This window comes from Temnothorax americanus, unplaced genomic scaffold (assembly GCF_048541705.1).
Source record: "Temnothorax americanus isolate GAGA-0224 unplaced genomic scaffold, ASM4854170v1 Scaffold129, whole genome shotgun sequence".
Classification (NCBI taxonomy): domain Eukaryota; kingdom Metazoa; phylum Arthropoda; class Insecta; order Hymenoptera; family Formicidae; genus Temnothorax; species Temnothorax americanus.
Genome location: NW_027509263.1, coordinates 6,523 through 67,470, shown reverse-complemented (window position 1 = coordinate 67,470; position 60,948 = coordinate 6,523). Strand labels below are relative to the sequence as shown.

The 60,948-nt window shown below is 40.3% G+C and overlaps 2 protein-coding genes and 1 pseudogene across 3 annotated transcripts; all 3 read right to left on the bottom strand.

Annotated features, from left to right (window-relative positions):
- Positions 1–23,050: 23,050 nt before the first annotated feature.
- Positions 23,051–23,758, bottom strand: LOC143893791 (GTPase-activating protein and VPS9 domain-containing protein 1-like). Its single transcript, XM_077399509.1, has 2 exons — positions 23,370–23,758; positions 23,051–23,301 (listed from the first exon to the last, which is right to left on the bottom strand). The coding sequence occupies exons 1-2, from the start codon at positions 23,754–23,756 to the stop codon at positions 23,263–23,265; spliced, it is 426 nt and encodes a 141-aa protein (XP_077255635.1). The 5' UTR covers positions 23,757–23,758; the 3' UTR covers positions 23,051–23,262.
- Positions 23,759–23,934: 176 nt separating this feature from the next.
- LOC143893790 (brefeldin A-inhibited guanine nucleotide-exchange protein 2 pseudogene) lies at positions 23,935–25,680 on the bottom strand (annotated as a pseudogene). Its single transcript, XR_013255929.1, has 3 exons — positions 25,647–25,680; positions 24,186–25,509; positions 23,935–24,072 (listed from the first exon to the last, which is right to left on the bottom strand). The product of XR_013255929.1 is annotated as a brefeldin A-inhibited guanine nucleotide-exchange protein 2 pseudogene (transcript).
- Positions 25,681–53,794: 28,114 nt separating this feature from the next.
- Positions 53,795–55,725, bottom strand: LOC143893801 (chymotrypsin-2-like). The gene is made up of 4 exons (XM_077399514.1): positions 55,713–55,725; positions 54,913–55,254; positions 54,333–54,553; positions 53,795–54,151 (listed from the first exon to the last, which is right to left on the bottom strand). The coding sequence occupies exons 1-4, from the start codon at positions 55,723–55,725 to the stop codon at positions 53,990–53,992; spliced, it is 738 nt and encodes a 245-aa protein (XP_077255640.1). The 3' UTR covers positions 53,795–53,989.
- Between the last annotated feature and the right edge of the window lie 5,223 nt (positions 55,726–60,948).

Genomic DNA, 60,948 nt, shown 5'->3' with positions numbered 1-60,948 from the left:
GGTAGTTCAAATTACCCGAACTTTCTCTACATACACATAAACATATTCTAGTGCGATGCACACACAAAAACGGTACCTAATAAACTTAACTCCCATAAAAATGATCTTAGACTTCGGGGTCTTGGGATCATGTTGAAAACTCTGTCGCGATATCACGGCGTAGCGAGCGGCGTAGTCGGCGGCGCGAAATTTTCCCCATAATAATTTGCCACACGTCCATTACAAGCTATCATAAAATTAAGAGAAGGAGGATGGGGTTAACGTTCTCCATTACAACCATCTTCCTCTCTCCCATGTACGGAAATTTCGGCAGGACTTTTTATGACAAGTACTTGTGTTGATGGGTTATATTTACACTCGCTTGATAAAGTATATGATAAACGATGGAAAGTAAGAAACAAATTATTCATCATGTTCCGGATTGGGCGAGTTCGCGCGCACGGCGAGCCCTTCGCGACGGATGAGAAAGCGCTGCCGCGATCTCGTTCTTATCGGCCGCATGCGCGATTCCAGGAGCGCTTCGCGACCAATCAAATTGCGCGAGCGTTCGCACATCGACCCGCATATCTATCAAAATCAATTAGCGTGGTTCTTCATCCTCGCGTCACGGCGTCGCCGGAGGCGCGCGAGAGAGTGGAGAGTATGTCTGTAGCTGGCCGGTGAACCACACGTGTCTACATCCGCAAAACCGAAAACGTCGAACCGGGTGGTGGGCCACGCGACAAGATCTCCGCCAGCTCCGCGACAAGATCTCCGCTCGCGCCGACAGGATCTCAGCTCGTCCCGCGACAAGATTTCCGCTCGCGTCGACACGAGATCCGCGCTCGTACCGCGACAAGATGTCCGCCGTAAGCCTGCTATGTGCGTGTCGTAAAAGGACACCTGCTTGTCGCGCGATAGCGTGGTTCACCGCGTCGACTGAGCCTATCCGTCGTCCCGCACCGGACAGTACGTTTTGAGACGCATCTAAAGTACGTTTTGAGACGTCACCCCTCGCGAAAGAATCATATTCTATCTCGCAAGTTGCGAATGATCTGCGCCGCGCTCGGCCGTCATCCCTTGCGAGAGACAAGTGCAACTTCGCGGGTTGCGAGTAATATGCGCCGCGCTCGGCCGTCACCCTTCGCGAGAGTTTAAGTGCAATCTTGCGGGTTGCGAGTGATCTGCGCCGTATCGGCCGTCCTCCCTCGCGAGAGAAACTCAGCTACCACGTTGTGCGTGTAAGGTGCCGCGTTCGGCCGTCCTACCGCGTGCAAGACATTCCGCGATCATTTTTGTAAGCGCCTCGTGCGCCGTGCGCCGTTATCGGATTCGTGTAATCTGCCGCCTTTTTCGTGTACAAAAACTCCCGCGATCAATTCTGTAAGCGCCTCGTGCGCCGTGCGCCGTTATCGGCCATTTTGGTGTAAATCCGCCGTGTCACCGTTCGACACGGCCATTCGAATAACAAGTGCCAGCAGTGTGGTGTTCACGTGAAGACATGTTTATGACACCTTAGCAAATAAAAATCTTCTCTCACAGTACACGTCACAAAATTTAAACTGACTGAAATTGCCCGTTCCGCGATCCTACGATCCTACCGCGCACCGCATTGAAATAAGTCTGGCTTCTGACCCAGATGAGTTTCTGTTCCTTCAAGTTTGAAACACATCATAATATTGTTAGATTTTTTGACAAAGCTCTAATGTATAAATATGTACGTATATGTACATATGTGTATGTATGTTTGTATACCTATATAATATACAAATTTTGAATAGATATTTATTTAATATTATTGTGTTTCCCCCCCCCCTGTTTATTATTATAAAAAAGATAATGTAATTAAAAGTGAAAAATAAATATAATTTGAAAAAAATAATAAAGTAGGAGTTATATATTGTACTTATTCGTATTTTTAATAAAGAAAAGATATATTTTAACTATATTAATATCAACTGTATGTTTTTAACTATAATATATTAATATCGGTTGTATAATAAAAGAATATAAAATGCAATTATAAAATGCAACCATTCAATATAATTTTATCTGAGGAAAGTAAATTGGACAAAATACATAAATGTACACGGAAAAGTTACGCCAAAGCTACTATACATAGAATTGGGAGATCCATGCCCTGTCTGTGTCTCTCTGAATCGATTTTAGGCGCATGGACCACCATAGGCGTACATTTCCCGTTGAGAAGAGACACTGCCAGACGAAACAAATTAAGGCTTATCATTAAACAATATACGTTTACAAGAATCTTTTTCTTTCTCTTCATTCTTTTGAAATTTAGTTAAAAATTTGGACTGTTTAGTGATATATTAATCTAATTCTAATAAATAGATCAAAAAGGCAGCCCTATAAAAAATTATAGTTAAAAGTTCTAGAGAAAAAAATTTTATGTTGAAGATATTAGTTATCTCAAAAATATATTTAGAAATAAAAAATCTAAGGCAATACAAGAAATTAAAAATAACAGATAATGACCAAATAATGACAAGAACTATGTACAAAACATATTAAGCAATAGTTACGTATTTACTAAAGCTGCACTTCAAAAAATTTCTCATCAGTCAAAATTCTCATAATTAATTTTTATACTATACGAGGAACAAAAAGAAAATGCACTTGGAATGCATTGCGTGCGTATCGCAGTTACCGTCGTGCGTAGGTTACCTTCGTTAATAATGCTCTCATTGGTGTTTTGTATACATTTATGAATTATCTGCTCCTTTTTGCTTTTTATTTCCGACAACGTACGAAAAGAAACATATCTGGTGTCAATTTTTGCCGCGATCGCAGTGAATTACTCATAATCATCGATTAACAATTCGTTATTTCTTTCTTCCTAAAACAAACCGAATATTGTTACGCTTGTATTTAAATATAAAATTATAGATATAGAGATTATATATTAAATTCAGTGTTCAAGAGAGATTTATAAATTATCCAATAATCTGCGAAAATAAATGCTTATTTAGCTTACAGAATAGTAAATTAAGCAATATAGGATTTTTTTCCGTTATACATCTATTTAACATGATACCATCATCTGCTAGTTTATACAACAATAGATCAATAAGAAGATTCGCAAATTTAAAATATTTTACACAAAATAACGTAATTAAAAAATAAAATTTATATGTATATATGATAGATTATAAGTATACATTACATTATATTATAGGTACATATATTATTTTTTTTTTTATATGTAAAAGTTTTCAGAATAAATTATCTCAAGATAAGCTTTGCATCGGGATGATGCAAGCTTTCAGAAGGGTGCTTTAAACCGCTGTATATGTAATACCATTGCTTTTATTACCACACTTTATCGGTTTACCATATCTCTCTATTACACACCATCCCATTTTTACGCGCTTCGTTAACGGAACTGTTTTTGCACGCGAATTGAACGTTTTAATATTGCGCGAATTAATACAGATGCTTCTGCACAAATTAAGCCTCTGAAATAGTCAGAAAAGAAAAATTTACATGGAATAGCTTTGCTCATGTACATCCCAAGCAGCATTTTGACGTCCGCCCGACGTTAAGATAAACACACTTAACGTTGGTATCCAACGTTTTTGCTACGTCGTTTCAACCCTCTTTTGCACTAATTTGGGGAATCAAATTTAGGTTGTACCAACGTTGGAATCCGACTTATATAAGTTAAATTAAGGTTACATTTTTTCCACCAGTTTTAACGTTGGTATGTAAACTTTGATTTTGTACACTCTGCTAGACCTGAGGTTATTTTTTCACAACGTACATTTTAGGTGTAGTTTTCGTGCTTCCATTCAAACCATATGACGGCATTGGTGTAATAAATGTATCATAATACGTACTTATCAATTTGGCACAAATAAAATGGCTTTATAGGAAAAATATAGTTTGCGCAGTCTTTGATACTATTGTAATTTTGCCATAAATACACGAATCCAGCACTGAAATTGTATAACAAAACCCACTTTATTGATAAATGTGGAAATGATAGGTCAAAATTAGACAAATTCTTTCTAAAATATTCCAATTTACTAAATATTCTAATAAATAACTAAAATTTTCCAAAGTGTAGATTTTAATTTTTTTTCATCAAAATTACTTTTAAGATAAATATGTTGTCAAAACTTTAACAACAGATATTATATAAATGCTTTAAATTGTTAATAAAGTGCGTTAAAAAATTTAAATCTAAATATACTGGAAAATGGCGGATTATTTGCCTTCCTCTTTGAGGAATGAAAATGGCGAAGTCAGCGTTCCACACTATATCAAACTTTACGTAGTAAAAGGTGCGATAAATTCTACTAAAATTTGTCTTTTCGTATAAAATAATTAACTTTTTCCGACTTTTCCAAACTAAGTAGTATACCACTGTAGGCAAAATTGTACCTATATTGACTAAAAGTCTTAACAAGGTCGCCAAACTGACTTAACATGTCGATAAAGTATTAATTAGTTGAAAATTCTATACTAGATTTGCGAATGAGTCGTATATCTTAACCAAATCCGACCTATGCAATACCATCTATATGGTGATCTAGAGCATGGTTATGGCAGCCGTACAGCCGAGCGAACGCGCTCTCGAGCTGTAAACCGCGCGGCGCGCGCGCGTTGTTTCCCGACGACGCGACGATAACCGCGTGAGATGAGATGGACCGGTTCGGCCGTGGATCGTCAACATTCGTCGCATAGTCCTCGTAGCTCACGCACGACGCCGCGAATTGCCGTCGACGATGCCCGCTTGACGCAGCAGTAATCTGCTCTACATTTTTTTAGGCAGAATTTGTTACCATTTCTCGCGATTTCTTAACGTCAGTCAGAAATGACCACAGGCGACGTTTCACAACGTTAGCGTTTTACAACGTTTGATAACAAAACGTTGGTTTACGTTGGGAATTACGTATTGAAGTCGCTCGAAAAGTATAGTGCAGAGTATAACGTCAGGCGAACGTTAAATATCTTAACGTCGGGTAATAGGACTTAAACTGTTTCGAATTTGACGTTGGGAAAGTGATAAAAAAAGCACGTCGTAATTTTAACGTTTAGACAACGTCCAAAAAACGTTAGTAATTATAAGTTACATTTTATAACTTTCTTGAACCGCTTACAACGTTGTGATTAGTAGAAAAGTAGTCCTTAGTCGGAAAGTTAACCGAAAAATGCTGCTTGGGATAATATATGTAAAATATTTATTTTATTTACAAAAAATACAATATGTTTATACAAATTTATATTTAGTCTAAGTAAAGACGCTCCGCGGCGGAAAATACCAGGCGAAGCTGCGAACTCAGCGCGAATGCAACACTGCTCCCCCGTTCTTCAGATTGTCGTCCCGACAATCCGGAAGGGCAGTCTCCAGGAGGTTCTACTTTCTTCGTAGGCTCCAGGGCTCTGAAGCGTTCCTCGCCCTATCCCGAGCTGTTGCTTCAGGATGTCGGGCTTTGCCTCCACTGGGCCCAATCTGCCAACAAGGACTTTCCGTCCTCCTTCCGTTCCTCGCCGTTACAGAAGGCTCTCTTCCTCCTCGGCTTTACTGGAACTCCATTAAAATTCCTCCTTGATGTAGTTTTCTTCACCGCCGCATTCTCCTTTCGCCTCAAACGCCGTCTCACGGAAGTCTTCGGACAAGGGGGGGGGAAATAACTTTTTGAGAACCCATCGTCTCTGACCGAAATAACAATTCAAATTAGGACTCCCCTAGTCCCTGCGTCGGCATTCGCCCAAGTCCCTCGAAAAAACCTCAGTTGCAAAAACCGAGGGAGAGGCAGTCTTCTTTTAACCGTGGTCTCAAGATAATAATGAAGACTCCACTTCGTGTCCTTCAAGATCTTCTAATGAAGAAACGAAGATTCTCCCTTAAACACAAAAAAACAATACACGCAGTAACACATATCAACTTCAAAGAAAAACTTTTTAACGATAAATCGGGTTCCGATTTCTTTAACTATTTCCTACCGTTCTCTCATAAAAAGGGGCTAACCTATCCGCATGTACTACCCTCTTTCTATGTCTGGGGGATTTTCGAATGCAAAATACTACATTACTTAATTTTCTTACAATTAGAAAAGAGCCTTCCCAACTACTCTGTAATTTCGGGGCCTTCCCCTTTTCTCTTCGAGGATTATAAAACTACTCTTTCTGATTTTCTCGAAAAAGGTCCTTCCTGGCTCCACGATCATACCAGGTTTTTATTCTAGAAGATTCAATTTCTAACTTATCTCTGACTACCGAATGAATCCCCTCCAACTTTTCCCTCAGTCTTTTGATAAAATTGCCTTCTGACTTAAGGCTCTCCTCCCGAAGTCCCGGAGGACTGCCTTGTAATAAATCTAAGGGCAACTTAAGATTTCGGGCACAATACATCTCTGCAGGAGTTACGCCCGTGGTCTCATGTTTTGAAGATCTGTAAGCCAAAAGGAATAAGGGAATCCACTTATCCCAATCTCTTTGATTTTTGGAGATAAATTTGGCTAAGTAGTTTGTAATCGTCTGGTGTTGTCTCTCAACCTGCCCATCAGACTGCGGATGCAACGCGGTAGTCCTGGTCTTTTTAATTCCGAGAAGTCCCATCACTTCTGCGAAAAATCTCGATTCAAAATTCCTCCCCTGATCCGTATGAACTTCTGAGGGGACTCCATATCTAGAAATAAACTGATTAACAAAAGTCTTAGCTACTATTCTTGCTCTCATATTTCTCAAGGAAAAAGCCTCTACCCACTTAGTGAAACAGTCTACAATGACCAACAGATAATTATTTCCAGACTTGGTCAATGGAAGAGAACCGAGTATGTCCATCTGGACCCTTTCAAAAGGGATCCCGACATTATAGATTTGCAACGGGGACTTTCCTTTTCCCGACGGTCCTTTTTTTGAAACGCAGATCTCACAAGATCTACACCAATCTTCTATATCTTTTTTACAAGTGGCCCAATAAAATTGCTTACGAATTTTTTCAAGGGTCTTGTTAACTCCAAAATGTCCCCCCGATGAAGAATCGTGTGCCTCCTCTAAAATCTGTATAATTCGTTTTTGTGGAACAATGAGTTGATAAATCCTGGATTTAAGACTAGGAGCCTCCCATATCTTATAAAGAACTTCACTCTTCAAGACGATAGCGTCCCAATAGGAAAGGTAAATTTGAGCGGAAACGTCTCCTGTCGAAATCTCAGATTGTGACGGCCGTACCCCCGTTTCCTTGCCTCGGTAAATAGCCGCGATATTTTGATCTTCTAGCTGGTCTTTTTTCCATTCATCCAAAGTTTCTCCCAGCAAAATTATTCGCGCGACTGTCTTCTTCGATTCAACTGGGTTCCTCTTCTCTACTCTAGCACAAAACGCACAGCCGTCAATCTTGCACTGACGCCTGGATAATCCATCGGCGTTTCCATGCGAAAGGCCTTTACGATAAATTATCTCAAAATCATATTGTTGGAGTCTTTCCAACCAACGAGCTAATTGTCCCTCTAAGTCCTTGAAGGACATAAGCCATTTAAGGGAAGCGTGGTCCGAACAAATGACAAATTCACGCCCCAAAAGGTAATGTCGAAAAGATTTAACCGAGTCGACTATCGCTAACTACTCACGACGAGTAACACAGTAATTTTTTTCCGTTTTACTCAACACACGGCTAAAGTACGCGATAACCTTTTCTAATCCTTCTTGCCTCTGGGATAACACCGCACCAACCCCGATGTTAGAAGCGTCAGTGTCCAACACAAACTCACCCTCCCCCCTCAGAAAAGAAAGTACGGGAGAAGATGTTAACACCCGCTTTAAATTCTCAAAAGAGTTTTGACACTCCTCCTTCCAAACAAATTTCACTTGATTTCCGGTAAGCGCAAAGAGGGGCTTCGCTAAAGAAGAGAAACCTTTAATGAATTTCTGATAATAAGAGCAGAAACCGAGAAAACTACGTAATTGCCTTTTGGAATGAGGAATCGGCCATTCCTTTACAGCGGAAATCTTATCAGGGTCTGTAGCAATGCCCTCTGTAGAAATCACATGTCCCAAGTATTTAACTTTTCTTTCAAAAAGTACACATTTTTTAGGATTGATTTTTAAGTTAGCTAAACATAATCGAGAAAATGTTTTTTTTTAATTTCTTAACATTTCCTCGAAACTCTTTCCAAAAATGATAACATTGTCTAAATAGGATAAACAAATCTTTGATAAAAGTTTCCGAAGAACTTTTTTCATCAATCGTTCAAAAGTGGCAGGGGCGTTACAGAGACCAAATGGTATTACGACAAACTGCCATAACCTGTTTCCGATAGAAAAGGCCGTCTTCTCGCGATCTTCCGGGCGAATCTTAATTTGCCAGTATCCGCTTTTCAAATCCAAAGTAGAGAACCAACTTATTGCCCGATAATTGATCCAGGATGTCGTCAATCCTGGACAAGGGAAAAGAATACTTTTCAGTAACCTCGTTAACTTTCCGAAAGTCAATACAGAAACGGATTGAACTATCTTTCTTTTTGACAAGAACGACCGGAGAAACCCAAGAGCTATGCGACTCCTCAATAACGTCCTGTTTCTTCATTTCTTCAATAATTCTGTCAACTTCCTCTTGCATTTGAAAAGGAACACGTCGGCGAGTTTATTTAAATAGAGTAGGATTCTTCAAATTAATCTCGTGATTAATGACTTCACAATTCCCCGCAACGACGTCTTCAGAAAAGACATCCTGAAATTCATTCAAAAATTCAGCAAAAACCTTCCTCAGTCCTGCGTCCAAATTTTCAGAATTTTTTTCAAATAGCCCTTTCAAGAAAGGAGGAACTTCTTCAGAAGAATTTGCTACTCGAAAGCAACTTAAAACTCTTTCGATTTCTGACTCTTTTTTTCCAAAAAACAAATCAAAAATACCTTTTAAATTTATGACTTTTAAGAAATCTTTCCCCAGCAAACATTGGTCATCAATTTCCGCCACGTACATTAAAATCTTCTCAGAAAAATTTCCTATTCGAACTTCTACCTCCATTTTAAATTCTACAGGGACTCTCTCCCCCGTGGGATAACGAAGAGAACAATTCTCGACTCGAATTTTCCCTTTAACCTCTCCAAAAAACTTCCTACTCAAAATGGAAACATCAGAACCCGTATCGATTTTAAAAAAACAATCCCTCCCATTTAATTTCCCCTGGTAACAAAAATTATCGTAATTACTCTTATTACTAATCAAACAAATTAAAACTTCCGGGGTTTTATCTGCGTGGGTCACTCTCCCCCCGCTAAGAGTAACTATTCCGCGTTTCCCTTTTCCGTGTTCGCGGGACATTCGACTCGGAAATGCCCAGCCTTTCCACAAAGCCAGCATTCCTTTGCAGAAACGCAATTTCGAAAATTACGCGGAAAATCTTTGCGGACGCTACCTTCCCTCTTTTCCTCGGACTTTTCGCCGCCCTCATTTTGAGGCAAAGTTTTCTTTTTCCCTTTTTCGAAAGGTTTACCAAAAATTTCCATCTTTCTCCCAAATTTCCCGAAACTTTCCCCTTGTATGGCCTTAACGGCCTTCGCTCTCTCTACCGCTAATTTCAAAAAGGTACCTCCCTCCAACTGAAGGGTCCTTTTCACAAAACCGTCCGTTATGGCAGAGATAAATTGCGAGCACGCAATCTTGTCCCGAACAGCGTAAGGGCACTCGGGATAAGCCAACCGAGCAAGTTTTTCCAACTCGGAGCCGAGAGACGCAAAGTCCTCCCCGAATTTTTGTCTCCGATTGGTGAAGAGGGAGTAATAATTTTAGGAGAAGTCCCCCTCCCCAAAACGCAATTTAAGCTTCGATTTTAGCTCGGCGTATTCAAGATTTTCTACGTTTTCGACAGAGTCCAGAATCGAACGCGCTTTTCCCCTCAAACAGGAAGCCAATGCGATGGTCCTTGACGCGTCGCTCCACTGATTTGCGCGAGCGATAATTTCGAATTGAGAGAAAAATTCCCGCAACGGGACCGATCCGTCATAAACGTCGGGCTTGAGCTTAAATCAGAGCTCCGCGCGCCCGTCATTTACACCCGCAAACGCGCCCCGCCCTCCCGTATTCTCTCGCGCGTTGCACACTCCCGAATTCGCGTCATAAGCCGTGGGGTCCGCGCACACATCACTCGCCCCCGACAGCGCGAAACGCGTCTTCGTATCCCCGGACGCTCTATTATTGGAGGGATTTAGCTGTGTTTGTGCGGAGTTCATCCCTCGGAGAAGACGGAGCTCTTCCTCCTGCCGGCGGAACGTCCCGTCGTATTCTCTCTCTCTCTCTGCGCCTGTTCCTCGCGCATCTCGCGGATCTCGCAAATCACCGCCTGGAGGGTCGCCACCTTCGTCGTCATCTCCGCGGCGTCCGACTGTGGAGTCGCTACCCGGAGTCGTTTCCTTGCGGCCATGAGGAAATTTCTGTTCGTCTAAACGTAGCTCGTTGCTCGTCTAATCCTCGCTTGTCCGATCGATCCGTTCTATCCCGGACGAGCCCCCAAAATGTTGCACTCCGGCGGCTTTCGCACACACTCTAGGCACTCCCGCACTCGGTCGCGCGTTCACTCGCGATCCGCGGAATAAGAGAACACAGGTTTAAGGAACGAAAGGATGGTTTATTGCGTATGTTACAATCACAGAACGAGAACCAAAACGTCAGCTCGAGTTTCACTCCGGAGGAAATCTGACAGCCGGGCTGTATCAACAACGCATAGCAACGCCCGTTGCTAAAAACGCTCCGCGGCGGAAAATACCGGGCGAAGCTGCGAACTCAGCGCGAATGCAACAATATTTTAGATAATATAATAAAATTGTCTTTTTAATATCTTATTTATATAGTTAACAAAATACTTTATTACCCCAAGAGGTCCAAAAGGGCGTTTTGTAGGGACGTACCCAACCCTTTATAAAACCAGAATATATTAATCAGAAAATGATAAAAAAAACATAAACTCTCAGAAAAATCAAAATAAAATAAAATAAAAAATTAACAGAAAATCAGTCTATATCATGTTAGAGCATCGGATCAGGAATTTTCAAATAGTCAAACAACGGCGATCATATCTTTGTTTTTCTTCTTGCTGAGAATAGATATTTGGCCAATGTGTGTGTGTGTGTGTGCAAACCAGGGATCCTAACGCGTGACACATCTCGCAGACTGGTTCCTCTGAGCGTGACCCGTAATTGGACTCAAGTTTGAGCTGATGCTCAAGTCACCATTTCGTTCTGCGTGCCGCTCCACGGCGCCTCCGCGTTCCCCGTGAGCGCAATCGATGGCGTGCAGCTGCTGCGGCAGCGCACTCGATTCCTGCGCGTTTCGGTCACTCCTATTATCGCAGATTTGCCCCGGAATGCCTTCTACCTGACTTCTCAGCGGCACACAATACTTGCCCGGCGTGCCGTCGCAACTACGGTCTCTTCGGTCTAGAGATGCGACCCGGACACTGCCGCTTTCGCTTCCCGCAATAACCGGATGGCTCTTCGCTCCTCGAACCTTTGCCGCCCGATCGTGTCCTGCCGTATTCTCCCCTGGTCTCCTCTTCCTTCTTCTTACTTGGCTTTTGTTTTTCCTTTCTCCTCGTCTGTCTCCATTATAAGCTCTTCTCAAACTTGCTTGCTATCTCTTCCTCTTCTGATCCTTTTAGTCTCTTACCATCTTTTTCCCTCCTCTCCTTTTCCTTTTTCTTCTCTTCTTCCTCTCTAATTCTTCTTTCTATGGATTTATCTTCGTCCATCTTAACTTTTAGTCTGCTCCCTGCCCTCCTCCTCGCGTCTAATACCCTCCATTTCTCTCCTTCGCTTCCCAACCGCACCAGCATCGTCAGTCATTCTCCTCTCAGCCTTATCACGCTTACTTCCTTCATTTCTACCTTTATCTTCAGATCCTCAGAGAGCAGTTGCCTCACCTTCTCCCAATTAGTTCCCTTTCCCATCCATCTGTTCCTTTCAATTCTTATTATTATGTTTTCCTCCTTCTCTCGTCGTCGCCTCTCATCATCGTCGGACCACCACTTCCTTTCGTCTTGCCTGCCCCTGCTTTCCGCGCTTTTGTCTCTCTTCCTTTTCCCCGTGCCCTGTTCCAGTTTGCGTATTTTTTATCTCAAGCTTTCAATCTCCTCCCTCTGGTCCTTTATTTCTTCTTTCAGTTCTCTCAATGTTTCCTTTGTTTGATCCCTTATCAGTTTCTCCAGCATCTCTTTCTCTACTGTCACCTTCGCTCTGAACTCCATTCTTTCCCTTTGTCCTGTGCTCTCCTTCTCTCTGACCTAATCTGTAACTAAGTGATTTTCTTAGCCATCTACTTCGCAACCTCTTTTTTCTTTCTCCTCTCCCCACCCCTCCTCATCTCTTCTATCGCTTTCATCCATTCCTCCCCCTCTCCATTTTCACCTATTATCCTCCCCACCACGTCCTGCCAACTCTCTCCCTCCCAATCCTCCTATCTCGAACACTCTTCCCAGACGTGTTCCCACGTCTCCTTCCTTTCACATATCCTGCATTTTCTGTCTTCCTTTTTTCCCCAGTATAGTCCCTCCCTGATCTTGTTGCCCAGTCTAAACCTTGCAATTCTGCTCCATTTTGCCTCCTCCCAGCCCTTCTTTAGATAATCCGGAATCCCATCTTTCCTTATAAATTTATACCACCTGTTGTATCTCGATTTCATAATCTTACCCATTCCTTCTTGTCTTTGCTTCGATTTCTCCTTATGTTCTAATGACTCCTCTGTCAGTGCCTTCTCCCCTTCCATTTCTACACCGATACCTTCCAAGTAATCTTTTCTCTCCTGCTCCCACCTTCCTATTATCCTTTCCTTCTTTCATCTGTCTTTCATTTCTTCCAAACATTTTTTCGCTATTTTTTCTCCTTTACTTTCTTCCAGTTTTTTTTCGAATTTCCAGGCTCTCTTGCTTGCTCTGGCTCTCATTTTTTCCCTTTCTAGTTTATCTCTGACCATGTACCCTGGGGTTTTCCAGTTTAAACCGAGTGTCCATCTGAGGTACCTCTCGGGTATCCCTTCTATCTCCTTCCTTTCCTTCCATCACCATATTTCTTCCCCGTATCCCATCACCGTCCATATCAATGCATCATATAGCCAGATCCTTCTTTTGCAGTCCTTTTTCCACATCCTTTTCTCTATTCCCCACACTTCTCTCATTACTCTTGCTGCCTTCCTTCTTCTCTCTCTGATATGCGCCTCCTGCCCTCCATTCGCCATCAGAGTGTACCCCAGATATTCGAATTCTTTAACCTCTTCTAATTTCTTTCCCTTCCATCTCCAGTAATATTTTTTTTTCTTCCCTCTTCCTTTTCTAAATCTTATTATCTTCGTCTTCTCCGTACTCAGCGTTAGCAGGTAATCCTCTGCAATTAGTAGGTTAAACAGTATCGGGCTTAACGGCAGCCTTGTCTTAATCCCTTTGCCATCCAGAATGAGTCCCCTTTTTCTTCTCCTCTTTTCACACTGTTTTTTGTTTCTCTCAGAACTTTACCCTATCTATCAGTCTTTGCCTCACATCTCTCTTTCATTGCCTTGATTAGAACTTTCTTATCTACTGAGTCAAACGCAGCCTTGAGATCTACGAATAAAACTGTCATCTTCCCTTTCTCCTTTCCTAGCTGTCTGTTTATCAGATAGTTTAGCGCAAATATCTGGTTCATCGTTCCCATTTCTTTTCTGAATCCTGTTTGGTTATCGGGAATCAAGTTATTCATTTCTACTTTTACCTTATCCTTTCTGCTAATACCGCCGTGTATATCTTATACATTGAGGGCATGATCGTTATCCCTCTGTAGTCCTTTACCTCTTTTCCTACTCCTTTCTTTACTAATGGTATTATCTCACCTTCTTTCCAATGTTCCGGCTAGCCTTTTCCTCTCCACACCCGTTTACATATTTTCCATACCCACCTCCCCATTTCTTCTCCACCATATTTCCATGCCTCGTTCGGAATTCCGTCCTTACCTATTGCCTTTCCTGTTTTTAGTTTTTTTATTACGTTTCTTACCTCCTCCAACTCTATCTCTTCCTCATCTTGTCTGTCCCTCCCTCCTTCTCCTTTCACTACCCTGTTCTCCACGCCTCTCATTAGCTCCATGAAGTATGTTTTCTACTCTTCCAGCCTTATGTCTTCGTTTATCCTTTTCCTTCTTTTCCTTACTCTACCTATCAGTTCCCATACCTTTATTTCCGATCTCGCCTCTCCTATCTTTCTAATCATCTTTTCCTTCTCTTCCTTTTCCTTTCTTTCACATATTTCTCTGAATTTCCTCTTTTCTTCTCTATATCTTTCTACCTCTCCTTTTCCCTTTCTCCATTTTCTTAGTTCTCTCCTCGCTTCTTTCTTTTTCTTCTTGCATTCTTCATCCCACTATTATCTTCTGTTCTTATTAGCTCCCCGGCCCTCCCCCTTTTCATTCTTCTCTAATATTCCTCTTATCTTCGACACCTCTTCCTCGATCTCCTCCTGCAACTCTCTGTTACCTTCTATCTTTCCTAGCCTCTCAACAAATTGTTTTCTTCTTTCTTCGCTCCATGTACCTCTTTTTCTTATCTTTTCCATCTTTTTTCTTCTCTGCGTTCTTTTCGCTCCGCCTCTTATCCACACTATTAGCGGGCGATGGTCTGATTCTACTCTATCCCCTATTTCTAGTCTTTCTATTTTTCCTCTGCTATCTTCATCACCTATAATATAGTCTATAACTGTTTCACCTTTTCCTCCCGTGTATGTGTATTCTCCTTCTTCGTCTCCCTTTGTACCACCATTTAAGATCATCAATCCTCTTTCCTCTATAAATTCTAGTAGTGTCCTACCATCCTTGTTCACCTTTTTCTTGTCTTTAGATTTTTTCCCTCTTTCTTTCCCACTTCCTTCAACTTCCTCTTTCCACCCTCCCTCCTCTCCCGTTCTCGCATTAAAGTCGCCACCTATTATGGTCCTTACTCCTGTTTTTCCCTCCTCTATACAATTATTCAAGCTTTCTAACTTTTTATCAATGTCTTTGTTTACATATATTCCTATTATTTTCCATAATTCCTCTCTTAATTTTAGTTTGACTTTGACTCTGTTTTCCTTCTTTTCTCTTCCTCTTCCCTCCTTTATTTCTTCTAACCCTTTTCTTATTCCTACTAGCATTCCTCCGCAAGCTCTACCTTTCTTATTCCTCCTGTTTGCTGTCTGTATTCTCCAACTAAATTCCTTTGGTAATATTTTTTTCATCTTCTCCCATCCTTTATTATCCATCCATGTCTCCATCATAATAATCACATCCCACTTCTTTACCCCATTCCAAAAGTCTCTATCTTTATTTGTTATACCCGCTACGGTCCAGATACCACTTTCGTCTCCTCCCTCACCCTTTCTTCTCCCTCCTCTCCTTCTATATCTTTGTCCTCCTTCTCTCTATATTTTCTTCCTGCCGCTTTTTTTCCCTCCTCCCTTGCACTTTCCCCTTCCTCCCCGCGTTCTTTGTCCTTATTCTCTTCGTTGTGACCTATGAAAGTTTTCCTTCTCCTCTAATGTGCCTTTGCTCTCGTTCCATCTCCATTCTTTGTTGTCCTCCCATCTCTTTTGATAACCAATTGTAACTCTTTTTCCTTTCTCTCTCTTCTTCCTTGCTATCTTTATTATCTTTGTTTGTATCTGTCTTTTCTGTTTGGTGAGATCATCATCCAGAAAGTTTCCATATTTCCTTCCTAGTTCCTTCTTTTTCTTTATAATGTCTCTTTTAGCTTCCCAGTTTTTGCATTTCAACAGTTTTATTTTGTAGTCCTCGTATCCTATTTCTTGTATTTCTTCTATGATTCCTTTTGTAATATTTAGTTCTTCCATCAACTTTTCAAAAAATTTTTTTCTCTCCTTGTCGTTTCCTACTTTCTCCTCCTTTACGATTATGTTATTTTTTCTTTATCTTCTTTCCGTCATCTCCATACTTCTTTCTATTTTTTTCATTTTTCCTATTAACTCCCTGCCTTCATTCTCCTCTGCGCCCTTCATCTCTAATTTTTCTATCTTCTCCTCCATCATCTTTACCTTTTCTTCTAGCGCCTTTCTCTGCTTTTCCCATATTTCCTCCCTTCTCTTCAATTCCTCCATTACTCCCTTAATTTTGTTTTTTATTTTTTCCTTATCTTTTTTTCTTTTCTTTTTCTTGTTCTTCCATTTTCCTCATCATCATCTCTTTTAACAGATCTTCTGTCGCCATGTTTCCTTTACCCTCTTCTCTTTTTTTTATCTTCGCTGGTGGTGATCTGTTGGTCCTTCTCGTTTCGTTAAATTTATCGAGAATTTTCTGCTGCTCTAGCCGCTTCTTCTTCTAACTCTTTTCTTTTCCTTTTTAGAATGAGATCTTTGACCGATCCTAGGCTGTCTGCCCTTCCTCTTTGTTTAGCAAGCTCCTCCACCTTTGTAGGCCTGCCTCTTGCTTTCTTCTCCCCTTTGTCTTCCCTCTTCTTTCCTTTCTTTCCCTGCTGATCACTCTCTATTTCTATTTCCTTCTCTGCCTCCATCCGCCGCTTTTCCTTTTGCCTTTTCCTTCTACTCGTTATCTTTTTTATGGCTTAAAGCACTTATAGTATTTATCCCCTCTATATCCGCACTAGCCTATGCCCGCTTTCGCGCACCGCCTTCCTGTCAGTCGCCCCTCTATACTATCTGTATTTTATGCCGCCCGGTCACTTCTCACCCGTCACTTTCCTTACTTTTTTCTTTTTTACTGCCTCCTCTCCTTCTTAACTCTTTCGCCTCCGCCTTCTCGCATCTCCTTGCCTCCCTGTTCCGCCGCTCTTGACCTCTCTAGCTCTCTCCAACACTTATTTCTACCTCGATCTTTCTCTCTGCCACATGCACACCTGTTGCTATCTACGCACCGGAACCGGAAGCCAAAAACAATATCTTATTTATATAATAATTCTAATATTTTCTATAATAATATAATATTATTATTAAAATTATAATTTAAGTTAATGAACATAGAGGAGATCGCGACAGGGTTGGTTCCCTGGTAGCAGAATGACGTCAAATGACGTAAATATTAATTCCGCCTTAATGGCATCTCTAACGTCATTAAGACGTCTTTAGACGTCATCTTGCTACCTGGGTTGTCTTCCCCTTCCCAGAATAGAGGGTTATCATCAGCTTCTAATTTCAGCTGCTAGAAATGCTATTGTATTGTAGCTTAATTCGTAAGTATAGATACTACGCAGTGCTTCTCACGTTCTTATTTTCTCAGTCGTATGTCGTATGTCGTATACGTAACTTGGGGTTTGTGATGTAACGTTTTCCTGTAGAGGAAGTTCGGGTAAGGTAAAATACTCTTATAAATAGAATCACCGCAATATCTAGAATATTAAAATATATCTAAAATATATTTAAAATAAACTAAAAAATCCATTTTATGATGGAAAAACTGGTAAAAATTGTAATAAATTACAATAAAATGAATAGAGGAACTGGTAAGTTTGTAATAAATTATTGATGGAAAAGAACTCGATAGGCTTATTTGTTTGCGACTTTAACCAAAAACTAAGAGACAGGGATCTGCCCGCACGCTCGTATGCTCAGGTCTACCAATCAGAAGAAAAATAAAAGTGCATAAAAACGTACTTTAATCTGAGTCCAACCAATAACTAAGCGTCTTGAACATGTCAATTTCAACACCTCCTCTTGTTCATGACGTCATCCTTAAAGTCTTTAAGTGACCTAAGATCTTCGCCCATGGTAATCCTTTTGTTAACAGGTCAGCTGCCTGCTCATCCGTAGGTATGTAGGTGACTATTACGTTTCCAGCCTCTTGCTCTTGTTTGACACGGTAAAAACGTACTCCTATATGTTTACTCCTCTTGTGAAACTCTGGGTTCTTTGATAAGGCTATTGCTGCTTGATTGTCTACCTTCAGCTCTGTCTCCTTCTCTTGCTCCTGGCCAAAGGATTTCAAAAGTGACCGCAAGCCTAAGGATTTCTTTTAACGCTTCTGCCATAGACATGTATTCAGCCTCTGATGATGAGAGCGCCGTGACCCTCTGTAAGCTTGATGACCATGCTATCGGTCCACCATACTGCATAAAAATGTATCCAGAAGTCGACTTCCTCGCCACTGGATCTCCAGCATAATCGGAATCGCAATATCCTATTAACTTATCTTGCGTTTTTCCGTTATAACATAATGAGAGGTTAATTGTTTCTTTTAAATACCTCATAACTTGCTTAGTTGCTCTTCAATGTGTATCTGATGGGTTGTTCGCAAATCGAGCAAGTTTGCCTATTATATAAGCAATATCCGGTCTTGATATTTGAGCAATATAGTTTAGACATCCAATTGCTTCTCGATAGGGGTATCTCTTCTCAGTGACGGCTTCTTCTTCTTTCAGCTCTGACAGATTGATTGAACTATTCACTGGTGATGACACCGTTTTGCAATCTTCCATGCCAAAACAACGTAACATTCGAGATATGTACCCTTGTTGATTAATGCTGATAGTTTTCATTTTTCTATCCCGCTTAATCTCCATGCCAACGTAACAAGATGGCTCACCACAAGTAATTTCAAATTTCTTTTTTAACGCGGAAATGAAAAACTCCAGTGATTTTTTCTTTTTACAGGCTATCAGTCTATCATCAACAAACAGACATAGAATCATCCATTCATCTGTATCTTCATTTTTCATAAAAATGCATAGATCTGAATTCGACCGTATTAAACCATATTCTGCCGCAAAATCATTGAAAGTGTCATTTCAGTTTCTAGATGCCTGTTTAAGTCCATACAGGCTTATCTTCAGACGACAAACTCGATTCGTTCCATCTTCATACCCCTCTAATTGATGCATGTAGATGCTTTCTTCAAGTGGACCGTTGAGGAATGCCGTTTTAATATCGAATTGTACGATATCCATATCAAATTTAGCTGCTATTGCTAAAACGGTTCTTACGGACTCGTAATGCACTACAGGAGAGAATGTTTCAAAATAGTCAACTCCTTTCGTTTGGTTAAAACCTCGAGCAACTAACCTTGCTTTGTAGCGCTCAACAACTCCATTAGGTTTCAATTTGGATTTGAAAACCCATTTACATGAGACCGCAGACCAATCCTTCGGCAATTCTTCCAATTCCCATGCTTGATTCTTGCTTAATGACGACATCTCTTCATCCATGGCCTTCTTCCAAAGATGTGCATCTTCTCTACTTATTGCATTTTTATACAAGACTGGATCCATTGATACTTTCATTGCAGCTATGTATGCTGATTTATTTGATTTACTTCTTAGTTCTCTATCCGTCGCAGGTACTGGTTTCTGGAAATTTTTCGAACCTACTGGTCGTCCTTTCTTTTTCTCTCTTGATCCTGTTTCTTCATCGGCGTTGTCTATTTTCTGCTCCGAATCATCATCCAAGTTTGCTTCATCTTCATTCTTTTCTGCAATTGACGTTCTTCATATACCTCCTCTAGTTCATCAGCTGATATGAGAAATAAAACTTGATCCCTGTCCATTTCGTCCTGAACCACGACATCAGAGACTCTTTCTACAATCTTTTTGACAGGATCAAAAACTCGATATATTTTATTGGTTAAACGATCGTATCCGACAAAGATTGCTTTTCTTGACTTCGGATCCATTTTCCGTCTCATCGTATTTGGAATATATACAAAAGCCTTTGCACCAAAGACTCTTAAATGAGAAACATCAGGCTTTCTACCATACCATTCGCTATATGGCGTTGTGTTCAATATTCCTCGATTCGGAACTCGAAGATATGCTGCCGTGCCAATAGCTTCCGTCCAGAATAGATGACAATCCGTTCTTGATAAATTGGTATTAAACAGCATGGATCGAGCAGTATCACATAAAGTTCTATTTTTCCGTTCTGCCATTCCATTACATTGTTTGACATTTGGTGGTGACAGTTCATGAATAATGCCCATTGATTTAAGAACTTCTCTTACGTTTTCATTGACGTACTCTGTTCCATTGTCCGTCCTCAGAGAAATTGCCTTTTTTCCTATTTTTTTCTCCGCGTCGATGAAGAACTGCTTTAATATACTTGACACCTCATCCTTCGTCTTTATGAAGAAAACTCGGCGATATCCAGATGCTTCGTCGGTGAGGAAATATCTCCATTTATTCCATGACACCACTCCGATATGGCACACGTCAGAATGAAATCGTTGGCCAGGCAAACAATCTCGCTTTTCTCGATTGGGATATCGACTTATTGTTTGCTTACCATAATGACACGATTCACAATCGTTCTTATCTGAAAAAGTTACTTCAAGACCTTCTGTTGAATCATTTTTATACATTGCTCGTATTACTGTATCACTTACGTGTCCCAATCGTTGATGCCATAATCCAACTGACCGAGCTACATTTGCAGAAATCAATGGTGGCTTGACTCAAATATAAGGAATGTATTGATTTCCAATCCTTTCTCCACCTATCATGGTTTGTCGCCCCTTACTTAATCGCATGATTCCATTTCCGTGATATAAACTATATCTTTTATTTATTTCCATGAACGTTATCAAAAATAAGGATGCAGCGCCCATCTCTTTCGCATAATACACATTTTCCCATGTACGTTTCTCCCATCTCTTGCCATCATTTGATTTTTCAACAACGATGTTGCCTATATGGGTTGCCTGTAAAGATTTACCATTTGCGACATTTAATATCAGCGGTGTATTGAGCTTACGTAACGACGAAAACCATTCCATGTTTCCTGTCAAATGAACGCTTGCTCCCGAATCTGCAAGAATTTTATTTTCTTCGTTTATCTTGAAGGCTGACGATGTTGACAGACCAGTTTCTTCTTTTTGATCCTTTGATTTCTCATTTGTCTTCTTTTCTTCAGATGACGCCGATTTCTCCAACTTCGACCAACAATCTTTTTGCAAGTGTCCTTTTTTGCCACACTTGTGACATTTTCCTTCAAATCTCTTGTTTATCGTCCTCTTTGCTTGATTACTTCCTGGTTTTGATTGAGCCTTAAAAACTTCATGCGATGTGTCAATTGAACGCTCAGTAATGCTTCTTTCCACATTCGTGAGCTTTTTCAGAAAAGATTCCAGTGATATATATATATTCTGATAAAAGTGACCAGCTTGTGACAAAATTATCAAATTCTTTTAGTAGACAGCCAAGGATTTTTGCCATCATAAGGTTTTCATTGAAATTTCTTCCAAAGTTGTCAGATTCTAACGCTTCGATTCGACGAGCGATAACTTTAAGCCCTGCTACGAACGTACCGACCGTACTATCCGGTTTCCATGAGTAACTAAAAAATTCACGCAGTAATTCCAAAAGAACATTTAATGTTTTCGGTTCATTAATAGCTTTAATTCTTTTTAAAATGTCCGTTGACGATTCACAATCATATACTTGATCAAATGTCGTATCATCTAGCGTTGACTAAATGATCAAACGAGCTTTGCTATCTTTCGCTTTTCATTCTTCTATTTCTTTCCTATTCGTTGTGGTGTCACTCGCATCTCTTATCTCTCGTGGTTTGTCTGCAATTCCATTGGCGATTTCCCATATTCGGTGACTTTCTAACGCATCCCGAATCTCAATCTTTCAACGGTTGTATGATGCCTTTGAAAACTTCGTCACTCGAATTTCTCGACTGAAACTTTCTTCTGCCATGGTTTCTTCAGATAACCACGGAAACAAGTACGCTTGTTTTTTACGAACACTCACTGTTTCGTCTCTCTCTCTTAACCTCAACACAGTTCGCACCGACGAGACGAACGACACATAAGTCTCATAATCTGATAAAAAAGAACTCGATAAGCTTTTGCTTGCGACTTTAACCAAAAATTAAGAGACAGGGATATTCGTATGTATTTGACCGGAAATGAATGTCCGGGAAAGAATCTACCATATGAAATTGTTTGTATTTCGTATGAAGACTTTTGAAGTGCAATTGAAAAGGTTTGTGAGTCATTCGTTTAATTGTAATTAATTAATTATTTTTACACCATGCATTTAGCCGAAATAGATAAATTAATAAAAGTTTTTATACGGAATCGTTTGTATTTTGTATGAAGAGTTATGAAGTGTGATTAAAAAGGTTTGTAAGAGTCACCCAGATAATTTTAATTAAATATTTATAAACTCGGTAATTAGCCGAAATATAGATTTTTAGTTATTTATGTTAAAAAAAGAAGGCGCTACTGTTCCCGAAGGTCCGTCTGCAATCAGAATTAATATGAACGTTTTAAAAATTATTTTATACTGAAATAAATAAATATACAGGCTAATAAGTCTGTAGCTATAAGCGATAGTTGCTAATTAAGTTTGTAAAGATGTACCAGGGTAAAAAGCAGGTTATCTCAAACGCCCACCCAATTAAAAGAGACTTAAATGTCATTACTGCTGAGAAGTACTTCTTGCCATTTAAGTTAGCATGTCAGAGCAACCGAATTGTCCATTGCGTTCCACCTTGAATTTTTTTTACAGTCGTTTATTAGGATTGCCCTACTTTTAAATTGAGCGTTTTTTAATGTATTATTATTATTAAACTACCGATATCGATATATTATTAGTAATTTAATATTAAAACTTGACAGAGAGTGACGTAAACTAATTCGCTCATAGTATTATAACAAAGTATTATGCGTTCAAATTCTCGAAAGCTAGCTTCTTTACTATGCTCTCTCTTTATGTCGATCGATTCAGATAAAAATCTCCGAAGTCTTTCTTTTTCTATATTCCTAGAGTAAAACTGTACAAAAACTCTACGAAAGTGGCGATATTTTTCACGGATCTGGTTTGAGTCTCGGCTCTTGGGGAAGGTACGCATGTAGAAAGAGTACGCCAACACAGTTTATCCTGCTAAAATGGTTATCTGCAATCTCTATAAGTTCTTTATTGTTTACACATAAATTATAGAATATCTAAACGTTTCTTTTTTTTCGATGTCCTGTGAAATTGTACAATAAAGTTACAAATAAAGATAAAGCCACACTTTACGTATAATCTGATTCAGTCTTTGCTAATGTTACATAATAACGTGCGAAAGAACTAACAGTTAGACTATTTAAGAGGCTATTTAAGAATTTTAATTAAGATACTGAAAGCATAAAACTGTTCAGCTAGCTTTACACAAAGATATTGGTCTTCTTTTTTATGAAATCGTCAAATTATGATTATGATACATTTCTACATTATCACCAGCATCGAATCTAATCTTATTTATCGTGATACTCTTGAGAAACTGTTAATCCATTGTCTTAACTCGATCGCGGCGCAGAACTGCGTCCACCAATGTTGTTCCTCTCCCTCCAATCGATTCCCGTAAAAGCTGTCTACATATTGAACAGTCGATACAACGATGGCGGATTAGTCTGAAATTAAGCACACGTTAACAATCACTCTTCTTGCTAAAATCACAATTCTCTTTTCAATCGCATACCTTGATTATGACATAGACCAGCACAGGAGTCAGATCGTCGGCAGCAGGTATGCCTCTTTTCGACGCCATGGAGAGGAGATTCATGATGGTAGTCGCGCAACGAAATACACACTGCAACTTATCCCTAGGAGTCTTATACGCCGATATCACAGCCAATTCAGCCTGCGCCCATGACCAGTGGCATTCGTAATGATGAACTTTTAAAATGTGTAGGTCTCTGTGATTTGGATGAGTTACGACCTTTGCCAACTTTTTGATGTGACCGTGAAAAAGCTGGTCCCTATATACATCTCCATCTTCATTTAGATAGAGCGCATTGTGGTGCAGCCACCTGGCCACGTCCTCCGGCGAAGTACCGAGCAGTCCTTGCTCCTGCAAGTACTGCATACCCTTGCCGGGCTTCCAACTAAAGATCTCGATACCGGCCTCCCATACCTCCTTTTGTTTCTGTACTTCATACTGCTCCGGCGAGTCCGGCACCTCCTTGTTGCCAGTCAGACTGGAGACTGGAATTGGCCGACGAGAGGCTGCCAGCGCTGCCGTAACGCGGTAGCGGGGTCTCCGGCATCGTATCCGATGGATGTGACAATGGTTGCTGATCCGCTGGCACGCTGGGATTTACGTAAAGATCCCGACTCCACTCCACCATGCATTTCAGAATAGACACGAGGCACTCGAGACCACGAATGCGCATGGATTTCTCCTGAAAGAGCAAGACACTAATATTACAAACAAAACTTTATATTGCTTGTTTCGAAGAACATTCTCTGTTCCAAATAATATACCTATCCTGTCATCCTCTTTCTTATAACGCACCTGATTTGGCGATGCACCTAGCTCCAGAACTTGACAACCTTGAGCAATCTTAGAGAGATCATTAACGAGCTTCTCGAAGAGATTCGCTGCTGAGATCGCAATCGTAGTTAACGTAGATGTCGACGACGCTCTGGGCATCCGCACAGATCCTCGTAAGCGCATGTATGACCATCCACTTGTGCTCAAAAGAGCTGCTACAGGTCTCGAGGATGTTCATAAAGATCTCCTTAAAGAACACCTCAATCTGCATCTTAAGGTGCATCTTGAAACGGGCGAGCAGCGCCAGGAACAGCGCTAACGACAGCTCGAACACTTCTGGCACCAAAGACACGCCATTCTTCGACAGCACGACACACAAGTACTGTTTAATGGCGATAACAAACATCTCGTTAGAGCGCAATATTGGACCGGCATTCTGCAAGATTCCCAGAAGTAACTGAAGCGACAAGATCTTGGAACAGAGCTCGTGCGATATTGGATCGGGAGTGCCGTCCGGCAGCGGTTTCATAGAGAGCTTGCAGAGAGCGCGAAACACCAGGACTGCATCATTTTGCAGCACATGGGTGAATTTTGCAGTTACCATGTTGTCATTCTCAGCGGCTGCCTCGTCACCGTTGTTCTCCGGACTACCGTTCTCCAAACTGACTTCCTCTTCCAATGGCACCACGGATTTTACTACATCATCAAGAATACTCTTGACAATTGTTTGAGAATCAATGTTATCATTACTAGGAGCATTCTCTGGACTAACCTTGGCTTCAGTTTCGCCGTTCCCCATCAAGCCTCACGATCTCTTCCTCCGCCTGAGTCTTCATTCGCGCGAAGATCACGTTAATCATCTGCGTGAGAGTCGCACGGGCTGTTGTTTGATTCACCAGGTTGCGCGACGCCAAGTAAACGTTGTAAACAGTACGAATTGTTTAACAGTACCGTACTCTCGTGTACTTCCACACCTCCGCTGGCTTGTCATTACAGTCAGCAGAGCTTTAATAATCTGCAGCTGCACACCCTCATCGGTCTGTGGACCGGTGAAGCAACCGCAGATTGTCTCGACAATGCGCACAGTCAGCAGCTTGTTAGGCTCCGTTGAATCAGGCACATTGCCAGTGAGATGGCTATATGCGATTAACTTATTCTGCAGGCAGTCCAGTGCAGTGTCACCACAATCCGTAGTGACTAGCTCTGATATGCTGATTCAAATGGCAAGAAGTACTTCTCAGCGGTAATGACATTTGAGTCGCTCAATTGGGCTGTAGCAGGGCGTTTGAGATAACCTCTTTACCCTGCACAGCTGGTACATCTTTGATCTCGTTACGGAGGTCCTCTGCAAGACAGAATATTAGTCACAAACTTAATTAGCAACTATCGCTTATAATTACAGGCTTATTAGTCTGTATATTTATTTATTTCACTATAAAATAATTTTTAAAACGTTTATATTAATTCTGATTGCAGACGGACCTTCGGGAACACTAGCGCCTTCTTCTTTTAACATAAATAACTAAAAATCTATATTTCGGCTAATTATCGAGTTTATAAATATTTAATTAAAATTATCTGGGTGATTTTCACAAACCTTTTTAATCACACTTCATAACTCTTCATACAAAATACAAACGATCCCGTATAAAAACTTTTATTAATTTATCTATTTTGGCTAAATGCATGGTGTAAAAATAATTAATTAATTACAATTAAACAAATGACTCACAAACATTTTCAATTGCACTTCAAAAGTCTTTGTACGAAATACAAACGATTTCATATGGTAGATTCTTTCCCGGATATTCATTTCCGGTCAAATACATACGAATACAAACTCGAGCGTAGTCGCAAGATATCTGCGCCATGCTCGTCTACACAGGAACACGAGGGTAGTTGGATGTCCACTCAGTGGGATAATCTAACTACCCAAGAAATTGAATGAATAAGCAGGAAAAGGCTCTATCCACATTGTGACTCCGAAAAAAATTGTAATATCTTGCAAAATTATAAATTATTAAATTTTGAATCATTAGTCTGTGAATTATTACTTAAGAATAATTTGGTTGATACTTTACGAGTTTATATTTCCACAAAATCTTTTTTGATTACATTTATATTCCAATTTTAATTATAACAAATCTTTGAAATGTATCTAAAATAAAAAAAGTTAATGTAAACATAAGTTTCTGAATTATTGCATTTTAAACTGTCGTGGACACAATCTTTTACAAAAATTTCAGAAAATAATCCGCTATAAATTAATCCGTTCAACTTAATTATCGTTAAAAATACATTCAATCAATGTGTAGAAAGAAAGATTTGATCCGCAAGAAATAGAAGGTCATTGTAAAAGATCCAAGTAGACTGGTAGGTAGGCGTGTCAGCCCCTGCTCCTGATCTTGGCAGTAACATTGTGACCTTTTTTTTTCCTTTCCAAACTTTTCACGGAGACGATAAAAAAGTTTTTCTGCTTGCAAACCTAAAAACAGAATAAAGTCAAACCATATAATTGTTTATATATAATTAATTTACATTAAAATAATTATTTTAAATATTATTTTAATAAAAAATTTAATTAATTTTATATTTTAAAAATTAAAAATTTTTACTAGTACTTTAAAAATATAAAAATAAAATAATGTTTAAAAATATATTATTTTTCATATTTATTTTAATTTTGTACTCAAATTTACTTACTAGTGAGTGCTGGGGCACGGTCGTATACACAGGTCTGGCAACTCGGGCCGAATTTTAGTGGTGGGGGTAGCACACTTATTGAAGCAGGTTTTTTAATTTATGATATCGCCACCACGTGTCGCTACTATCTAGTATACAGCCGCCATCACGGTCGTACCTCGACCGTGGCCGCCGTTATATCATATGTTCAGTGGTTCAATGTACGGTCGTGTTACGTGTATAGCCGCTGAGCTAATAATTTTGAAAAATCTAATCTGAGTGCCTACGTCGTTTATCCAACAGTTTCTCAACTACTTGCTCACCACCTTTGCCAGCATTATCTCCTTCCTACGCTGAATTGGGCCCGGAACGCCGTCCTTCACAGTAATAACCGTCATAATGACGACGTAACCTATAACGACGCTATTGCTGCTGTGGCTAGCCATCTCCCTCGGCATTTGCATCATCACCGACCTTTCCTTCGCCTTGCTCTAAAATGTTCTCTAATCACAAAAAAGAAGAGGTGTCATAATTGCAGTTATCTAAGAAAACTGCAGTTACAAAAGGAAGTGAGGTTTAATAAGCGCAAAACGCTGCTTCGCATTCGGAGCACTTCAAACCCAGTCGAGAAACATAAAGTAATGGCAATGCGGAAAAAATATAACAATGAAAGGCGTAAGATATTTGTGCAAGTAGGTTCTAAAAATTTATAACTCGTGTGACACCTGTATAAAAGCTGTGAAAATTAATTCCTGCAGTCGAGCTTCAGTACCGAACGCGTCAACGAAACTGATTGATATAAAAACTTGTGGTGGCTTGATTCACGCCAATCCTAGATTTTTTAATCTTATCCGTCACGTAGAAGCATGCTTCGCAAAATATGCATATCATGTGGATGTTTTTAAGTTAACATTTGATGACGTTATTACAACGTATGATTTTACGTTTCCGTGCAAAGATCACGCTTCTGACATACTATCTTTCGCATTGGTTTATTACATTCGGTTAAGGATGAGGCAACACACGCTCATCAACAAAACTTAAAATTAAGCAAAAAATTTGTTGTAAAAAAAGCTGTCAAAATTGACGAATGAATAAACTGCTCTATATATAATAATGTTATATTGTACTTTTTTTTACTATGTAAACCTGAAATGTGTGTTTTTTTTAATCTGATACAATTTAAACATTATTCATGAGTGAATAATGTTAAAATTGTATCAATGATTTATTGGTGAATGATTCATCCAGAATCGAACATCAATATCATCAAAATATCTCATGCCATAGCTAAAGACACTCGACTAAACGTTACTTAAAATCACGGTATAATAAGACTCGGTCATATTTATCGTGCTCGCCTGCATGTACAACGAATTTATTACCCGCTAGTCAGCATCGCATTCTTTATTTGTCTCGTTATAACCGTACTTAAATTTGGCGCGTTTTGTAATTCATTGTCTGGCCGCCGCTGTTGTTGCGATATAGTAGCCCGACTAGATTCAATAAGTGAGTCACCCCCCACCACCGGAGTTGCCAGACCTGTGTATACGACCGTGTGCTGGACCCCTATTCTGTAACTCTAACGACAGTGTCGGTATCGTTATATCGTCGTTGCGCAGCTTTATTTCCATATAGTATACCTGCGCAACGACAACGTAACGATATCGACACTGTCGTTACGAGTTACAGAATAGGGGTCCTGGGGTCATCGCTGCCCCTATACTTGCCCAAGTGTTGGATTTTTCTTGGCACTTGCTAGCCCTTGCTTTTTTTCACGTACAGTTGTGTATTGGGGCGCACAAAGTGAATGAACGTACGGATATATATCGCACGTTCTTCTGACACATTATTCCCTATTCCTTCGTTACCTTTGTCCTCATTATAATAATAACTTTCTTCATCCATGTTCAACGTTCACACGGTTCACACTATATAGAGGTAAGCCGGCGATGATGACGTGAGCGACCCAAGCCGTTAATTTAACCTAGAAAACAGTCGGCGTAACGTGGACGCAGACGTTGGAAATAAAAATAATTTATTTCTCCTGCGCCACTGCGCCGCGCCGCTACGATCGGAAACAATTCTTTTGCGCCTGCGCTTTTACGACGTCTTACGCCTTGTCGTGTAGACGAACCTTAACACCTGTTGCGCGATCGGCATGGACTGAAGAGATGTAGCAGCACCGCCATAGCAAACGGCCGGCGAGAATCGCGATGTAGTACCAGAGGCGTCATCTCACGTCAATTTCATGATACTAAACAATGCGTGCTTTATTAGCCAACAAAAGGAATAGAGAAATCTGGTTCGTGCAGCTATAATAGATCTATAAATTCTACCGTTAATAAATTAAGAAAAATAATAAATACATTTTCTTTTAATTTTATTTTTTATTTTCTTGAGTTTATTTTTAAAATTGGTTAGTGTAACATATGTAGAAATAATGTACTTTTGTAGGTAATTTTTCAAGCAATGTAAAATTATTTTACAAACAATGATAAAGTTTATCAATTTTACAGCGAGATTTGAAAAAGTATTCTGAAAACCATTTCTTTATGATTATCCAGACATAACAAGCATGTCTAGAAAATATTTTAGACATCTTTAAGATTTTATAGAAAGCGATTTTCAAAAATTTTTAACTTCTATAAGACTTTTTTTGGGAGCATATGCTCTAAAAAACATGTGTGCAACTATTTGCATTATCAACTGCAACATTTATCAATTGAAATACGTGGCTATAATCTGCATATGAAAAACATACACGTACATTGTTCTGAGATGACATCCCACACAGAACATAATATCTATAATAGATATCAACTATTAGATATCTTCAATAAGAATAAGGGAACAGGACATTTAAGGGCAAATAATAAACAGTAAAATAGCAGAGACAAGGTATAATACAAGCTACAAAGAGATAGAGGCAAGAAACAAAACACCCAGTTATTTATTAAAAGCAAACTTGGATGAAGTAAAAACAGGAGATGAGATTAGAGCGATGATAAAATTAAGGTGCGGCAATTTAGAGGACACAAATAAATATTGGCTGGACGAAGAAGATACGAAGTGTAGATTCTGCAAGACATGTAAAGGACAACTTAGAGCATTATATAAGCGAGTGCAATATCACAAGTAATAAGTGGTTTGAGAATCTAGGTAGGAATAACAATGAGATATTAGTGAACATATGCGATGACAAATTTAGAATGGAAAAAGGAAAGGTGTTAAATATTTAGATTATGGAAAAGGAGAGATGAATACTATAAAAAAGATGGGATAAAAGAAAAGAAAAAAAAGGAAGAGATAAATTAGGAAGAAGCGTGAGTAGGGATAATAATGGAAACAACTTTAGAGCGGCTGTAAAAAAAAAACAATGTATAGCGGCGGGTATGTAAAGAAGAAAGATGGATGATGTGTGGATGGATGTGTGCTTTAAGTAAGAATAATTGTAAACCAAGTCCTTTCTTGGCGTATAGCTGAAATAAAGACGTATATATTAGATATCTTCAATGTATATCCATGATATCTACGAGATATTTATTAGATCTCATAGATATCCAAATGTCCGAGACATGGACATCAATACAAAATCAGAAATATCCATTTGATATTCATACCATATCCAGTGGATATTTATGTAGATAACTATTGCATGTTCAGTGGATATTCATTAGATACCTGTGTCTCCGTAAATATCCATTCCATGTTCTACATATCCATTATATACAAATAGAACCCCATACAACACATAAAAGTTAAAACCAGATCTCAAAAATATTGCATTGCAATATTATTTCTTTAGATCTAAAAGAAGAGCCGGAGTGACCGAAGACCCGTAAATGTGACGATTTTGCTTTGCCGGGGACCTGCTTATTTGCCCTCAACCGAAAACTTACGAGTTGGTCTTACTATTATGTGTCGTTATTTAAGAGATATAGATATTTTGTACATCTATTAGATAATAAATAGTGTATTGAGACTCGTGAAAATGTCAACATTAAAAACGGCGATGCGAGTCAGCGCGGGACGTGGAGCGCAATAAAGTTTAGGCGTGTATTTACATATGACGAACGTTTCGGCTCCTCATTCGAGCCATCTTCAGCGTTTATTAATAAAATGAAACTATTCCTGCGGAGATCGAAGCAGCAAACTCCCTTCCTGGAGAGATGTCATGGCAAGCGAGCAAATAAATCCGGTTGCGTTGGACATTCCACTAAAATCGAAAAAACTATAAGTTTATCGTTACAGAAAGGGAAAAGGAGAAAGCTCCACCTTAAGCTCAGCAGTAGTCGAGACTAGTACAAAATAAGAAAGTCGTAGCAATACAATATAAAACCGGAGAGTAGCACCTCTCGGAGATAAAATAAGAACATTGCAGTCAACGTAAAGTTAGAATCAAAATGAAAAGAAGGTCGCAACGTATGTAGATCGGAGCCGTTATCGTAAACAATGTAATCGGCCAAGGAAGGAAACCGAAGGCTAAATATTGCTTACGATAGGCAAATAAGCGTGGTGCAGAAAATCGGTATCCGATTGGAGGTTTAAACCGAGGCGTTGTTGGCTAATGTATAGAACCTCCGAAACGAGTCGCTTATGATAAAATCTTTCGTCATCCAAGATCTCAACGTTATCCCAATTAAAAACGTGATTATTTTGAGTTCTATGATCAGTAATCACAGAGTGGGAGGAACTATTTCTATTGATGTGGAGACGATGTTCGGATATTCTGGTTCTTAATTGTCTACCAGTTTGTCCCACGTATGATGCGTCACAATCCCGGCAACAAATCCTGTAGACCACATTATTCGTTGAGAAACGCGGAAGGGAATCCTTCTGAACTTTGATAAATTTGTTTAATTTATTAATACTGTAGTATGATAAATGAGTGTCTGATTGCCTGACAATATTTTTAAATTTGATAGAAAGTGATGGAAAATACGGAACGGTAAACCATTTTTTAAAAACGGCGTCGTCTACCAGTATCATTCGAAATTTGCTTTTTTGTTTGTTTGAAAAAGAGACTTTTTAGACGTTCATGCATTGTGTTGAAAATGAGATCAAGAGGTTAATCATTGTTCAAAAAGATGCCAACAATAAATCTCAGATTTTTTTTCGTGAAACCTTGGATGAGAAAGCAAAAAGGCTTGGTCGATAAGGCCCATAATGGTACCACGCTTTTGAGACGAGGGGTGACAAGAATTAAAGTTCAAATAACGCCCCCGAAAAGGTGGGCTTATGATACCAATCAAATTCGATAAGACCATATTGTTGTTGATAATGGTGGTATCTAAAAAATTGAGTTTGCTGTTACCGACCTCTATGGTAAACTGCAAACGTGGATGGAAAGAGTTGAAAGTTTGTAAAGTAAGATCAGCCATATCGGAAGGAATGGCCATCGCGATGTCATCCACGTATCTATAAAAGAACGGTAGGGAGAAGCTAAGAATTCTAATAGCCCTCGTCTCAATATCCTGTAAAACTATGTCGGCAAGATCGGGATGAGACAAAGGAGAGAGCCCATAAGAGAACCAAAATTCTGTTTATAAATATTATTGTGAAATCTGAAGAACGTAGAATCCAGATCGAATAAGTCGTACCGCGAGAACAAATTCATCCTTAGGAATATCGCAATTTTTTGAAATATGTTCCCATCTGTTGCAAATACTGTCTATTGCTAGATCAGTAGGGACGTTGGTAAATAGTGAAATCACGTCAAGGGAAACAAAAAAATAATTGTCATCCAAAAATGAACCGTTCAAACAATTAACAAGTTGAAAACTGTTTTTTATGTGGCTACTGGTTTTAGGAATACTAGAAGAAATTATATGTTGTGTAAAAATCTGGCTAAGTTATGTAAAGATCCATCAATTGACGAAACTATTATTCTTAACAGATGGTTTTGTTTGTGAATCTTAGGAAGTCCATAAGCTCTCGAAAGTACTCCATCGGTAACATAGAGAAACTTATAAGTAGCGGGGGTGATGTATTTCAAATTCTTCCATCTAGTAAGCAATGTTCTCGTATTTCTCGTAAGGGAGAGGATGGGATCTTTTTTTATTCTAGTGTAAGTATCCGTATCTGAAAGTAATAGTTTCATCTTATTTATGTAATCGGAAGAGTTCATGGCAACAGTTATGTTTCCTTTGTCGGCTCTAGTAAGAAGAATGTCAGGATTATTATGGAGAAAGACTTTGGTTCGTGAGAGTTTATTGCAAATGACTTTGTCTAGGTAGGAAGAAGAAAACCTAGAGACTGAGTTTATCTCATTGATGATGGGGATAGAGCGATTTCTAATATATGTTTGTGTGGGAGCAGGGAGGCATTTGATATTATTTTCTTATTACCTCGGTCGAAAGTACGTACTTTCGGCCCCGGTTCCACGGCAGAAAGTCTCATTTTTATGCCTTGGTTAAACTACATGCGCGCCATCTAGAATAGCGGGAGTAAAAACTTAGTTGCGTGCACTGGCACTCAATATATGACAAGATCCCTACCACAATATTACCACAAACCCAATTCACATCGCCCCAACCTCTACTTTTACTTTTACTCGTATAACCTAAAAATTTGTTTACAGTTAGTCAATGATAATGTTTATTAGTAAATTCTATTCAGAAAGTGATTGTGATTAGTGTAATAAAAATAAAAATAAGAAAATGCATGAACCATCATCTGGCGAGTCAACAGATGAGGAAGAAGTCACCAAAAACTTGTGACGATACGCGTATTCGTCACTAGCACTACGGCCCTGACGGCCACTAAGCACATGTTCAGCGTGCGCTCCTGGGCCCAAGCGGTGGGGCAACCGAGCGGTGGGGCAGCCCCAGTGGAGGGACAGCCCCCACCGACCGCACTCGGGGTATAAATAGGGGACTCGAGCCGACTCGAGTCACCAGTCCTGTCCGACTCCTGTTCCCGACACGACCTCTCTCCGAGACCGCTTCACCACGTTGGGTGCTCCCAACGACTTCCTCCGTACAGAGAACGGGTGCTCCCGTTCTCACCTGGGCGCTCCCAGGGTACGGGCCTCCCCAGCTGGGTGCTCCCGGTTGGCATTACCTGCCCTTTCCTGCCTCTGGGTCGGGCGCTCCCGACCCCCTCCGCCGTACGGAAGACGGGCGCTCCCGTCTTCAAGCCGGGCGCTCCCGGTGTACGGGCCGCTCAGTTGGGCGCCCCCGACTGAGCTCCTGACCGACCTGCCTACCCGCGAATCCGCAAGGCAGCCGTGCCTCCGTACTTGCCCGCGAATCCGCAAGGCAACCGTGCCTCCGCGCCTGTCCGCGAGTCCGTCTCTGTCCGACCGCGCATCAACCCGGTACACGTACACTGCGGCTCAGCGGAGCGACACACACACACACACTGACACTCACGCCCTCCATCAAACTGTACTGTAAATAGTGTGAATAAATAGCTTTATGTGAAACTGACCAGTGTCTCCACGTTTTCTCACCCTGGCCTGGCGAGCGAATTCCGAGCGAGGAAACGCGAACGTTACATGGCGCCCGAACAGGGACCTGATCCGTGAGACACTGGTTCGTTCTCTCCGCCTAGCCCATGACGAGTTGGATCAATCGGCTATCAAAGGCCGAGGTAACGGCCGAGTTAGAGAAACTAGGGATCGACCCTAGCGGCACACTCGACACCCTCCGAGCCAGACTCCGTGATTTTGTGATCGCTAACCCGGAGTACGAATACCCCGCAAGGGAAGACGACCGAAAAACTACGATGGACGACGAGTGCCGGAGCATAGACTCCACTACGCCCGACCCGGCCAAGGTCATGGATCAAATCCGGAAGTGGGGATGTCACTTCGACGGAAAAGACCCACTCGCGTTCCTAGAACGAGTGGAGGAATTACGCCAGGGATACGGATACTCCGAAGACCAGCTCCTGTTAGGGTTGCCGGAGCTACTGCGAGGAGACACACTCCTCTGGTACCGGAATAGCCGAGCGGTGTGGGACTCCTGGGACGATTTTCAAAGAGACTTCCGCAATCAGTTCTTGCCCCGGCGGTACCGCGCACAGTTATCGCGAGAGATCCAGGGACGGTTTCAAAAACCGGAAGAGCCTTTTCACAAGTACGCAACAGCGCTCCTTACGAGCATGCGACGAGCCGGAGGATATCCAGCGGACGACCAGCTCGAACGGCTGTATGATAATATGAGCCCCGGATATAAATACTACATCCGCCTGGATGACATTACCAGCCTGGGAGATCTGCACGCACGCGCCGCGGAATATGAAGCTATTGAAGAGCAAAACCGCGAGCGAAAATCAGAGCGCAGGACTCCGGCCACTACGCCGTCCGTTGCCAGTACGACGTATAACCGGGAGGAGTGCTGCTGGCGCTGTAAACAGCGCGGACACACCCGGTTGGACTGCAAACGGCCGGCCAAGAAGTTCTGTTCCCGATGCGGCAAGGACGGCGTCCTCACCCGCGATTGTCACCCGACGCCGGGAAACGCCGCACGGGCCGGGGGCGAAGCCGCCGCCACCCGGACCCCGCCACCGTCCGAGTAACGTACCAGCCGCGGCCACACATCTCCGTCCGCATACGACACCGCGCTATGCGGGCGTTGATCGATACTGGCTCGGAGGTATCCTTTATTAATACGGACACCGCCCGCTACGCGGAGAACCTCGGATTCCCGACCCGACAGGGGACAAGTTCCGTTCATCTGGCGGACGGAGGGTCCATCCCAATACCCGGGACCATGACACTCCCGGTAAAGATTGGCCGGAAGGTGCTGGAGCACGACTTCCTGATTATGCCGTCTTTACAAAGCGCCGTGTTAATCGGCGTCGACCTATGGGCCCGAACCGGGATCGTGCTACGGGCAACCGCACAGCGCAAAGACGCACCGACCTCCGCATGCGGAGCCGTAGCCCAGGGACTGGCCGCCCGAACCCCCGACGAGGAACGCCGCCTCCGGGAGTTCCTGCTCACGGAACTCGCCCTATTCGAGGACATCCACGGCCCGACCGACCGGATCTCGCACCAGATCCGGGTTAAAACCGACCGACCCATTAAACAGCGGTACCGACCCAGGAATCCGGCCATGCAAGCAGTTATCGACCGGGAAGTGGAAAAGATGGAACGCGAAGGCGTGATCGAGCCTTCCCACGGAGCTTGGAGCTCGCCTATCGTGTTGGTCCGGAAGAAAGACGGGTCGTATCGGTTCTGTATCGACTTCCGGCAAGTAAACGAAGTCACGGAAAAGGACGCATACCCCCTGCCACAAGTGCAGGCCACTTTGGATAAACTGCGGGGAGCCCGATACCTATCAACGCTAGACCTGAAGAATGGGTACTGGCAGATACCGTTGGCGCCCGATAGCCGGCCAGTCACCGCCTTTACGGTCCCAGGAAAAGGCCTCATGCAATTCCGGGTAATGCCCTTCGGCCTACACTCCGCACCAGCTACCTTCCAACGACTACTAGACGAAATACTGGGGCCGGACCTAGCGCCACATGTCCTTGTTTATCTGGACGACATTATCGTGGTCAGCCGCACCTTTGAGGAACACCTCCGGCTTCTAAGCGAAGTGTTCCGCCGCCTCCGAGAAGCAAGACTCCGCCTGAACCCGGAAAAGTGCCATTTCTGCCGGGACCAACTCCGCTACTTAGGCCACATCGTGGACCGCTATGGCCTCCGCACCGACCCGGATAAGGTGAGCGCCGTGGCCCGATGGCCGGCTCCAACCACCGTACGCAAGGTACGACAGTTCTTGGGCATGGCCTCCTGGTACCGGCGATTCGTCGCAAATTTCTCGACGGTAGCCGCCCCGCTCACCCGCCTGACAAAGAAGGGAGTAAAGTGGACTTGGGGGCCAGACGAAGAGAGCGCCTTCGAGCGACTGAAGGAGGCACTGACCTCCGCCCCCGTGCTGGCCTGCCCGGACTTCGATCGCCGGTTCGTGCTCCAGACGGACGCCAGCGCATACGGACTGGGAGCCGTGCTAACCCAGCACCAGGAGGACGGAGAGCGAGTGGTGGCGTATGCCAGCCGAACGCTCAACGGCGCGGAGAAGAACTATAGCGCCACCGAGCTAGAATGCCTCGCGATCGTATGGGGCATCCAGAAGATGCGGGGATACCTAGAGGGGTACTCCTTCACCGTGGTGACCGACCATCAGTCCCTCCGGTGGCTGCAACGCCTGGAGGAACCCACCGGCCGGTTGGGCCGGTGGCTATTTGAACTGCAGCAGTACGATTTCGACGTACGCTACCGAAAGGGCAGCCTCAACAAGGTCGCCGACGCGCTCTCACGGCAACCGGAGGTATGCGAAGCTCAGGCCACCCCGAAGTGCCGATGGTACCAGCGAATCCTGACCGGAGCAAGGCAACGCCCCACCGAATTCCCAGATTACCGCATCCAGGACGGACGGCTGTTTCGCCACATCTTGCACGAGGTAGATTTTCGGGAGGTTGACCCAGCGGACCAATGGAAGCGCTGCATCCCGAAGGAGGAACGGGCAACGATCATGCGGAGACACCATGAGGATCCCACGGCGGGACACTTCGGGGTCGCCAAGACCATCGCCCGCATGGCCCGTCTGTTCTATTGGCCAGGGATGTTCCAGGACATCACCCGCTACGTCCGACAGTGCCCGACTTGCCTGGCGCACAAGGCACCGACGACCAAACCAGCCGGGAACCTCCACACGGCACCTGTCACCCGGCCCTGGCAACAGGTGACCCTGGACTTGATCGGCCCGTTGCCGCGATCCACCCAGGGCCACGCCTGGCTGCTAGTCATGCAGGACCGGTTTACAAAGTGGGTCGAGCTTAAGCCCCTTCGTAGAGCTACCGCACCTGCCGTTACCAAGGCAATCCTCGACCGGATCATCTACCAGCACGGGTGCCCCGACCAGATCATCTCCGATAACGGGACCCAGCTGAAGTCGGAACAACTTGAGGGAGTCCTGCGGGCCTTCCGGATCGAGCATCGAACCACCCCCGTAAGGGCACCTCACTGCAACCCGGTCGAGCGTACCAATCGGACGCTGAAGACCATGGTCTCCCAATATGTCGGCAAAAACCACCGGCGTTGGGACGAGCATCTAGCCCCGCTGCAATTCGCCTACAACACCGCCCGACACGAAGCCACCGGGTACACGCCGGGGTACCTCAATCACGGTCGGGAGCTCGCCCTCCCACACCCGGAGGACCGTCGCCATGCGGCAAACCCGGCCCCGCACCAGACTCGGCGCCGGCTAGAGGAAGCCTACGAGGTAGTACGGGTCAACATGGCCCGAGCGTTTCAACGCCAGGAGGCCCACTACAACCTGCGGCGGCGGGATTGGAGACCCCGCGTCGGGGACCTCGTTTGGAAGAGGGAGTATCCACTCTCAAAGAAAGCTACGGGATTTAACGCCAAGTTGGCCCCCCGCTACACTGGACCCCTCGAGGTCAGAAAAATCATCTCGCCCGTTATAGTCGACTTACGCGACCCCCGGGGACGATGGCACCGACATGTGCACGTCCAAGATTTAAAGAACGCGCCGAAACCGCTCGCCTCGGGCACGGAGAGCTCTGGTCAGAATCGGGGTTACGATAGCGAAGGCGAAAGCGCCGCGTGTTTACAAATATAAAGTCACGAGAACCGCGCCCGGACCGTTTCGGGGAAAATGACGTCCGCATTCATAAGCCGGAAAAACTCACAAAAGGAACGAAAAGAATACGCCCACTACCGGTATATAAGCCCGCGGCGCGAAAGACTTTCAGTTGCTCTAGCATAGCCAGTCCGTAAACATGGAGACACGCGCGAAACTAGAGGAGCTGTTTGGCGATATTAGCGATCTCGATGATCTGGGGGAGACGCCAATCGACGCCGGGCCGACCACCAGCCCAGCGGACGTCCCTCGCCGTCAGGCGCCTAGTGTAGGGACCCGCATTCAGCGGGGCGACGCCGAGAACCGCCGCCGGGCCGCCATCTTAATCGAGCCGGTACCGGTACGACCGACCAGACGCCTGCCAACCACCCGCGTACGGGCGAACCTGCGGCCCACGGAACGGCCACCAAGCACCAGCCGACCACCCGCCCGGTCGCCCTCCGACCGCCGAGACGCACCGCGCCCGGGGAGGCACCACCAGGGCTCAGACCGGCCCTCCGACCAGCCGCCAGACCGCCCGACCGGCCGCCAGACCGCCCGACCGGCCGCAACAACCACAACGGCCGCACGAGGTGCGGCGAGGAAGCCACCAGAGGCTACGCACACCAGGGCCCGAAGACCACCCGCCCAGCCCCCCGCCGCCCCCGCCACCCCACCAGCGTGCGCCGCCACGACGCCCACCCTTGCCTCCCTCACCACGGCCCGACCCCCTGGCCAACCAAGCCCCTACCCCCCCCTGACCACCGAAGTTGCACAAGCCTCCGCCACCTCCCCCCTCAAGGACTTGCTGTGGATCTCGTTACCCACCGGGGAGAGGATACAAGTGCCCCGATCCGCCGTTACCCGCAACCGGAAGTTCCGGGCCCGCGCCAGTGGAGCTCTGTGGGTCCTGAGGTTTGACCCACAAGGCAATCTCCGATCGTGCCAGCGCCGGTAAATTGTACAGGCAGCAATAAAAGAATGTTGTAAGCGTAAATAAACTTGTGTATTTCCTCTCCAAACGGGGGGGGGTGATGTGACGATACGCGTATTCGTCACTAGCACTACGGCCCTGACGGCCACTAAGCACATGTTCAGCGTGCGCTCCTGGGCCCAAGCGGTGGGGCAACCGAGCGGTGGGGCAGCCCCAGTGGAGGGACAGCCCCCACCGACCGCACTCGGGGTATAAATAGGGGACTCGAGCCGACTCGAGTCACCAGTCCTGTCCGACTCCTGTTCCCGACACGACCTCTCTCCGAGACCGCTTCACCACGTTGGGTGCTCCCAACGACTTCCTCCGTACAGAGAACGGGTGCTCCCGTTCTCACCTGGGCGCTCCCAGGGTACGGGCCTCCCCAGCTGGGTGCTCCCGGTTGGCATTACCTGCCCTTTCCTGCCTCTGGGTCGGGCGCTCCCGACCCCCTCCGCCGTACGGAAGACGGGCGCTCCCGTCTTCAAGCCGGGCGCTCCCGGTGTACGGGCCGCTCAGTTGGGCGCCCCCGACTGAGCTCCTGACCGACCTGCCTACCCGCGAATCCGCAAGGCAGCCGTGCCTCCGTACTTGCCCGCGAATCCGCAAGGCAACCGTGCCTCCGCGCCTGTCCGCGAGTCCGTCTCTGTCCGACCGCGCATCAACCCGGTACACGTACACTGCGGCTCAGCGGAGCGACACACACACACACACTGACACTCACGCCCTCCATCAAACTGTACTGTAAATAGTGTGAATAAATAGCTTTATGTGAAACTGACCAGTGTCTCCACGTTTTCTCACCCTGGCCTGGCGAGCGAATTCCGAGCGAGGAAACGCGAACGTTACAAACTTTGATGCGGAAGCACAATTGATAGTGCAAACTGACACCTTGCCTGCCCCCGACCAGCAGCACTCGCTTCGCTCGTGCCGCAAATGTCGGGGCAGGCATCAATATCTTCAACACACACATGTCATTCTTCCGTACTTTCGACCAGGCAGCAAGAAAAATAGTATACACGGGCAGTTCGCCTCGAGCACGATGGCGCGCAGTGCAAAAATCTCAAACTTTCTGCCCTTGTAGTGTAATATACTATTTCTATGCTTTTAATGAACTCAAATAAAATTTTTTGTTTATTATGATAAGGAAGTGAAAAATTGTCACCCAACTGTAAGAGATGTATAATGTCAGGAGGGAAATAGGTAGAAGAAAGATTAACAAACCAATTATTTTTTATGGAATTAAGGGAGGACTGGGTTGTAGAGTTAGGAAAGGAATAATGAGGAGAGATAAAGATCTCATGAGGTTGTGCATTGCAAGGTAAAAGTACAGAAAAAAAGTGAATATATTATTGGTAGTTTGATTATTAATTGTGTGGTTAATTTGAGAGAAATTGCGAATTGAAGTGGAGTCTGCGTAAAAATAGTGAACCGGTTTAATCTGCTTGATTTTTTCTTTCATCTGCTTGTCGAGTAACCATGACATTTTCCTGATAATAGAGTTATGATTGAAGGACTCGAAACGAAGTAAAGATCTGTTTTGTCTAAGGAAAAAATGAGTTATAAGTATGGAAAGGTAAACATTGAGAAACACTGCGCACTGTCCGGAAAATTTGTGTGCGGAGATATTCGATTTATCGACAAGTATCATTTAACTCTAAGCGTAGTATTTTCCGAACAAAGAAACGGATATTAAGATTAAATTTGGCGGCAATTCTAGAATTGTGAAAAAATAAATTACCATTCTTAATATGTTTAAGATGTGCGGGAATGATATTATGCGTTATACAAAATCTTAAAAATTCCTTTCTGCGTACTCTTTATAACACACTTATTGAATTTAATCCAATTCTTAAGAAAAAAGTGGCATAAGGCCCGAATACTTCAGTAATATACGAAAAATAATTAGTAAGAAAACGCATTTTTCAGCCTGCGTAAAATCAATAGTGTATTGAGACTCGTGAAAATGTCAACATTAAAAACGGCAATGCGAGTCAGCGCGGGACGTTCCGAAGATTCGCGATGAGACGAAATAACTTCTATCAAAGTTAATCTATCTACGATTTTTTATCTCGTACGAACTGCTGTGGTTCAAGAAGAAGCAAGATCCGTACACGGACAGCCGTTGTTTCGTTTATAATGGCGAATATTGGGATCATAAGAGCAGAGGTGACTGGTTGCGATGTCCAAACATATTTTAGTTTATTGTTATATATATAGATAGATTCCATTGTGTGATGTGACTTTGTCACATACACATGCAGTGTGCAGAGAAATTTTGTTCAAAAGTGACGGTAGCCGAGATTAGAAGTCGCGACCGTTCGCGGTCGAGACTTTAAATGCTTATGAAATAACGTTGACGTGATAATAGGGTTATTGGATATGGTTTAGCAATTAATTCTTCCAATGAAGTGGACGAAACTTGTTGGCAACTCTGACATGTGCAATGTGTAATTTGTACTTGCATGTCATCGCCGTCGCCTATTTTTTAACTCTTCTACCTCTCTCCCTTTCCTCCCCCCTTTTTCTTCCCCGTCTTTCTTTTCGTCTCTTCTTTTCTCTAGTACTGAAGTAATATTTAGTCCAACGTGATGTTTGATTAACATGCGCTTGCGTGCTTTTTTTTTAAGATTTTGCGCTGAATTAATGAATAGTCAACCTTGAATTTTTCAGTTCGATTTGTAAGTGCGTTTTATTATACATATTAGGTATATGTATGAGTTCGTAAAAAATCGAAACTCTCAGGCAAGTCAAATGAATTCCGGATATTATTTTTGCCTAAAACTGAGAGATAGCAATAAGACCGTATAGAAAAGAAAAAAAACCTATTATTGTCATTAGAGAAGAATAAGGATTTCAAAGTTACATGTTCTACTTTATAATATATTCAGTATTCTCAACTTATTTTTTTAAACAAATATGAATCTAGTTTTCTAGAAATTAATCCGAGTTTAAGTTATACGTACCGCACTCAATCGGTACTGCTATATATACAAAAATTGTGTGTATTTTATTATTTTTAATCCATTATTGAAAGTATTTGTGTAAACGCAGATAGATGTGCAATGAGGAATAGAATCGAGCCGACATTTGACATGAATTAATATAAAAGATGCGCTTTCTTTTATATATGATATTTTACATCATTCTTATAGAAATAAAAGAACACCTCCATATCTTAAAAAGCCAATTGAACTTCGACACGCATCGGTATTTGTAATTTTTCCCTCGTTGCACACTTTCTGCTTGACCTAGTGTCACAACAAAGAAAGTCTAAAAAATATTTGAAGTCGAAAAATAAATCCTTACGGTATTGTACGTGAATTCGAAGATCCGTGCAACTGCACACGTTCAAAGGTTTATTCAATGATTTATGAATACGCGCGCGCGAGAAGATAGACATTTGTTCAACATTTTACACACGTAATATAACGCCGACGACGATGATGCTTCCAAGTTTGGCCAGCGTTGTTCTATGGAAAAAAGGAGGAAAAAAAAGAAATTATGCCATTTCACGTTTGCACAGATTTCAAGCACGCTAGAAGCTACGCTCCGAGTTTTCAATCAATTTTAGAAGTGTTTGGAAACATCTAGTTATTTTTTATCAAAATGTTTTTATTTGAAAATGGAACGCACAATAAAATAGGGTTTAATTTCTTGCCTTTGATAGCAAGAATTTAATATGGCCGTGATGACTACCCATGAGTCTTAAAAATGAGGAACTTTCTTTTTTTATGCTTCTTTTACCTATATGGTTCTATATGCAGAACATAGTCAATAGTTCTTGTAATAAATGTTTGCATAACTATATATACATTTTAGCTGTACTATATATAAGCATTTATAAGCTGTGTTTTTTTATAATAAAATAAATATTAATCTGATTTTACTTTCTCGACCATTTCGCGAATTTAATAATCTCTTTAAATGCTATTTTCAGAAATATCCATCAAAAACGTCTACACTACATCCATTTTACATCCTGGGGGCCTATTACGTATCTTTTCACGAGGTAAAAATGCGAAAAGTGAAAGAATTCACTAGAGTATACTATAATTTTATTGGTTGAAATCTAAATCTGCTCACTTTTCGCATTTTTACTTTGTGAAAAGATACGTAATCTAGGCCCCCTGGAAGGATATAACAATATTTACTGGACGTCTTTGGGTGATACGATGTACCGCCCAAAGACGTCCAATAGACATCGTTAGTACGTACAATGACATCTATTGGACGCCTTTGGTACGTTACCATATGTACGTACCGTTGTACGTACTAACGATGTCTATTGGACGTCTTTGGGCGCCACATTTTTCGTACAAAAGACGTCTACTGGACGTCTTCGGTACATCTTCAGTACGTCATATGACGTACGGACGGGACGTCGTTTAGACGTCTAAAAGACGTCGGCGTGTTGCGTGGGGTAGAGCGCAATAAAGTTTAGGCGTGTATTTACATATGACGAACGTATCGGCTCCTCATTCGAGCCATCTTCAGCGATTATTAATAAAATAAAACTATTCCTGCGGAGATCGAAGCAGCAAACACCCTTCCTGGAGAGATGTCATGGCAAGCGAGCAAATAAACCCGGTTGCGTTGTACATTCCACTAAAATCGAAAAAACTATAAGCCAAATTTTTACACAACATAATTTCTTCTAGTATTCCTAAAGCCAGTAGCCACATAAAAAACAGTTTTCAACTTGTTAATTGTTTGAACGGTTCATCTTTGGATGACAATTATATTCTTGTTTCCCTTGACGTGATTTCACTTTTTACCAACGTCCCTACTGATCTAGCGATAGACAGTATTTGCAACAGATAGGAACATATTTCAAAAAATTGCGATATTCCTAAGGATGAATTTGTTCTCGCGGTACGACTTATTCAATCTGGATTTTACGTTTTTCAGATTTCACAATAATATTTATAAACAAAATTTTGGTTCTCCCATGGGCTCTCCTTTGTCTCATCCCGATCTGGCCGACTTAGTTTTACAGAATATTGAGACGAGGGCTATTAGAATTCTTAGCTTCTCCCTACCGTTCTTTTATAGATACGTGGATGACATCGCGATGGACATTTCTTCCGATATGGCTGATCTTACTTTACAAACTTTCAACTCTTTCCATCCACGTTTGCAGTTTACCATAGAGGTCGGTAACGGCAAACTCAATTTTTTAGATACCACCATTATCAACAACAATGGTCTTATCGAATTTGATTGGTATCATAAGCCCACCTTTTCGGGGCGTTATTTGAACTTTAATTCTTGTCACCCCTCGTCTCAAAAGCGTGGTACCATTATGGGCCTTATCGACCGAGCCTTTTTGCTTTCTCATCCAAGGTTTCACGAAAAAAATATGAGATTTATTGTTGGCATCCTTTTGAACAATGATTACCCTCTTGATCTCATTTTCAACACAATGCATGAACGTCTAAAAAGTCTCTTTTTCAAACAAACAAAAAAGCAAATTTTGAATGATACTGGTAGACAACGCCGCTTTTAAAAAATGGTTTACCGTTCCGTATTTTCCGTCACTTTCTATCAAATTTAAAAATATTGTCAGGCAATCAGACACTCATTTATCATACTACAGTATTAATAAATTAAACAAATTTATCAAAGTTCAGAAGGATTCCCTTCCGCGTTTCTCAACGAATAATATGTGGTCTACAGGATTTGTTGCCGGGATTGTGACGCATCACGTGGGACAAACTGGTAGACAATTAAGAACCAGAATATCCGAACATCGTCTCCACATCAATAGAAATAGTTCCTCCCACTCTGTGATTATACTGATCATAGAACTCAAAATAATCACGTTTTTAATTGGGATAACGTTGAGATCTTGGATGACGAAAGATTTTATCATAAGCGACTCGTTTCGGAGGTTCTATACATTAGCCAACAACGCCTCGGCTTAAACCTCCAATTGGATACCGATTTTCTGCACCACGCTTATTTGCCTATCGTAAGCAATGTTTAGCCTTCGGTTTCTTTCCTTGGCCGATTACATTGTTTACGATAACGGCTCCGATCTACATACGTTGCGACCTTCTTTTCATTTCGATTCTAACTTTACGTTAACTGCAATGTTCTTACTTTATCTCCGAAAGGTGCTACTCTCCGGTTTTATAGTGTATTGCTACGACTTTCTTATTTTGTACTAGTCTCGACTACTGCTGAGCTTAAGGTAGAGCTTTCTCCTTTTCCCTTTCTGTAACGATAAACTTATAGTTTTTTCGACTTTAGTGGAATATCCAACGCAACCGGATTTATTTGCTCGCTTGCCATGACATCTCTCCAGGAAGGGAGTTTGCTGCTTCGATCTCCGCAGGAATAGTTTCATTTTATTAATAAACGCTGAAGATGGCTCGAATGAGGAGCCGAAACGTTCGTCATATGTAAATACACGCCTAAACTTTATTGCACTCCACGTCCCGCGCTGACTCGCATCGCCGTTTTTAATGTTGATATTAGATAATATATTAGATATCCATAGTAGATATGGACATCATATGGATATGTAGATATCCAATGGATATCTATTAGATATTTTGTTCCGTGTAGAATTATTTCTATATAAAGTAAATATATTTATTTGAATTGAAAACATGGATTTACTTGAACCAAGAATAACTTTCTTTCTTCCAAACTATATTTCATTTTCTTCAATAAAATGTTATAATATTCTTGAAAGAAGAATAAATCTTCCTGCGCACAAAATGATGAACTTTTCTAAGACTCGTGTCACAAGTATATCTTAAAACTATTATTACTTAACCTGTAACCTGCATTTAACATCTGATTTAATTACATCATTACTAATTACATCATAATTATACTAATTTACATAAGTATAATATTAACAATGACTAAGACATTTCTTCGCCAGTATAAAAAGAATAATAAAATATATTTGAGCGACCCAACTGGCCAAAATTTCTCCTTTATAATATCTCACAACGTTTCGGCCAACATCTGGCCCTTTTCAAGTGAGGAATATGACAATAATTATTGCCAGCACTCTACCCTATGTCGCTTAATATAGTTCCCAAAATACATCATGCTTTATAAAGCTGAAAAGGTGATTACAGAGATGTATAAAGACATATATGAAACATAGCGAAAAGGATGCCAAAAATGACTTATAAGTTTTATGCGTCGACAAAAGCAGAAGTAAAAGATACAATTAGTCAAGAGATAGTTGAAACCGAACATCTTGTTAAATACGTCCGAACGTTACAACAGTCAAAGTCACAATAATAAAACTCAGAAAACACGCCGATAAAGCAAAATAGCGGGTTCTTAAAATAACTAAACAGCACAGGTTAATAAGCATAGATTAGGCAGCATTAATAACTGTAATTAATAACTGTAATAATTTGGGGAGCCCGTTATATAACATGGCGAGCTTATTACATGACATTATGGATCAATCTGTACCTAAACCTTCCATATGTCAAGGACAGTTGGTCTTTTGTGGAAATGATCAGCGGTGTTGGAATTGAGGATGATGAAGTATTAATCTCTTTGGATCTGACAGCACTTTTTACCAACATTCCTAAGGAGTTGGTTCTTAAAGCGATTGGAAATAGATGGAATTACATATCTAAGAAAACGAGTCTCAGTCTTCCTCAATTCTTATACGCTGTTGATTTAATTCTTAGTTCTACTAGTTTTAGCTTTGATGGATTAATTTATGACCAAATCTTCGGTAGCCCTATGGGATCTCCCTTATCTCCGATTCTCGATATGGTTATGGATGATCTCGAGACACATTGTCTGCAACTGTTGAGTTTTGCTGTACGGTTTTATCGTAGATATGTAGATGATATTTTTGCCGTGGTTCCGAAATCGGGGATTGATGAACTTTTAGGAACTTTTGACAACTATCACATAAAACTAAAATTTACTTATGAATTGGAAACACACGGTTCATTGAATTTTCTTGATACTACAGTGTTTCGAGAAGGTCACTCTCTGTTGACAAATTGGTATCGTAAACCCACATTCTCCGGGCGTTATATCAATTATTTCTCTCACCATCCGTTCAAATAATACAAAGTGAATATTATACGAAATCTTGTTGACCGTGCCACCCTTTTGTCAGATACTCGTTTCCATGAAACAAATATTGCAACAGTAAGGGAGATACTAATTAATAATTGTTTTCCGAGGAATGTCGTCGGCAAATTTATTAATATCAGACTTGGTGAATTGCGGAAACGTGACGACCCTGCCAGTGATATGAAGACAGGGGATGGTGTGTCTCGGGATCTTAAAAATTTTGTAACTATCCCGTATATTAGAGGCCTTAGTGCGAATGTCAGCCGGACAATGAGAGGTGTCAAATTCAAGACACTTCTTACTGTCCCAAAGAGATTAGATTGCATTATTAGGAAAGGCAAGGATAGACTACCGTATCTCAGACAGACTGAACTTGTGTACAAGATTGATTGTGCTAACTGCAATTCTTGCTATATTGGGCAAACTAAAAGGCACTTAGAGACAAGATTAAAAGAACATCAAAGTGATATTAGGAAACATGTTAACAATCACTCTGTGGTCTCCAAACATCGTCTCACATATAAACATAATTTCACGTGGCATAATCCGAGGATTTTATATAAAGAAAGCCATTAAAAAAAAAGAGAGATCTCGGAGATGTTTTTCATTAAGAAGTGCAGGCGCACATCGTGCACATCGCAGTGACCACACTGACTAGATTGTCTCATAGATTGTGAAATAGACCGCTCATCTACTCTGGTGCCTCAACACGACAGCTCAAGCTCACACGTGCGCGAGTGCCGACCGCCACGTGTCTCACCAGCTCACGGGCGATTCATCGAAGAGGACGGCAATTGATATAATTGTCTCTCGCTTATAAGGACAAGCAAGAAACCTCATTTGTTCACCGCTCATCCATCTCAGGTCAGATTGTATCAATTTTGACGCATTAAAGACGGCTCAGACTGTGGTCTGAGTTACACAAAAAATAAAGTGAATAATTAGTGAACACCTTCCACGCGCGTCCTTCTCATCCTGCTCCCATCGTCGGGATTAATCAGCGATTTCGCGAACAAATGTATAGGATTTTGAAGTGTTATTCCTAGACTACAGGTAGATGGCAGCACAGGTCCCAATTCGCATTGTACGTATTAGAAAAACGCGTTTAAAAATACGCTGGGGTATCTCCTACCCCCGGTGTATAACAAAGATTAAAAAAACAGTTTAACTCCAGAATAAAAAGTATGGGACAAACTTTTTGCAAGTGCAATTTTACGTGACAATATAGAATTATTGAAAAAAGATGTAAATATGCACTTTATTTTAATCAATCCTATTCATCCTTTAATAATCGGGGGCGACCTTTCTTGTAATTTCAGTTCTTAGAACTCTTAAAATTATTTTTTTTCCTTAAACAAAGATATACTTCCTTTTAAAAGAGGAATAAATGAGATGATCGAGGACTCATGATCCTTAGTATACTAATCTATCGCATTCACACTGAGCTACGAGACATCTTCCAGATACACGGAGCGGTTTCGCGATGCGCGTATATCGCGTAAAAACACACAGATCAGTAGTCTCGCGCTGAGGATATACTTGGCGCGAGACACTACCGTGTTTTTTGATATATAATTTTATAAGTATATTTTATATTGTCTTATAACGAGCACAGTTGTTTATGAAAAATGTTCATGCATTAAATATACATTTTATATATTACCTACTTATCAATATTGATACATTTAAATTACCGATTATATAAATGATATTAAATGTATCAATTGAAGGATTATTTCTGGGATCGTCAATTAGAATGAAATATTATACAGTTTCGATATAACTTTCCTTATATACTTTAATACGATAGCTTTTTTTCTCTACATGTTCGCACCTCCATATAGAGCCTTTCTTAAAGAAGAACACAGAATAAGAATAGTATAGATAGAATACTCGCTACGTTTTTTACAATCCTAGATGGCGTCGCATATCCATTATCTCTAATATAAATGTACATACTCATACTTCAACACGCCTCCTTACATTTATATTAGCTTTCTTTTATAATATCAAATTACTTAATATTTAACATGTTTCTAAACTTTTTTCAAATTTGTCTTTACTTAATGGTTTAGTAAATAGATCAGCAATATTTCGTTCAGTATCGACTTTTATAACATCAATAATGCCTTTCATATAATTTTCATTCACAAAATGATAATGGACTTCTATAAATTTAGAATTCTTTGTGAAATTTCCATATTTAGCAATACTTAATGCTCCTAAATTATCCTCAAATATTTTAATAGGTTTTTTAATATAAACTTCATAATCCTCTAAAATATCTTTCACGAATTTTATCTCGCTTACAGCCTCTGATAACGCTACATATTCAGCAGAGGTAGAAGACTTTGTTACACTACCCTGTTTTCTAGATTTCCAAAATATTACATTACCAAAAAGCCTTACTATATAGCTTGATGTCGATTTCCTGTCTTCGCAATCACCTGCCCAGTCCGCGTCTACATAGCAATCAAGAATCTCCGTATTTTTATTTTTCTTATATATTAATTTCAAATCTTTTGTTAAATATAGATATTTTAACACTCTTAACGCATACTTGTAATGAGTTTCATTGTAACAATTCTGGAATCTACTTAAATAGTTAATGCTAAAATTTATGTCGGGCCTAGTTCCTGAACTGATATATAAAAGTGCTCCAATTATATTTCTAAATTGTATATCATTAGATATATATAACGTTTGCTCGTTCCAATTTTAAATTAGTTTCCATCGGTGTATTATATAACTTTGAATTTTCGATTTGGTATTTTCTATAATAGCTAGTGATTCAATATAAGATTTCTGACTTAGAGTCATAACATTTCTTTCATAATCATACTCAATGTTAATTCCTAGATAGTGCTTAACTTCACCCATATCTTTCATTCTAAATCTATTTGACAACAACTTCTTAACTTCAACTATTTTTTTTTTGTTTTTACAGCAAATCAATAAATCATCAACAAATATTATCAAATATATTATATCATTATCACTAACTAACACATATAAACAATAGTCATATTTACTACGCTTAAATCCTAGTTTTTTCAAAAACTCATCAAGACACTCGTACCATGCTCTCGGACTTTCTCGCAAACCATACAACGCCTTATCCAGTTTACAAACTTTACTTGACCCATCTTCATAACCTCTTGGTTGATTAACATAAATTTCGGATACAACTTTACCATTCAAAAATGCTGTTTCTACATCCATTTGTTCTATAATTAAACTCTTTTGGCAACAATATGATAATAATATTTTTAGTGTTTGCATTTTAGCCACTGGTGAATAAATATCATCTACTACTTCCTTTTGTTGAAAACCTCTTACTACTAATCTAGTTTTAAACTTATTTTCGGATTTCTTTGTATACACCCACTTTACATCTAAGACTTTCTTATTCTTTGGCTGATCGACTAATTTCCAAGTTTTATTTTTACTTAGACAATTAAACTCTTTATTCATTGCTTGCTTCCAACATTCAGATTCATCACAATTCATCGCCTCCTCAAAATTATTCGGGCTATCTGCACTACAATAATTAATATAAATACAGTTATTGTAAACATAGTTTTCATCATACCTAATTGGCATTTTCTTTTCTCTACTTGACTTTCTTATTCCTTGAATCTGATCATCCTTTTGTTTTTGCCCTGCATTTGACTCAGTTCCATTCTCTTTTAATTTTAATTCTTGTTCATCTATCTCTAAACACTCTTCTAAATTTTCTGAACTGTCTTCTAGATTTTCATCACCTGTTTCTGAATCACTTAAATTTGTATGTTCATCAAAACCTATACATCTTATATCATTTTCCACTATATCTACATGTCTAGCAACCACAATTCTATTATTAATTAAAACTCTATATCCAACCTCATTATAACCAAGTAGAATTTCCAAGTCAGCTTTTCTATCCCATTTTGAAGTTCTATTTTGTTCTGGTACACGTACAAAAACCCTACTACCATACATACGAAGATATTTCGCACTTGGTTTTTTACCGAACAATATTTCATAAGGTGTCTTTTTTTCTATAGTATTTGCTAGTGTTCTATTTTTAAGATAAGCTGCTGCTAAGACTGCCTCTGGCCAGAATTTAACATTTACTCTTGCTTCTGCTAATAAACATCTGGCTATGTCCATAATTGACCTATTATATCTTTCGGCTGTTCTATTTAATTCATGTACATACGGTGGACAAGTATCTATAAAAATTCCTTTTTCTCTGGCTAACTGATAAATATTTTTGTTTAAGTATTCTTTCCCATTATCGCATCTAAGTTTTTTTATTGTTTTCCCAGTTTTATTTTCTACCTCATTTATGTATTCTAATAAACACTTATAGACTTCATCTTTGGATTTTATTACAAAAACTTTGGTGGCTTTACTGTAATCGTCGATAAAAGTAACAAAGTATTTTTCACCATTCATACCTAGATTTCTATGTGGTCCATTTACATCAGTATGAACAATTTCTAAAATTTCCTTAGCTCTAGTTCTATTATTCTCGAAAGGTAAATTGTGCATCTTGTTCTCTATACATATTTTACATTTCATATATTCAGTGTCTATCTCACTAAGTATACCATCTAACAGCTGATTTTTACATAAAGTAGTTAAATAATTAAAATTCACATGACCTAGTATACGATGCCATTTTTCTTTTAGATTTATGTTTCCAACTTTATTATAACTGCTCATTACATTAACCTCTGATTCATCACACGGAAAACTTGTCATTTTGTATAACCTACCTTCCTTCCATGCTATTGCAAGAAGTCTATTAAATTTATCGTAAATCTTTGAGTTATTACCTGTTGATACAATTTTATTTTTTTCTGTTACCTGAGAATAACTAATTAAGTTTTGTTTCATTTCTTTTACATAAAATACATTAAATAATGTTACCTTTCTTTTTCTATTATAGATTGGAAATAAAGTATTTACTTTTCCTACTTTGTTGCTTTCAATATTCGACCGTCCCCGACTTTAACGTACGTTAATCGGTTCATTCAATGTTGTACATTCGCTAAAATATTTTTCATTATTAATTATGTGGTCAGTACACCCACTGTCTAAAAGCCAATGTATATCTGATTGCTCTCCTTAACCTCTCTATTCAACGAGTTTACTTCAACTATAGTATGGAATATACTCCTCCACCGGATGCTTCTTGTCCGTTCTGGTCCCGCTGCCAGTGATGCCCTCTACCACGTGAATTTAATGTCCTCCGCGGCCGCTCGTGCTGCCGCTGCCTCGTCTATTGTAACCGCCACCGCGCCACGTGCCTCGCTGCTGACCTCTTCCACGCGCGCTGCCACGGTGTGGCCCTCGCCATGAACCCTTGCTGCTCTCCGTACAGTCCTTTTTATAATGTCCAAATTTTCCACAATTGAAGCATCCTTGATTCGTCGGATTTCTCGATTCTCGATTTTGTTTTGATTCCGTAACAAATGCATTCGATTTGGAATTTGTACTTAATTCACTTTCTTGATTTTTCAGTTCAAGCATTTTTATCTTGTTTTTCACATATTCCACGGTTTGATCTTCGGTCTTGAGTGTATCGATCAAATCTCCAACGTAACTGTAAGAATCCGGTAGCGTTCTTAGCATATAATTCAGTTTTTCCTTTTCTTCAACCTTTGCACCTGCCGTCTTAAGTTCATTTATGGTTTTTTCAAAGTCACTAAAGAAAGTTGCAGAATCACTATAGTCTTTTAGCTTTAGTTTTTCTAACTTATTTCTTAACACAATCTGCAAAGCCGTTGACTTTTTCAAGTACATCTCGTCGAACTTCTTAATTATTTTGTACGCTGATTCTTTATCACTGACGAATTCCAACTGCTTATTCGTAATTGCACTGTAGATGTAATTTATGGCTTTCAAATTATTTTGTTCCCAGTCCTCAGTATTGTCTGTTCCCGTCATTTCTCTTGTAATTACCATGTCACACTTTTTCATTTTCAAGTACATCGTGATTCTCTTCTTCCAATTGCCATAATCTTCCCCGTCGAACACTGGTATTCCATGGTTCTCCGCCATTTTATCAATCTTGAGACTTCTATTATTCGTTTTCTTTTTACTTAACCACGGACCTCTGCTACCATGAAGGATTATTTCTGGGATCGTCAATATTAGAATGAAGTATTATACAGTTTCGATATAACTTTCCTTATATACTTTAATACGATAGCTTTTCTTCTCTACATGTTCACACCTCCATATAGAGCCTTTCTTACTGAAGAAGAACACAGAATAAGAATAGTATAGATAGAATACTCGCTACGTTTTTTACAATCCTAGATGGCATCGCATATCCATTATCTCTAATATATGTACATACTCATACTTCAACATCAATATTAAAAAAATTGGTATTAAAATGTACACTTAATGCATGTACATTTTTCATAAAAAACTGTGTTCATTATAAGACAATATAATACATAATACATTTAAATTACTGATCATATAGATAATATTGTTCACTAACGTAACTTCGTAACTTCGTGAATCCAGTATATATATGAAGAAACCCTAGTAAACACTCCAGGGTAGTTGCTAGGGCAAAATCCATTTCCGTAACTCACAATACCGATTTGAAGATGCTGACCATTTTCTATCACGATGAGAGGACCACCGCTGTCGCCCTAAAAATACAATATCAAATAATAAATTTACGAAAACAGAGATACTTTTAAATTTTATTTATTAAAGCTACTTAAAACGATTTAAGATGATTCATATCGCGCATATTAGAATATTCCACTTATAATTTAATTTGCAGTGTACTATTATAAATTATAGCTCTATTATTTGTGATTATTTTACCTGACAAGCGTCTCGTCCAAATCCTGCGGCCGTGCAAATGTGCTTGTCGTTAATGCGCCAGTATTTCTTGCATACATTATTTTCTATAATCGGCAATATAGCGTACTTAAGTCTTATTGTACCTTCGCTGGTCATATGATCTTTTCCCCAACCCATCACAAGAGCATCTCTTTTTGCAAAACTTCCGTCGTAATACGCGAGTTTTATTGGCTGAATAGTGTCTAAATAAGGGCAATATTGTATTAACTAATAGTTTTTTAAAACCAATATTGAGGATATATTAATGATATACATTCGTAATATTTTTTTAGTAATTTAATAGTTTGTGATATTTTTTTAGTATGTATTAAAAATTATAAAAGAAGTTGTACATAGATATAAACATTATGATTTTTGATTATTAAATCTGTTTTCCACATTTATAAGATTATTTGTTATTCAAATCCTTATTAATTTCCCGCGTATCTTCCATAGAATAATTAAATAACGCCGATATATAAATAAGTGCAAAAGGAAAAAAGAAAAAAAATATCAATTTAAATGTACTGTCAAAGTAATGTACTTCCAGTAATGTACTTACTGGAAAAGGGAATATCTTGTGGCATATAGAGTAAGGCAATATCATTGTAGCCCTTTTCATATTGCGGATGTATAAACACTTGATTCGTAATCATCGACACACCGGGGCCTCGAAGAAAATCATAGTCAATGCTAGATTTGTCAACGATACCGAACACTACAAAAAATCTTCGTGGGTAGTCTACTACGCAATGGCCGGCTGTGAGAACCCATCTTCTAGATAGGACTGTGCCGCCGCATTTGAAGTATTCTCTGTTGTCCAGGAGTCGATGCACCACTGCTATGTACGGATAATCTCCGAGCTCCGCATAATGTCCGCCCGCTATTTTACCCGAGTCTTCATCTATCGTTTAAGAAAAATGTCAGTGTAGAGAAAAGTCAGACGCTTATTGTCATTTTGGTGAAAATACTAAGAACTATGTGCGAAAATCATACGTAAAATTACATACCTTTTTGAAGTCAATTATTTAAATATTACATTATCGTAATCATTAGATTGCAAATTAATACTACAACGATGCTACAATAATTTGGATTTTATTACAGAAGAAAACTTTTATTTGATGTAGAAAAAATGATATAAACTTGCAGCAAGTAATAATCAAATTGTATATGTTGATAAAATTAAGTAAATTTTTTTAAACGTTTGCTTTTGCTCACCATATTTATACGCGTAAGAAACAACAGTACTGCTGGAATTTTCATTTCTGTTAATTCCAGAGTTTTCGGATGCGAAGTACTGACTTCGAGCGTATTGAAAAATTGTCGAACTGAGTACAATACACAGTAATGTCTTCGTACTTAACAGACTCATGATAGACTGTTCCGCCGTCCCTGCAAATTTCCTATTTATGCAGTTGCGCTAATATTTAAGCAATAATGACAACTAACGAAATTATTAACGCTTTTGACAACAATTTTGTGAAATTTATTAGAAGTAAAAGTTCTGGAAAGTACTAAATATATATGTACTGTATTATTGTATAAAAGATAAGCATGTGCACATTATTTTCTATTATTAATAGTTCTATTATTAATAAGTGAAGCGATATTACGTATCTTTATTAAAAGTATTGTTTATTATCCGTTGTATTGTCCAAGTGTTGCGGTAAAGATCGGAACTTTTGATTATTAAAGTATTGAAATTTGAAACACACAAAGCACAAAAAAATTGAGATTTTTTTTCCAAAAACTTAAACATTATTAATTAATCTTAATTGACTTACAAATTCTTTGTGTGAAATACTATTAATATTGTTCACCTTCGATCGACTATACGAGTATTATCTCAATTATTGTTATCCCAACAAAAATCACAGGAATTTATATAACTACTCTTACAATAGACTTATTATTAAACTTATACAATAAAGTAATTATGTCGTAAATACGCACTAGAATTTGAAGAACTGTCGAGAAACTGCCGAGAACTGCCTCTGCAGTCCGAGACTCCTCTCTTTACAGGGCCCTAAAAAGGGTCTTATCACTGTTCTGTAAAGTTTTAGTCTAGTCTAAATGATTCAGTTTAAGAGAACTTGGCGCGAGATACTACCGTGTCTCTTGATGTTATCACATTCCTAAAATAAGTACGTGGATGACGATCATATATCTTGTTTTAAGTGTTCTCAATGTTATTACATTTCTAAGATAAATGCATGGAATATACTCTCTGAATTTTATGTTTTTGCTTGCGGCGGAGCCCCTCCCCTGCCTACATATGTACTGTCCAATGCACACATATCAGCAAATTAATTCCCTTAGCACTGACACAAACTATTATATTTCTTAAACTTTTTTGTTCATAATTGTTTAATAAAGGGCTAAAACTTTCTGAAGGTTACTAAGGGGAAGATGACCTCTATAATATATATGTGAAGGAGAAAGGAGGGAGTTCATAAGGGTAAATATTTATCAGTAGAATATAATTTAATTTAACAAACAATTATACAACACATCTAGGCACGGTTAGGAACTTTGCAAAGACCCTAAAATGAATCGGTAGGATTGTGTAAAAACATCTCAACTCACAATTTTACTGACAAAGCCCAGGGATTTTGCTAAATTATTGAAATCTCCAAATTATGTAATTTTTAAAAACAAGATACAAACGCTCGATAATAGCAAAGCTAAAGAAATGTTAAACGGCCAAAATTCGAACAAAGAAAATTTTAGATGGTAGTTTAGAGTTAACATATAAAAATATGTGATGTATATTACATTTATATTTTGACCTACTTGATTTTTATCAGAACGTTCTATTCAATAAAATTACATTGTAAAATAAATTACGTAAAAAAATAGATATAAAAGATTGAGAGAAACAGTGGCTAATAGTCAATTTTAAAAAGTCACTTTATAATAAAATTATCCAAAACCTAATTATCAAAAACGATTAATTACGGAAATAATACACATCAAGGAACAAATTATTGGAATTAATCTTAACAACGACACCGGAACTATTGGACGAATCGTATTTCGATATTCTTAGCGAAGTTCTTATCCAATACAGTCAGGACAAAAACATAAGATCCAAAAACATTTTTATTATTTCTCTCAGTCTGTCACATAACTTCCCCAGATAGCCAAATACTGTGAGTTTGCTGTCATGTTGCCAACAATCGTTGATGCAACTAATTTTGACAAATTAGGGACAAAATGAGACAGTAGCATTATGTCTGTCGAGTTGAACTCACATGAATTATAATTCTATTTACGGCAAATTAAGAGCAACATGTTCACACGGATTTGTTATCCGTGAAGAGTTGATTTGTAACAGCAACTTGACGACAACTCGTTGTCGTCCACGATTAACAGCATATTCAATGCAATTTGAGGGCAACTTTCCAGGCAGCAGCGTCACGTGATTTTCACATCAATTTATGGTCAATCGTTACGTCATGTACCTGTATTTGTAACGTGTTCTATTTCGATGTCAGCAAATTTACAGCAAATATATAACAACACATGCAATACATTAGTTTGCTCAATATGCTATATCACGCTTGGCTATATAGGTCTTGGAAGCTATCAATCCCGAGTTCATTGTCTTTGTTCGGGAATTGCACTAATATCCACTTCTCGTTACTTATATTCAACTTCTTACTCATTTTGATTTAATCACAAAATATAAATCACTTTGGAGATAATAAAAAAATCACAGCAGGAAAAGTCAACACGTTCACTTTATTCTATTAGTCACGTGATATTGCAAAGTCTTTTGTTTTCGGCCGTAATGCGGGATTACGATGAATTTAACGTAACGGGACGCGACGGACGCGAAGTAACGTAACGTGAACTTAAGAAATTACGATTGCCGTAACGTGAAGCAGCGTGCATTTCAGAAATAATTTGACAGCTTGGTGTGAATAGAAGGTTATCGTAATTTCTTATGCCGGGATTACGATGAACTTTACGTAACGGGACGCGACGGAACGCGACTGGACGCGACGAAACGCGACGGGACGTAACAAACTTATCGCCGTAACGTGAAGCAGCGTGCATTGAAAAATGATTTGACAGCGTAGCGTGAATAAAAGGTTTGTTGTCATTCTCGTTGGTAACTACCGTTCTTGCTTGGTAATTCCAAATGAATTCTGCTATGAGGCATTATCAGTTTCTTAACTTAATTTTGGCCGGATATTTGTATCTTCAACTGCGGAAGAAGAAACGAGTACGAACCGTTGGTGTGAGAGAGATTTTTCGGAGAAGAACCCAGTTCGGTGATGGACATAATAATTTACTTGAAGAACTCCGTTTCCGTGATCCACTCTTTTTTTTTATTTACACAAGGATGAATGTCGAAAGGTAAGATTTAATGATTGCCTAGTACAAAATATAATCATTTTTACAAATTAATGTCTGCTTTCCTACATTCTGGTACCTCTTGATCTTGCTTGGTCCACTGATAAAGAAGCGAGAAATGTACACTGCTCTTTCACCCACTCAGAGGCTTGCTATGACATTGAGGTAAGATCATCAATGTTTGCTTATCTTATCAATTTTTCAGGAGACGATTCAATTTGTAAATTTGCTTTGCAGATTTTTGGCAGCAGGAGACAGTCAGTATTCTCTGAGCTTTTCATATCGATGTGGCCAGAGCACAGTCTCTCAGATCCTGGCCGAAACAACTCGAGCACTTGTAAGTGTATTAAAGAGTGTATTTGTAAACCCCCCAGCAAATGAAGCGGAGTGGCGTGAGGTGAGTGCCGGATTTTGGGAAGAATGGCAGTTTCCTCATTGTGTGGGGGCCATCGATGGGAAGCACGTTCAAGTACAGGCCTCACAAGCTTCCCAAAGTGTTTATTTTAATTACAAGAAGACATTTAGCATGGTTCTATTGGCAGTTTGTGATGCACACTACAATTTCATCATGCTGGATGTAGGAGCAGAAGGCTCACAAAGTGATGGCGGAGTTTTTCAATCGTCTGAAATGGGTCGGCGATTGAATGATGGATCCCTTAACTTGCCGAATTCAAGTCACTTACCAGGAACTGATGTTGACATGCCCTACTTCCTTGTAGGAGATGCAGCTTTCCCTTTGAAACCTTTCCTGATGAAACCCTATGGCGAGCGCAACATACCCCATGACAAGTCTGTGTATAACTTCAGGTTGAGCAGAGCAAGGAGAGTAATTGAAAATGCTTTTGGCATTTTAGCGGCTCGTTGGAGGATTTTCCGTCACTCCATTATTGCTACAGAAGACAATGTAGAAAGCATAATTGAATGTGCTGTTTGCCTCCACAATTTCATCCGCAAGACAGGCGACAGAAAACTCAACCTACAATATTGCCCTCCTTCTTTTGTGGACCAGGAATTGCCAACTGGCGAACTGGTAGAGGGAGAATGGCGTGACATTGTCGCTGGGGAGAATGGAGCCATCATTGATGGTCCACGGATGGGAGTAAGAAATGCTGCTCTTGGAATTTTACAACAGAGAGATACACTGAAAGAGTTTGTAAATGGGCCTGGGGCTATGCGCCATCAAGACGATATTGTGAGGATCCGGCAAGGAATTATCCCCCTTCAGTAGCTGTAGATTTCGATAATTTGTCTAGTGTAATTTATTATTATTTTGCGTCATCATATATGTTGTTTCTCGCTTTTATTGATCAAAAGTTGTTCAGTTGCGTTCGCCGCAAGTGTATATATTACTGTACTTTGGAACGATGCAACTGTATCATTATACATGCAATTATACGAAAACAACTCGATGTAGAGATTACATAAAAATTTAATTAAACCTAGCAGGACTGATTTAGAAATTAAGTACTTTTTTGAAGGTTCGGATTTGACAAATTTGGCTATATATTTTATAACTGCTATTAAAATATTTCTGGATGTTTTCTTTTTCTCGGAAAGTTCTGAATAAAACGATGATATCATTAATTAATGAAAAAATTAACATGGCTAAACTTATCAAAAGGAGATCGGATCTTTTTTTAATCAACCGTTTGAAGTTTTATTTGCATTTCTTAGATTCTAGTCTGTGTTGCTAGAATTAAGGGCGCATGGGAATTTTGCAGGGTTGATTGCAGTAATCGATGATAACGAGGTAATCACTGCGCAATTTTTTCGATGATAAAATTGGCAATTATTATATAACGTACAAGATTCGGATCTACATCGGATATCTCAAATTGGAGAAAAATTCGAAAAGATTCTGAAGAAAGGTACAAGGGAACAAAAAATTCTCCATTCCATTTTTCAATTCTTTTTTTGGTTTTGTTGGTATTGGGTTCGCTATCATGATTACTGAATGGACTCACAATTATTTGTTTTCAATATTGCGGATACCTTAATTAATTTGACATACATAGAACGATAATGTCATGCGATCTACGCTTACTACCACGAATTTTGAAATAAAATAAATAGAAATACGAAACATAATAAAATGTTTTTATTGAAACACGAATATATATATCATTATATATATCATTATATATAGGCATATATAATTCCAAATATAACTAGGTATGAACAATAGATCATATATGCATTCATATACGTTTCCTTCGTGTTTCAATAAAAACAT

Excerpts from the sequence above, each read along its gene's own strand:
- LOC143893791 (XM_077399509.1), bottom strand. The coding sequence starts at position 23,756 with ATGCAGTACTTGCAGGAGCAAGGACTGCTCGGTACTTCGCCGGAGGAC. Across the intron at positions 23,302-23,369 it reads TGGTCTATGTCATAATCAAG|ACTAATCCGCCATCGTTGTA; the intron begins GTATGCGATTGA and ends GCTTAATTTCAG.
- LOC143893801 (XM_077399514.1), bottom strand. Across the intron at positions 54,554-54,912 it reads ACAAGATATTCCCTTTTCCA|ACACTATTCAGCCAATAAAA; the intron begins GTAAGTACATTA and ends GCCCTTATTTAG. Across the intron at positions 54,152-54,332 it reads TTGGACGAGACGCTTGTCAG|GGCGACAGCGGTGGTCCTCT; the intron begins GTAAAATAATCA and ends TTGTATTTTTAG.